General features: G+C 43.4%; 1 protein-coding gene across 2 annotated transcripts; it reads left to right on the forward strand.

Annotated features, from left to right (window-relative positions):
* The first annotated feature begins 16,619 nt into the window (after nucleotides 1-16,619).
* Nucleotides 16,620-56,146, forward strand: cmasa (cytidine monophosphate N-acetylneuraminic acid synthetase a). Of its 2 annotated transcripts, none has more exons than XM_072562271.1 (8): nucleotides 16,620-17,115; nucleotides 27,805-27,947; nucleotides 30,892-31,044; nucleotides 36,134-36,264; nucleotides 45,462-45,556; nucleotides 48,893-49,040; nucleotides 52,121-52,274; nucleotides 54,770-56,146. In XM_072562271.1, the coding sequence occupies exons 1-8, from the start codon at nucleotides 16,901-16,903 to the stop codon at nucleotides 54,955-54,957; spliced, it is 1,227 nt and encodes a 408-aa protein (XP_072418372.1). In that variant the 5' UTR covers nucleotides 16,620-16,900; the 3' UTR covers nucleotides 54,958-56,146. The 2 variants fall into 2 exon arrangements, with proteins under 2 accessions (XP_072418372.1, XP_072418371.1); XM_072562270.1 differs by having other exon boundaries at nucleotides 36,131-36,264; nucleotides 54,770-56,144.
* The last annotated feature ends 15,943 nt before the right edge of the window (nucleotides 56,147-72,089 follow it).

A 72,089-nucleotide genomic window follows, 5' to 3' on the forward strand; every position in this document is an offset into this window, starting at 1 on the left:
GGATTTGAGCTATAGGGAGAGGTTGAACAGGCTGGGGCTGTTTTTCCTGGAGCGTTGGAGGCTGAAGGGTGACCTCATAGAGGTTTATAAAATCATGAGGGGCATGAATAGGGTAAACAGACAAAGCCTTTTCCCTGGTGTGGAGGGCAGAGGTTTAGGGCGAGAGGAGAAAGATATAAAAGAGACCTAAGGGGCAACGTTTTCACTCAGAGGGTGGTGCGTGTGTGGAATGGGCTGCCAGAGGAGGTGGTGGAGGCTGGTACAATTACAACATTTAAAAGGCATCTCGATGAGTATATGAATAGGAAGGGTTTGGAGGGATATGGGTCGGGTGCTGGCAGGTGGGACTAGATTGTGTTGGGATATCTGGTTGGCATGGATGGGTTGGACCATAGGGTCTGTTTACATGCTGCACATCTCTATGACTCTATAACTTGATCACAATTAGTTGGTGAAGAAAGGCTTTTTCAAGAGCAAACTAATGCTCTTGATTGGTGAAGGGACAGGTGATATCAGACAATAGGACTAAGCAACATTTGTGACAGAGAAGATATGGGCGGGAAATTTAGCTTGGGGTCAAAGGAATAGTTTACATCTGAGTGAGTAGATGGAAATGGTTGCAGAGGTTGCATTAAATCAAAAACAATCTCACTCATGGGGATAGTGTAAAATGCATGATATCAGATTTTAATGCACCCCTCAGATCTCAAATGGGGAAAATAAAAGCATTATATAATGAATGACTGACAATGAGAAAAGCTACTATAGTCTTACACTACCATAGAGCTGCTTCTCATAAGGGAAGAATGACTGGTTTAACATGAAGGTCACCCCGCCTCAGGCAAGGGGAGAGGTTGAGGGGGATAGCTCTCCATGGCAATAGATGCAATAAATCAGATTAGTGAAATGCATATCAATTGGGGCAGCACAGTGGCTCAGTGGTTAACACTGCTGCCTCACAGCACCAGGGACCCAGGTTTGATTCCAGTCTCAGGCGACCATCTGTATGGAGCTTGCACATTTTCCCCCTGTCTGCATGGGTTTCCTCCAGGTGCTCCAGTTTCCTCCCACAGTCCAAAGATGTGCAGGTTAGGTGAATTGGCCATGTTAAATTGCCCATGGTGTTCAGAGATGCGTAGGTTAGATGCATTAGTTAGGGGTAAATGTAGAGTAATGGGGAATGGGTTTGGTGAGATACTCTTCGGAGGGTCGGTGTGGTCTTGTTGGGCTGAAGGGCCTGATTCCACACTGTAGGGATTCTACGAAATCAATACCGGACTTGGAATGATTCAATGGTGGGCTGGTGTGGGGACAGGTATTGCACCTCCTGTGGCCACAGGGGAAAGTTCCAGGTGTGGAGGAGGGGGTTGGTGTGGAATGTGGACCTAACAATGGAGTTGTGGAGGAAATGCAGATAAGGGCGGGGACAGAAATATCATTTCGGTGGTGGGATCATACTGCAGGTGGAGAAAATGGTGGAGGACAATGCATTGGACTTGAAGATTAGTAGGGGTGGAATATGAGGGTCAGGGGCACTCTATCCTTGTTGTGATTGGGGGGTGTTTGAGGAAATGGACGAGATGTAATTGAGGGCATTGTTGATCATGGGGGAGGGGAAATTGCAATCCTTGAACTAGGAGGACATCTGGGATGTCCTGGAGTGGATTCACTCATCCTGGGAGCAGATAGAGCAGAGGCAGAGGAATTGGGAGTATGAGATTGGATTTTTGCAAGGGGGCTGGGGGGGTGGAAGGAGGTATAATCGAGGTAGATTTAGATTTAGATTTAGATTACTTACAGTGTGGAAACAGGCCCTTCGGCCCAACAAGTCCACACCGCCCCGCCGAAGCGTAACCCACCCATACCCCTACATCTACATTTACCCCTTACCTAACACTATGGGCAATTTAGCATGGCCAATTCACCTGGCCTGCACATCTTTGGACTGTGGGAGGAAACCGGAGCACCCGGAGGAAACCCACGCAGACACGGGGAGAACGTGCAAACTCCACACAGTCAGTTGCCTGAGGCGGGAATTGAACCCGGGTCTCAGGCGCTGTGAGGCAGCAGTGCTAACCACTGTGCCACCGTGCCACCCATAGCTGTGGGAGTCTGAGGGTTTGAAATAGATGTTAGTGCTGAGTCAGTTGCCAGAGGTCCAGGAAGGGAAGGGAGGTGTCAGAGATGATCCAGGTGAATTTGAGGTCAGAATGGAAGATGTTGTGTAGTGGATGAACTGTTCAAGCTCTTTGTGGCAGCACAAGGCAATGCAAATGCAGTTATCTATGTATTGGAGGGAAAGGCGGGGAATGATGCTGGTGTACCTGCAGAAGATGGACTGTTCCACATATCCTACATAGAGACAGGCATAGCTTGGACCCTTGCGGGTGCCCATAATGACCCGCTTGGTTTGTAGGAAGTGGAAGGATTGCAAGGAAATGTTGTTAAGGGTGAGGATCAGTTCTGCCAGGCAGATAAGAGTGGAGGGGGACTGGTCGGAATGGCGGAGAGTATGCAACAGAGGGCCTTGAGACCCTCCTCATGGGGGATACAGGTGTAGAGGGACTGGATATCCAGGGTGAAGATGAGGTGTTGGGAGGCCGGGGAACAGAAAGTCATGGAGAAGGTGGATGGCATGAGTGGTGTCCTAAACATAGGTGGAGAGTTCCTGGACAAAGGTGCCAGGACGGAGTCGAGACAAGAGGAGGTGAGTTTGGTGGAGTAGGAGCAGGCAGAGACAATCGGTCAACCAGGGCAGTCAGGTTTGTGGATTTTGGGTAGGAGGTAGAAATGGCCATTGCGGGTTGGGGAACAGTGAGGCTGTGAATGGGAGATCTCCTGAGGCAATAAGGTTGTGGCTGATCTTGGAGAGAATGGTTTGGTGATGAGAGACAGAGACGTGGGCCAGGGGACAGTAGGAGGAGATGTCAGCGAGTTGGCATCTGGCCTCAGTGAGGTTGAAGTCCGTGCTCCAAACTATCACCTTTGCCACCTCCCACGCCCCACCCCCACCTTGTCTGCTGGCTTAATTGTGAGACTGGAGTTGGAGCAGAGGGAGTGGAGGGACGTGTGTTGCGAGAGAGAGAGGGTGAAGTGGGTAAGAAGGGTGCAGAGATTCAGGCAGTTGATGTTTCGTTGATATGTGGGTGCAGTGGAATGAAGGAACCTGATGAAAGATTCAAACCTGAATCATTGCCTGCCCTTGTCTTCTGATGCTGCCTGACCTGCTGTGTTTTTTCCAGCTCCAACCTTTATCCACTCTGACTCCACAGCATCTGCAGTTCTCACTATCTTCAAACTACATATTGAAATTTGATAATTATACTAGAATTTTCTCAGAATCCCTACTGTGTGGAAACAAGGCCTTCGGCCCAGCAAGTCCATGCGACCCTGTGGAGAGTACCCCACCCAAACCCATTCCCCACCCCATTACTCTACATTGACCCCTGACTAAAGCACCTTACCTATGCATCCCTGAACACTATGGACAGTTTAGCATGACCAATTCACCTGGCCTGCACATCTTTGGACTGTTGGAGGAAACCGGAGTACCCAGAGGAAACCCACACAGACACAGGGAGGACGTGCAAACACAACACAGACAGTCACCCAAGGTTGGAATTGAACCAGGATTTCTGGTGCTGTGAGGCAGCAGTGCTAACCACTGAGCCACCGTACCATTACTGATTGGGGGTGATGGAAATTCTTGTTGTGAAGTGGTAATGACCTTCTCTTTGGGCAGGGATCCCAGGTTCTACTCCAACCTGCTCGAAATGTGTATTGTAACATGTCTGAACAGGTTGATTAGAAAATATCTTCCAAGAATTAACAGTATAGTAGCCATCATGGACAGTTGTGTGAGATTAGAGAAACTTTGGCAGATAATGTGAAGGAACAAAACTGATGAATTTCAATTCGCCGAACGTGAGGTTATCCATCCCAAACCAAAAGCATACAGATATGTGTATTAATTAAATGGTGGCAAGTTAGGAACAGAGAAGAACCAAAGAGATTTAAGGATCTATATATAATCAATCATTAAATTAGCTTCCACAGGTTCAAACCCTAATCAAATAGGATAGTAAAATAGTATAACTGGAGGATGAGTTAGAAATGGGAGGTGGAAGTCTCCTCTCCATGGTGTGGTGAGAATGATAAGAATGGTGACAAAATGTCTGTGTTTCTTTCTCCCTGGTATTCTATCATCCACTCTTTTGTCTGCCTAATTGGTTTTCTCTTTCTCTCTTCTCTATCTTTCCATCTCCATCTATCTGCTCATTCCTTCCCACCCATCCATCTGTTTGTCTAGAGCATATATATTACCTTTTCCGAGCGACTATCAGTTCAGGAGAAGGGTCACCGGACTTGAAGCATTAACTCTATTTCTCCCGACAGATGCTGCCAGGACTGCAATGAGTTTTCCAGCAATTTCTGTTTTTATTTCAGATCTTCAGCATCCGCAATTTTTAATTTTATTTTAATGTTTTACAGATAAGACGCCAACCTTAAGCCACAATCTGTCCAAGTAAGCATCCAATTATTTCTCTAAACTATGATTTTAGACACCTCTGTGACAATATCCAAGTGTTTGCAATACCCTTCCTAATTTCTGTTCCTCTTGGTCATAGTCTATGTTTTCAGGAGTTTTATTGATAATTTTTATGGATTGTAGAGTAATAAAATAATTCAAGCCTCTTCTGCTCCTGATTATTTATAAAATTCTGCTAGGAGCATTAAATCAAAGTCCACCTGCTAATACACCTAACAAAAAAATGCTAGCTCAATTCTCTGCATTTTACATTGAGCAAACTTTGACCTCATGAACAAATATTAATGGGTATCCTCTCTTACAGCTTTCAAATCACTTAACTGTAATTGTATGAATATTTTGAAAATCCATCAATCCCTTGTCTTTACGTTTTCAGACACCACGTCCCAAAGTTTTCTGTAAATGTAAAACCGTAATAAGTTTGGCTTGACATCACGGTAAAACATGATTTTCAAATATATTTGTTTATTGCTTACAACACATTTTAAAACTTATCGTGATTCTGTCTATCTAGTATGCACAATTCTGCTCGTATACCGAAAATGGTGTTCTATAATTCAACTAAGCTTTAATCTTCTCCCAGCAATTAAATGGCTATCACACATATCAAACATAAATTTCAATTAATAGTATGATAGGAGGGTCAAAGGCCTGTCCCAGCAGGCCAGTTTATATAGAAAGAATGATCTGGGCGTTACATTGAGTATAAGCTGCTCATTATACTTATGCATTCCCTTCGATTTTGTATGGGTTTTGCACTGAATGTTGCACTGATGGGAGATTTATTTCTGCAGGAAGCACTGAGTCTGCAGTAAACAAGACAATTAGCCATGCATCTAATGGAAGAAGCTTTAGTGGGACACACATAGCCTCAATCATGGAATATGTTAGAATAGTTAATTCAATGCTAAATGACACCCAGACTGCAAAATGGAAGGAAGAAGGGAATTTAAAAGAGAGTGATAAAGCAAAAAGTATTTTCTTTTTTTTTAAATCTCTAATAATTACATTTTGAAGGAAGGAGGTACTCAAAGTGTTTTTAAAAAGTGTAATTTCCAGTTGGATAGTCAGTTGAACATTTTCTGAAAGCTTTAGTGGATGACCATGTTTGCTTGCACCAGCGCTTGTGCACCAGCACTCTCTGAGTGAGTGCAGACACGCAGTTGCCCCACAGGTCCAGTGTCAATAGGCACCATCACAATGAAATTGGAGTAAGTTGAGGTTGTGGGAGGGGAAAGGATAGTGGAGGGAAATCAAATGGTTGAAAGAAGTGAGTCAGACTTGGATGAAGGGAGGAGGGCCCATGCACGAGTGCCCTGTACTCCCTGTGCACTCACGACTGAGTGGCCATTTTTGTACAAACCTCACCTACCAGTTCGCTTACAACAACACTGTTGTCAGGCTAGATCTCACATAATGAAACAAGACAGAACATAGGAAGGTTACAGAGTGCTTGGTATCGTGATGTAAAGATAACAATCTCTCCCTCAATGTCAGCAAAATTAAAGAGTTGATCATCAAATTCTGGAAGCCAGGAGAAGGACACACCCCCATCTACATCAATGGAGCTGAGGTGGAGATGGTTGAGAGCATCAGGTTCCAAGGAGCAACGATCACCAATAATCTGTTCTGGACCACCCGCATAGGTGCAACAGTAATGAAAGTGCAACAATGCCACTTCTTCCTCAGGAAGCTAAAGAAATTTGGCATCTCCATAAGGACTCTCACTGATTTTTATAGATGCAACATAGAAAGCATTCAATCTGGATGCATCATGGCTTGGAACAGCAACTGCTCTGCAAAGGACTGTAAGAAACTACAGAGAGTTGTGAACACAACCCAGACCATCATGCAAGCCAACCTTCCATCCATTGACTCCATCTATACTTCCTGTTGCCACAGAAACACAGCCAACATCATCAAAGACTCCTCCCACTCTAGTTATAATCTCTTCCAACCTCTCCCGTCAGGCAGAAGATACAAAAGCTTAAACACATGTACAATAGGTTCAAAGACAGCTTCTTTCCAGCAGATATTAGATTTCTAAATGGCCTCTCAATTTTCAAATCTAATATTGATTTTGCCTTTTCTGCAGCCGCAACTTGGAATTCTCCGGGCTGTTCAATCACCCTATATTCTTTATCTGTTATGATCTGCCAGTACTGCAGGCAAAACAAAATATTTTACTGGACTTAGGTGGATATGATAACAATAAATCAAATCAAATCAAAGTCAGCAAACGACCTTTGCACACATCACAAGGTCTGGAACTATACATGTTCTCAAGTAAGCAGGGATGTGTGCTTGCCCTGTGTTTGTGGTGTCAGTAGACATTACCATTGCAAAGATGTGGTCATCCCATTGAACAATCAGAAGGCTTTTTATCACCTGCAATGGTCAAAGAAGTCCAAACTTTTCACACCTTACAGCCCTCCATTGACCAAGGTCTTTAACTTGAAGCAGCAACATCAAGTCACTGGACCTTATTTCCAATTGTGGAATGCCCATTGAATTTCAAATGTATTGGTTTTTTTAGATTAGATTACTTACAGTGTGGAAACAGGCCCTTCGGCCCAATAAGTCCACACCGACCCGCCGAAGCGCAACCCACCAATTCCCCTACGTTTACCCCTTTACCTAACACTACAGGCAATTTAGCATGGCCAATTCACCTGACCCGCACATCTTTGGACTGTGGGAGGAAACCGGAGCACCCGGAGGAAACCCATGCAGACACAGGGAGAATGTGTAAACTCCACACAGTCAGTCACCTGAGTCGGGAATTGAACCCGGTTCCCTGGCGCTGTGAGGCAGCAGTGCTAACCACTATGCCACCGTGCCACCCAATATGTGGAAAGGTCTTTGTCTCTTTGGAAATGATTCAAGTTTTCTACAAGGATAAGATCAGGTGAAACTCAGAGTACATTTTGAAAAAGGCCTTTCTCAACCTTTGTAACACAATTATTGCAGGGACATAACAATCAAAACATTCTTCTTACCACCCATGCAGTTTAGCACAGATCTATGCATAACACTATGGGCACAGAAAATGCTTGCTGTTCCTTACTTTGAAGTTAATTATATGTTCCTGTTGAGTGTAAAAATTACCCAAATTGAGCTTTCAAAAAAATAGTGAGGCTAAAATCATTCATAGTCATAGCGTCATACAGCACGGGAATAGACCCTTTTGTCCAACCAGTCAATACTGAACATAATCCCAAACTAAACTAGTCCCACTTGCCTGTTCCTGGCCCATATCTCTCCAAACCTTTCCTATTCATGTACCTAACCAAATATCTTTTAGACATTGCAATTGTTCCTACATCCACTTCTTTCTCAGGCTGTTCATTCCACACATGAACCACACTGTGTATAAAACAGTGCCCGCATGTCTTTTTTAAATCTCTCTTCTCTCGCCTTAAAAGTGTACCCTCTAGTCTTGAAATCCCCCATCCAAGGGAAGAGACAACTACTATTAACTCTATCTAAACTCCTCACTTTTTAATAACCTTCTATCAGATCGCCTCTCAACATCCTACGCTCCTGTGAAAGAAATTTCAGCCTATCCAGCTTTTCTTTATTATTCAAACCTTCCTGGTAAATCTCTTCTGAATCCTTCTGAAGCTTAATAATATGCTTCCTATGTGAATCAGCATTTTGTTAGCTTTCACACTTGATACAGCGGCCATTTTTGCTGGCAGACAAGAACATTGAAAAGACAGGCCAACTTGCCAAAAGAGCAGAGATATCATGGCAGACACATCTTCAGAAAAATTGTTTATACCAGAGATGCCAGGTTGACCAGCAAAGCCCATTCTTTCAGCTGTCATCAAGCAGAGTGTAAAAGGACCATATCTGTTACCATGAAAGAGAAGCAAATCTCCCTTACATTGTTACTTGTGAAAAGAAACGCCAGCAGGTTAACTATAAAAACCATCACAACTGCTGATACAATCCTGCAAGCTTTCAGCAGACAAGCCAAATGCTTGATTTCGAAATTCTAGGCCTACATCGAACAATAGAAACTGACCATGGTTGACATTTTAGACGTATTATTTGTTAGCTTCATCTGTAATTAGTCTGTATATGCGTGTTAGTCAGAATGGCCCAGTTTCTTCAGTAGCCTCCAAAGCAAATGTGTGAAATAAAGTAGCATTTCTCAATGTTTTCACCACTGGGTTATATAAAATTGACTGCAAAGCTAAAATCACAGTTAACTTTGAGGCAACACCTTCAAAACTGTGACAGTAAACCAATTGTCTGATAGTGTTTTGTTGGTTTGTCAGAAGGATGAAGAAAGTGTTATCAAACATCACAATGCCCACTCAACAGCCATCTGCATATCACCATTACTAATATAACAAGTAAATGAAAATACCATAAGAAAATAAAAAAAGAATTTTCTATAGAAGCTCCTGTGATTTTCTCTCTCAATTGCTCCCAATTTATCCAGATTAAATTCCTGGAAAATCCAGGTCATTTCCAGTGGGATGCTAGTATGACATGCAAGACATACCTTTGGAGATTTATTTTTAGGGATGTGGATAGTGCTGGTAAGAGCTGTGTTTCCTGCAGATTCCTAGCTGCTGTTACGGTGCTGGGGAACTAACTTCTTGAAAGGGTGCAGTCATATGGTGAAAGTCCATGTGCAGTGCCTGTTCAGTCAGCCTGTTAAACATGTTATGACACACAGGTGGGACTTGAGCCTTGAACTTCTGGTCCTAGAGATAAGGACATTACCATAGCATGACAAGAGACCCTGGTGGTGCTATAAATTGAAGAGTTCCAGCATTTCCCCAGTGATGATGAAAAAGAGTACTGATGCACCTGTTTTCCAGATCACTGGAGCTAAACAATGAAGAGCATTCAAGTCTAGTCAAGTGTGATACCACCTTGCAAAAGTGCCAAATTGTTAACCAGGGTATCCTGGAACCATTTTACTTCATTCTTCAGGTGCACCTTTCCATCTTATTGGATCAAAGGTTAAACAGAGGCTATTGATTTTAACTGTAGTTATTGACGTTTCAAATTTCATTGATGAATGAGACTGTAGCAGATAAATTTAAAGTGGCATGGCCGATCAAATCTCAGAGGGAGGGAAGTGCAGGAATGGGATGCAGCATCAGCAGGGGAAGTGATCATTAGGCAATGGATTGGGGAAGTAATAAGTAGCAGTGATGAGGTGAACATTGTAGGGTCAGTGGCTCTAATAGGGCAGTAGCTGGAGAGCGATGGTGCTTTTGAGGGTGCAGAAGCTGGAGAGGGGACAGCAGCTGTAGGGGGAACAACAGCTTTGAGTGATTGAAAATCAAGTGTGCTGAAATTAATCACTTAATCTGAACTATCAACATCCTTTCTTCTCAATAACTCCAGACACACCGCCTCCATTCATTGCATACATGCTGTCTCCTCCACACTTCACTTCAGCTCTGATTAAAAGTCACCTAGAATCGAAATATTAGCTTGCTTTCTTTCCATGGATGCTAAGTCGATAAAGTGTGGCACTGGAAAAAGCACAGCAGGTCAGGCAGCATCTGAGGAGCAGGACAGTCAATGTTTTGGGTAGGGCCCTTCATCAGGACTGGGGAGCAGGAAGGGGGCTGAGAGATAAAGTTCGGAGGGGTGGGGCTGGGGGTGAGATAGTTGGGATGGCGATAGGTGGATGCAGGTGGGAGGTGACTGATAGGTCGTTGGGAATGGTGGAGTGGTAGGTGGGAAGGAAGATGGACTGGTAGGCCAGCTCAAGAGGGCGGTGCTAAGTCAGAGGATTGAATCTGGGATGGGGTGAAACTGTTGACATCAATGTTGAAATGTAGTCGTAGGCTCCCGAGGTGGAAGATGAGGTATTCCTCCTCCAGTTTGCTGGTGGCCTTGTTTAGGCAGTGGAGGAGGCCCAGAATGGGCATGTCATCATGGGACTGGGAGAGGGAGTTAAAATGGATGGCCACCAGAAGGTGAGGTTAGTTGGTGCGTACGGACCAGAGATGTTCCCTGAACCGTTCCGTGAGTATGCGCTCAGTCTCTCTGATGTAGAAAAGACCACAACAAGAGCAGTAAACAAGGTTCGAGGATGTGCAAGTAAATCTCTGCCGGATTTGGAATGATCCTTAGGGGCCTTGGATGGAGGTGATGGGGGAGGTGTGGGCACAGGGTTTGCGTGTGTTGCAGCAGCAGGGGAACGTACTAGGTATGGAGAGGGGCTTGGTGGGGAGTCTGGACCTAATGAGGGAGTCACGGAGGGAACAATCCCTATGGAACCAGTAGGGAGGGAAATATATTGTTGGTGGTGGGGTCTGACTGTAGGTGGCAAAAATGGGGAAGATGACGCACTGGATTTGGAGATTAGTGAGGTGGAATATGAGGATCAGGGAGATTGTATCCTTGTTGTGGTTAGGGTTGGAGTTTGAGGGCAGAGGTGTGGGAAATGGAGGAGATGCAGTTGAGGGATTGTTGATCACAGGGGAGGGGAAACTACAGTCCTTGAAATAGGAGGGCATCTGGGATGTCCTGGAGTGGAATGGCTCATCCTGGGAACAGATATGGCAAAGGTGGAGGAATTGAGAGTAAGGGATCACATTTTTACAGGTGTGTGGGCAGGAGATTGGAAGAGGTGGAATTGAGATAGTTGTGGGAGTTAGTGTGTTTGAAATGGATATCAGTGTTGAGTCTCTGGAGATGGAGACGGCGAGGTCCAGGAAGGGAAGGGAGGTGTCGGAGGTGATCTAGGTGAATTTGAGATCAGAGTGGAAGGTGTTGGTGTGGTGGATGAACTGTTCAAGCTCCTAGTGGGAGCACAAGGCATTGCCGATACAGTCATCGATGTAGCGGAGGAAAAGGTAGAGGATGATGCCAGTGTAGCTGTGCAAAATGAACTGTTCCACATAAACTGCGAAGGTGCAGGCATTGCTGAGATCCATGCAGGTACCGGTAGCCATCGCTCTGGTTTGCGGGAAGTGGGAGAATTTGAAGAAGTAGTTGTTTAGGGTGAGGACCGATTCCACCAATCAAATGAGAGTGTCAGTGGAGGGGGATTTCTTGGATCAGCGGATCAGGAAGAAACAGAGGGGTTTTACGGCCTTCGTCATGGGGGATACAGGTGCAGAGGGACTGGATGTCCATGGTGAAGATGAGGTTTTGGGGGCCGGAGAATTGAAAGTCATGGAGGAAGTGGAGAGCGTGGGTGGTGCCTTGAACATATGTGGGGAGTTCCAGGTCCAAGGGGGACAGGACAGAGTCAAGGTTAATGGAGATGAGTTCAGTGGGGCAACAGCATGTGGAGACAATCAGTCAACTGGGGCAGCCAGGTTTGTGGATTTTGGGTAGGAGCTAGAACCATTGATGCTGCCTGATCCATTGTGATCTCCAGCACTTCTTGCTCTCTGTGCTGGAATTACGCAGAAGTTCAGGCAGCATCCATGGAGAGAAACAGAGTTTACATTGCAGGTTAGTGACCTGTCAGCAGAACTGCAGAAAAGAAATGTAAGAAGGTTTGAATCAGCTGAGGTGTGGACAAGCAGAAAGAACAAAAAGGATGGAAGACGGTAGGAATTAACTAACAAAGAACTACATTATGCAAAACCCAAACAAGAGTAAAAGCCACACAAAGAATGTGGAAAGTCCACAGAGACAGTGGTCCCAGGAGGGAGATAAAATAGTTCCCTTCAGGGAAATAAAACAGCAAGAACACAAAAAAAGCTTCCGAAACTGCTGAGTATTTTCAGCATTTTTTAAAATGTCAGATCCCAGCATGGCAATATTTTTGCTTGTGTAAAGGCTACGAGGGAGTGTTTTTTTTTGGGAGTACTGGTTATTGGAGGTTGTGTTTCTGGAAGGGGAGTTGCAACGGATGAGGGGTCGCTAGTATTTGAGCAGGCAATGTTTGTGACGAGGTAATGCGCAGTGTCCATGTGGGCATTATATTTCTGTTAATGGGGGATAATAGTTGCTTTTGGGAATTGAGGTTGTGTCAGGGAAGATGTTTTCAAACTAGAAAGGGTATAAAAAAAATTACCTGTATGTTGCTGGAACTGGAGGATTTGGGTTATAAGGAAAGGCTGTATAGGCTGGGGCTTTTTTACTCTGGAACGTTGGAGGCTGAGGGGTGACCTCGTAAAGATTTAGAGAACATTTAACATAGAAAATAGAACACAGAATATAGAACTGTACAGCACAATAAAGACCTTAAGATCAAACTAACCTACATACCTTCATTTTACTATAATCCATGTGCTTATCCAAGAGTCGCTTAAATGTCCCTAATGGATCTAACTCTACTACCACCGCTGGCAGTGAAATTCCATGCACCCAGATCTCTCTGTATAAAGAACCTACCTCTGACATCTCCCCAAAACCTTCTTCCAATCACCTTAAAATTATGCTCCCTCATGACAGCCATTCCCTTCCTGGTAAAAAGTCTCTGGTTATCCACTCTATCTATGCCTCCCATCATCTTTACACTTCTATGAAGTCACCTCTCATCCTTCCTCGTTCCAATGAGAAAAGCCCTAGCTCTGTCAACCTTTCTTCATAAGTCATGCCTCCCAATCCAGGCAGCATCTTGGTAAATCTCCTCTGCACCCTCTCTAAAGCTTCCATATCCTTCCTACAATGAGGCGACTAGAACTGAACACAATATTCCAAGTGTGGTCTAACCAGGGCTTTATAGAACTGCAGCATAACCTCGTGGCTCTTAAACTCAATCCTCCTGCTAATGAAAGCCAACACACCACACGCCTTCTTAACAACCCTATCAACTTGGGTGGCAACTTTGAGGGATCTATGGACATGGACAAGACACTTCTGTTCCTGATGAAGGGCTTATGCCTGAAACGTTGATTCTCCTGCTCCTCAGATGCTGCCTGACCTACTTTGCTTTTTGAGCACCACACTCTCGACTCTGATCTCCAGCATCTGCAGTCCTCACTTTCTCCCTGTTCTTCCACACTGCCAAGAATCCTGCCTTTTTAACCTTACAATCTGCGTTCAAATTCGGCCTTCCAAAATGAATCACTTCAGATTTTTTCAGGTTGAACTCCATCTACCACTTATCAGCCCTGTTCTGCATTCAGACACTGTCCTGTTGCATCCTTCAACAGCCCTCCACACTATCCACCACTCCACCAATCTTCATCTAATCGGAAAACTCACTAACCTACCCTTCCACTTTCTCATCCAAGTCATTTATAAAAATCACAAAGAGCAGAGGCCCCAGAACCTATCCCTGCAGAACACCACTGGACACCCAGCTGTAGGCTGAATACTTTCCATCTATTACCATTCTTTGTCTTCCATGGGCCAGCCAATTCTGTATCTAGATAGCTAAATTTCCCTGTATCCCATGCCTCCTTACTTTCTAAATGAGACTACCATAGGGGACCTTATCAAGTGCCTTGCTAAAATCCATATACACCACATCCACTGCTCTACCTTCATCAATGTGTTTTGTCACATCCTCAAAGAATTCAATAAGGCTGTAAGGCATGTCCTGCCCCTCAAAAGGTCATGCTGACTACCTCTAATCAAACTAAAGCTTTCCAAATAATCATAAATCCTGTCTCTCAGAATCCTCTCCAATAATTTCCCCACCACTGGCATAAGACTGACTGGCATGTAATTCTCATGGTTATCCCTATTCTCTTTCTTGAACAAGGGAATAACATTTTCCACCCTCCAATCATCTAGTGCTACTCCAGTGGACAGTGAGGATGTAAAGATCATTGCCAAAGGTGCAGCAATCTCTTCCCTCATTTCCTGTAGTAACCTTGGGTATGTTCTGTCTGGCCCAGGGGACTTATCAATCCTCATGTTTTTCAAAATTTCCAGTACATCCTCCTTCTTAACATTAACCAGTTCGAGCATATTAGTCTATTTCACACTGTCCTCACAAAGTCCCTCTCAGTAGTGAATACTGAAGAAAAGTATTCATTAAGGACCTCCCCTACCTCTTCCGACTCCAGGCACAAGTTCACTCCACTATCCCTGATCGGCCTTACCCTCACTCTGGCCATCCTCTTGTCCCTCACATAAAAGTGTAGAACGTTTTCCTTCATCCTACCCGCCAAGGCTTTTTCATGCCCCCTTCCAGTTTTCCTAAATCCATTCTTCAGTTCCTTCCTGGCTACCTTGTAACCCTCAAGAGCCCTGTGTGATCCTTGCTTCCTCAACCTTCAGTAAGCTTCCTTCTTCCTCTTGACTAGATCTTCCACATCTCTTGTCATCCAGGGTTCCTTCACTCTGCCATCCCTTCCTTGCCTCAGTGCGACAAACCTTTCCAGCACTTGCAGCAACTGCTCCCTACACATTTCTGTCGTGCATTTCCCTGACAATATCTGTTCCTGATTTATGCTCCACAGTCCCTGCCTAATGACATTGTAATTCCACCTCCCGCAATTAAATACTTTCCCATACCATCTGCTCCTATCCCTCTACCTCTCTTGAGGGGCGTAGATAGGGTGAACAGTCAAGGTCTTTTTCCAAGGGTAGTGGAGTCCAAAACTAGAGGACATAGTTTTAAGGTGAGAGGGGAAAGATGTAAAAGTGACCTGAGGAGCAACTCTTTCATATACAAGGTGGTACATATGTGGAATGAACTGCCAGAGGAAGTGGTAGTTGCAGGTACAGTCCAGATGGTGCAGTACTATTGGCATTGGAGTCTGTCTTGGATCTATCCGTGAGTAGGCCTCAGTTGGAGTAACACAGGTCAGGCAGCATCCGAGCAGCAGTAAAATCGATGTTTTGGGTAAAGCTCCTTCATCAGGAATGCTTTTCCAGCACCACACTCGCAACTCTAATCTCCAGCATCTGCAGTCCTCACTTTTACCTCAGTTGGAGTAGTCCTTGGGTGGGGACAGGGTCTCTTTTGGAGTAATCCTGGTGAGATAGGTTTGTGGAGAGAAGAGTCTCTGTGGGCAGGGTCTCTTTAAGGGTCAGTTTCAGATAGAAGGAGACTCCGTTTGAGGTAATCCCAGAGTGTTGGGTAGTTTATGTTGGGATGGTCCCAACAGAGGGTGATCTCTTTATCCCATTGCTTTGGCGTTGTGGGGTAATCTCTGTTTCGATATTGCAGGGCTGAGTGGTAGGAAAGCTTCTGCTGGGGTGTAGTGTCGTGGTGGGAATGTACATTCTTGGTCAGTCCCCCAGAGGGGCTAGGCAAAAGTGCTGCAGATGCTGGAAACCAGAGTTTAGATCAGAGTGGTGCTGGAAAAGCACAGCAGGTCAGGCAGCATCCCAGGAGCAGGAAAATCGGCATTTTGGGCAAAAGCCCTTTATCAGGAATTCTCTATTCCAGATGAAGGGCTTTTGCCCGAAACGTCAATTCAGAGGGCAGAGTGAAGGGAGGGGTAGAGTCCAGGGTGGTGGGAAGGTGCTAACTTGCCTGGGGAGTCACTGGAGGAGGGAGTGATCGCTGTGGATAGGTTTGGGAAGGGGGCGTGGGGTTTGTGGTATGGGCGAGTCTCATTCCTGATTAAGGGTTTTTGCCCGAAACATCGATTTTCCTGCTACTCGGATGCTGCCTGACCTGCTGTGCTTTTCCAGCACCCCTCTGATCTAAACTCTGGTTTCCAGCACCTGCAATCCTCACATTTGCCGCTAATTGGATGGTTAGGCGGCAGGCTGGGAACCTGATTGGGCGGGCCAGGAGCAAGACTGGCAATCTGATTGGGCGGTTCGGGGACAGGCGGGGAATCTGATTGGGCGGGTCGGGGGCAGGCGGGGAATCCAATGGGGCGGGCCGGGGGAATCAGATTGGGCGGTCCGGGGACAGGCAGGGAATCTGATTGGACGGGCCGGGGGCAGGCGGGGAATCAGATTGGGCGGGCCGGGGACAGGCAGGGAATCTGATTGGACGGGCCGGGGGCAGGCGGGGAATCAGATTGGGCGGTCCGGGGACAGGCAGGGAATCTGATTGGACGGGCCGGGGACAGGCGGGGAATCTGATTGGGCGGGCCGGGGGTGGGACGAGATGAGGTTTGGGGCGGTCTCCGAAAGAGCGGTGTGGATACTTGTGAGGCGGGCCTCGTGGGTGGGGAAGTACACTGATTGGGCAAGTGGGGGGAGGGGGGGGTGCTGGGGCTATATTGAGGCAATTTCGGCTGCTAATGTGTCCTCGAATTAATGATTTGGGTTTAGAGTGGGGAGTTCGCTGGGTTTGTGGGTGCATTGACTCCGGTTCATTCATAAATCGGGGCTCTGGTAGAAATTGCTACAATTTAGCCAGAAGCGGAAGTGAATGTGATACATTGTATCCAAGGGACTGGTTGTTCGCGAGAGGCAAGTCTGTCCTTAGCACCTGCGAGCCGGCATCTCTGTGCCACACCGATCCGAGGTGGGCATACTCGGGGCTGTCCTGCAATGGGCCGGGTCAATACGGAAAGGCTCAAGACGAAGAGAGCCACGCCAGGAGTCCGGCAAAGCCAGAGGATCCGCAGGAAGCAGCACTTTGCCGCCCTGGTCTTGGCCCGAGGAGGCAGCAAGGGGATCCCGCTGAAGAACATCAAGATACTGGCAGGGACGCCTCTGTTGGGCTGGGTGCTGAGAGCCGCTTTGGACTCGGAACAGTTTGACAGGTAAGAGAGGACGGGGAGAGAGCCCAGGCTGAGAGGGTCAGGGAGGAATGGCGTGATGAGAAGGTCAGGGGGGTAGGCTAGGAGAAGGACCTTTCTGGGGGAGTACATGAGGTGATTTGGAGGGGGCTATGTGCAGGGGTGTACAGTGCTACACTGTAGAGTGTTCTGAGGCTGAGTGGGTGGTGTGTTGCATGGGGTGGGTATTTTTGAGGAGATATCAGAAAGGGGTCTCTGGGTTGGAGCAGAAGGTGAATAGGTCTGACTTGGGTCAGGGAGCAGTTGTCTGTTTTTTTTTGGCTGGGGGGTGCCTGTATGGGTAGGGTGTGATGGATTGGTGTCTGTGAGGGTAAGTGGATGTCTGGTGACAGTAGATAGGTTTAGGGTATGGGATGAGTGTTTGGAGTTTAGAGGTGGAGAGAGGTGTTGATTGGGTTGGGTGTCTTGAGGGGCTGGAGCAGTGTGTTGCAGGAGTTGTCCAAAGGGGTATTGCCTGGGTTCAGGGGAGAGGATTTTTGGGGCTGCCTGGGAAAAAGGGTGTCTGGTATAGCATGAGAGAGATTGGGGATGGGGGGTGCAGAGAGGTGGTGAGAAATGTTTGTGTTTGTAACAGTAAAGTTAAAAGGATAAATAACTGATGTAAATATGGGTAATTTAGGGTAGGGTTGGAAATGGGAGGCCACTGGAGTTTGACACTGAGGCAGCCAAAGTAATTCCCTTTCATTTTTCCTCTGACCTGTGGGTGTGTTCATTGCAACTGTTCTTTGACTTGCTTTTGCACCTGCTGTGACTCACCTGTTGAAGGCTGATCTCTTTGATGATGTGTCACTTTAATAATTTTTCAGTTGCAATCCAGTAAATAGAAAAGGCATACACCTTACAACAGGACAAAATCATTGCAAACATGTTCTTTTGAGAAATGCCATTTGAATTCTAATTATTTTAGGTTATAGTTACCTTTTGCATTTAGACCATAAGTAGGAACTGAAGTAGGCTGTTTGATCTCTCAAACCTGTTTACTGTTCAGTGTGGATGAGGCTGATCCAACACTCCTTGCATCCACCTTCCAGCCTTATCCCCATAACCTTAGAATCTTGATCACTGGGGAAATTCGATCTACACCTTAAATGTACACAAGGTTTCTGTCCTCCAGCTCTCAGTAGCAAGGAGCTCCTGAAATTCATAGCACTGACATAAGAAATTCCTCTTCATCTCAATCTTAAATTGGCTCTCCTTAATTCTGAGACTCTGTCATCTGGTCCTAGACCCTCCCATGAGGGGAAAAATGTTCTCAGCATGTACCCTGTCAAACCCCTGAAGAATCCTGCATAAGTTTCAATGAGATCACCTCTCGTTCTTCTAAATTCCAAGGAGTAGAGTTTAATCATTGCTCAGAATTTAATCCCTCCATACCAGGGATCTTCCTAGTGAACCTTCTCAGTACTGCCCTCCAATGAAATGATGTTCTCTTAAGTAAGAGGATGGAAACTGCGCACTGTGCTTCAGATGTTTAAGGTTTTATAAATAACCCACGGTCAAAATGAATAATGAAAGAAAGCAGGCACAACTTTGTAAAAGACACATCATAATCAACAAATCCAACTGATATTTTGTTTTGATTGAACCAACAGAAGTTTGCTGAAGGGAATTCCGTGGATGTTGTCTGTGTGGATTTTAACGAAGTGTTTGACCAAGTGCCACATAAAAGGATGATTAACAGAATAAGGAGTGGCCCTCGATCTGAGATCCTTACAGAATTGATACAGAGGAGAAGGAGATCATTTTGCCCATAGTGTCTTTACTAAGTCTGTATTGATTTACCAACTTCATCTCAGTGGCACGGTGGCTCAGTGGTTAGCACTGTTGCCTCACAATACCATGGAGCCAGGTTCAATTCCAGCCTCAGGTGACTGTCTGCATGGAGTTTGCACATTCTCCCTGTGTCTGTGTGGCTTTGCTCCGGTTTCCTCCCACAATCCAAAGATGTGCAGGTTAGGTGAATTGGCCATGCTAAATTGCCCATAGTGTTCAGGGCTGTGTTGGTTAGGTGCAGCAGTTAGGGGTAAATGTAGAGTGGTAGGCCAATGGGTCTGGGTGGGTGCTGTTCAGAGGGTTGGTGAGGACTTGTTGGAGAAACTGAGGACTGCAGATGCTGGAGACCAGAATTGAAAAGTGTGGTGCTGGAAAAACACAACAGGCCAGGCAGCATCCGAGGAGCAGGAGAATTGACAGTTCGGGCATAAGACCTTCTTCAGGACTTGTTGGGCCAAATGGCCTGTTTTCACACTGTAGGGATTCAATGATTCTATGTTGTCTCGCAAGCACCTTTACAGTTGCGGTAAGACTCTGCTACTTAAACTCTCTTGAAATAGGGGCCAACATTCCATTAGCTGCCTTGATTACCTGCAGTACCTGTGTGCTTGTTTCTTGCCTGAAGTCCCTTTGTGTTTCAGCTTTCTGCAGTTTTCCTTGATTTTAAATAATATTCTGCTCTTATGTTCGCTCATCCAAAATGAAAGGTTTAACATTTTTTTTCCACATTGTACTCCATTTGCCAACTTTTTGCTCACTTATTTAACCTATCAATATCTGTGTAACCTGTTTGTACATCCCTCTCAACCTGCCTTTCCACCTATTTTTGTGTGGTCTGCAAATCTGGCTACAGTACCTTTGCTTCTTTCAATAGACAATAGGTGCAGGAGTAGGCCATTCTGCCCTTCAAGCCTGCACCACCATTCAATATGATCATGGCTGATCATCCTTCATCAGTATCCTGTTCCTGCCTTATCTCCATAACCCTTGATTCCACTATCCTTGAGCGCTATCCAACTTTTTCTTAAATGAATCCAGAGACTGGGCCTCCACTGCCCTCTGGGGCAGAGCATTCCACACAGCCACCACATTCTGGGTGAAGAAGATTCTCCTCATCTCTGTCCTAAATGGTCTACCTTGTATTTTTAAGCTGTGTCCTCTGGTTCGACACTCACCTATCAGCGGAAACATGTTTCCTGCCTCCAGAGTGTCTAATCCTTTAATAATCTTATGTCTCAATCAGATCCCCTCTCAGTCTTCGAAACTCAAGGGTATACAAGCCCAGTCGCTCCAGTCTTTCAGTGTAAGGTAATCCCGCCATTCCAGGAATTGACCTCGTGAACCTATGCTGCACTCCCTCAATAGCCAGAATGTCTTTCCTCCAATTTGGAGACCAGAACTGCACACAGTACTCCAGATGTGGTCTCACCAGGGCCCTGTACAGCTGCAGAAGAACCTCTTTGCTTCTATACTCAATCCCTCTTGTTATGAAGGCCAGCATGCTATTAGCCTCCTTCACTACCTGCTGTACCTGCATGCTTACCTTCATTGACTGGTGTACAAGAACACCCAGATCTCTCTGTACTGCCCCTTTACCTAAATTGATTCCATTTAGGTAGTAATCTGCCTTCCTGTTCTTGCCACCAAAGTGGATAACCATACATTTATCCACATTAAACTTCATCTGCCCACTCACCTAACTTGTCCAGGTCACCCTGTAATCTCCTAACATCCTCATCACATTTCACCCTGCCACCCAGCTTAGTATCATCAGCAAATTTGCTAATGTTATTGCTAATACCATCTTCTATATCACTAACATATATTGTAAAAAGCTGCAGTCCCAGTACTGATCCCTGTGGTACCCCACTGCCGTTCCGAAATGGAGCCATTTATCACTACTGTTTCCTATCAGCCAACCAACTTTCAATCCAAGTTAGTACTTTGCCCCCAATACCATGCGCCCTAATTTTGCTCACTAACCTCCTATGTGGGACTATATCAAAGGCTTTCTGAAAGTCCAAGTACACTACATCTACTGGATCTCCCTCATCCATCTTCAGAGTTCTATCCTCAAAATATTTCAGAAGATTAGTCAAGCATGATTTCCCCTTCATAAATCCATGCTGACTCTGACCTATCCTATTACTACTATCCAGATGTGCCGTAATTTCATCCTTTATAATAGACTCCAGCATCTTTCCCACCACTGAGGTCAGACTAACTGGTCTATAATTTCCTGCTTTCTCTCTCCCACCTTTCTTAAAAAGTGGTACAACATTAGCCACCCTCCAATCCACAGGAACTGATCCCAAATCTATTGAGCTCTTGGAAAATAATCACCAACACATCTACGATTTCTCGAGCCACTTCCTTCAGTACCCTGGGATGTAGACCATCAGGCCCCAGGGACTTATCAACCTTCAGACCTAACAGTCTCTCCAACACCAATTCCTGGCAAATATAAATTCCCTTAAGTTCAGGTCCTTCAGCCACTGTTACCTCAGGGAGATTGCTTGTGTCTTCCCCAATGAACACAGATCTGAAGTACCAATTCAATTCTTCTGCCATTTCTTTGTTCCCTGTAATATATTCCCCTGTTTCTGTCTTCAAGGGCCCAATTTTAGTCTTAACCATTTTTTTGGGTTTCACATACCTAAAAAAGCTTTTACTATCCTCCTTTGTTATTGGCCATTTACCTTCGTATCTCTTTTTTTTTTCTCTCTGCGTATTTCCTTCTTAGTAATCCTCTGTTCTTTAAAAGCTTCCCAGTCCTCCGTTTTCCCATTTATCTTTGCTATGTTATACTTTTTTCTCTTTTAACTTTTATATGTTTCATAACTTCCCTCGTCAGCCATGGCCACCCATGCCTCCTCCTAGGATCTTTCTTCCTCCTTGGAATGAACTAATCCTGCAACTTCTGCATTATACACAGAAATATCTGCCATTGTTCCTCCACTGTCATCCCTGCTAAGGTATTGCACCATTGAACTTTGGCCAGCTCCTCCCTCATCGCTCCATATTTCCCTTTATTCAACAGAAATATTGTCACTTTTGATTGTACCCTCTCCCTCTCAAATTGCAGATTGAAGCTTTTGTATTATGGTCACTACTTCCCAATGGCTCCTTCACTTCGAGGTCCCTGATCAATTCTGGTTCGTTACACAATACCAGATCCAGAATTGCCTTCTCCCTGGTTGGTTCCAGCACCAGCTGTTCTAAGAATCCATCTCTGAGGCACTCCACAAAGTCTTTCTTGAGGTCCAATACCATCCTGATTCTCCCAGTCTACCTGCATGTTAAAATCCCCCATAACAACTATAGTTACATCTTTGTGGCAGGCCAATTTCAGCTCCTGATTCAACTTACATCCGACATCCAGACTATTGTTTGGGGGCCTGTAGATAACTCCCAAGAGGGTCTTTTTACCCTTAGTATTTCTCAGCTCTATCCACACTAACTCTACATCCCCTGATTCTAGGTCCCCTGCACAAGGGACTGAATATCATCCCTTACCAACATGGCCACCCCACCCCCTCTGCCCGTCAGTCTGTCCTTACGATAGCATGTGTAGCCTTGAATATTCATTTCCCAGGCCCTATCCACTTGAAGCCATGTCTCAGTTATCCCCACAATATCGTATCTGCTAATTTTCAAAAGAGCCTCAAGTTCATCCATCTTATGTCTAATGCTTTGTGCATTCATGTATAGTATTTTTAATTCGTTATTGCCCTCACCCTTCCATCAACTCCTAATTCACTCAACATGATCCCTTTGAGTTTTCTGCTTCATTGATACAGTTGTCTTGCTTGACTTTCCTTGTTCTAACTTTCCCTTCAATTTCCTTCTTAAACATCCAGTTTGTCCCCTCCCCCCCTCTACTTAGCTTAAACATAGCTGTGTTGTAGTACCAAACCTGCCTGCCAGAATGCTGGTCTCTAACCTATTAAGGTGCAAACCATCTCTCTAGTAGAATTTATGCTTACCACAAAACATACCCCAGTGATCCAAGAATTTAAATCTTTGTTTCCTGCACCAGTTCCCCAGCCACATGTTCAAGTCCATTATCTCCCTGTTTCTGGCCACACCAGCCCGAGGAACTGGAAGCAAACCGGAGATAACCACCCTGGACGTCCGGCTTTTCAGCCTTCTTCCTAGTTCTCTGAAGTCCCGCTGTAGTATGTTCCTCCTCCTCTTCCTGACATCATTTGTGCTGACATGTACCACCACCTCTGGCTCTTCACCTTCGTCCTTGAGGATTTCCTGCACTCTGTCTGTGATGTCTTTAACCCTGGCACCAGGAAGGCAACACACCATCCTTAGGTCCCGCCTGCTGCCACAAAAACCCCAGTCAGTTCCTCTCCCTATGGAGTCCCCTATTACCACAGCCCTGTGCGATGTCCAACTCTTCCGCTCTGTCTCTGCACCAACTTTTGATTGACAGACCTGGCCGCCTCATGGACTGGCAGTGTCATCTGTCTCTACTGTTTCCAAAAGATTCAACTTGTTCCTGACAGGTACTTCCCCCAGGGTCTCTTGCACCTGTCTCCTCTCTGCCTTCCTCATCGTCTGCTCTCTTCTGGTTTGGTCGGTGTAATAACCTCGCTGAAGGTCCTGTCCAGAAAGATCTCGCTCTCTCGGATGAGCCTAAGGTCCTCAAGTTCTTTCATCAATGCTGCAATATGCTCTGTCGGTAGCTGAACGTGCACACCCTTTTCCCCCCTTATACGAGCCAGACACACCAGAGTCGTTGACCTCCCACATTAAGCACGTAGCACACTCCAAGTCGTTAATGTACATTGTAAACCATTATGGTCCCAGTACGGATTTCTGTAGAATCCCCTGTTTACAGGCTACCAACCTGAAAAGAATCGCTTTTGCTCCCACTTTCCATTTCTGGCCCATTAGCTAATTCTGTATCCATGCCAATATATGACCTCCAACACAGTAGACTCTTGTACCTCACAAATAGTCAAGTCATCTTGTCAAACACCTCCTTCTGGAAATCCAAATACAAAACACTTGCTCGTTCCCCTCAATGTACTCTGGTTGACACTTCCTTGAAAAACTCCTAATAAATTAGTCAGCCACCATTTTCCTTTCATGAAGCCATGCTAACTTTCCTTAATTAGATTATGATTTTCCAAACGTGCTGCACTTAGTGCATAAATGATTCTGGCAATTTTACAATTATAGATATTAGGCTAATTGGCCTGTAATTACCTGCTTTTTGTCTCCCTCCCTTTTTTGAATAGCAGTGTCACCTTGACAATTTCCCAATCCTCCAGTACTTTTCCACTATCGTTGGATCCGTAGGGGTCTAGGATACAAGTCATCAGGGCCAGGGGACTTATGAGCCTTCAGCCCCATTAGTTTGCCTAATACTACTATTGTAGTGATGGTATTGGTACTTCATTCCTCTCCCCATATTCTTTAGTATTACTGGGATGTTCCAACATAAATTCTGATGTGAAATATCTGTTTAACCCCTCTACTATAACTACTTCCTCAGATTAATTTTCTAAGGGGCCTTCACTTTGACTTCACTTTTTCTTTACAATAAATAAAGAGAAACTCTTATTGTCAGTTTTATATTCCTCACTAGTTTGTTCTCCTCATAGTTTACTCTCTCCCTCTTTTTTTTTATTATTATTGTTTTGGTCCTCTTTTACTTGATTCTGAATTTGTCCCAAACTTTGGGCTATCACCTGCTTTGGCCACTGTTTTGAAATCATGGAAATAGACATTCACTCCGGCTGTGTTACATTCACTCTGGATGTATCATCTCCTTCCTGATCGTGCGAAGCTTATTGCTTGTTAGTGAAGGAAGAAAATGCAAGAAATGTCATGTTTACATGAATGTACATGCAGAATACTCTGGATGCTGGAAATCTGAAAGTGCTGGAGAAACTCAGCAAGTCTGGCAGCATTTGTGGAGAGAAGAAGCAGAGTTAGCGTTTGGAATCTATGATGACTCTTCAGAAATTACATTGCTGGGAAAAGATTAAAAGTTACATTCTCATTCTTTCTTTCTCTAAACTACCTGTTCAGTAAATACAAATATTAAGTTTTAGAATGTTTGAGAAACACATCTTTGTGAAAATGGCAGTATAGCCTCAATGTGAAGGTAGTGATTTGGATTCCCAAGGGTCATAAATCAAGGGATTTGAATTATCTCTATGTAAAGACCATGACATTAAGTTTGGAGAAATATAAATATGTTATTATTTAAATAATTTAAACTAGTGAAACCAGTTAATAAAATTTAAAACTATTGTGTGAATTGAATCTATTTTAAGTGTGTTATGTAAAACAAGGTTGGATGGGGATTGTACAATAGGGATCAGACAGGTTAGATCTGAGCAATGACGCCTAAGGGTGGCACAGTGGTTAGCACTGCTGTCTCTCAGCGCCAGAGACCTGGGTTCAATTCCCACCTCCGGCAACTGTCTGTTGTGGAGTTTGCACGTTCTCCCCATGTCTACGTGGGTTTCGTCCAGCCGCTCTGGTTTCCTCCCACAGTCCAAAGATGTGCAGGTTAGGTGAATTGGCTATGCTAAATTGCTTGTAGTGTTAGGGGAATGGGTTTGGGTGGGTTGCTCTTCGGAGAGTCAGTGTGGACTTGTTGGGCCAAAGGGCCTGTTTCCACACCATAAGTAATCTAATCTAATGACCTCTGTGGTTGAAAAGCAAAACACTGCAGATGTTGAAAATCTGAAGTAATAATAGAAAATGTTTTAAATATTCAAGTCACCTGGCACCTTCCACAACATGCTACTAATCTGATAAAATGTTGACTTTCCAGTTCCCTTGAAGGTATGTGAGAGTCACTGGCAAGATGAGCAATTATTGTTTATCACTAATTCACCTTGAAGGCGGTAGTGGGGTAATGAAAGAAATACAAACAGGGAAATCAGAATTTCCTCACTTCAGGGGCTGACTCTGAGCTGCCTGGCCATATGCAGTGTACTGGGCACATGTTAGTAAAGGGTGGCTTGGTAATGCCTTTCTGCAGTTAGTTCAAATGTTTATGCTCTTGACATGTCAACTTTAAGCTGAGAAATGTTGTCAATCACAATGGGTAGCACCTGGATTTTAATTGAGCTATATTAGAGAAAGAGTGCAAGTGGGTTAGAGCAGATCATGCACTTGTGGTATTCCTCTGCACATGCTACCCTTGTCCAAGCTAAAGAAATTGTGGCTTTTGATTGATGTTTTTGTTAAATTCATTCACAGATTGTGGGCATTGCTGGGTAGGCTGGCAATCATTGCCCATCCGTAACTGCGTATTGCTGTGGGTCTGGAGTCACCAGTAGGCCAAACTGGGGAAGGATGACCGTTTCCTTCCCTAAAAGACTTTGGTGAACTAGATGGGCTTTTCCAACAATGGTTTCATGGCCTTCATTAGACTCCTAATTAATTTTTATTGGATTTAAATTCCACCAACTGGTGTGGTCCTCAGAACATTACCTGGATCTCTGTACTAATAACAACATGAGGCCATCGCCTCTCCTTGTCAAAGGAATCTCTGAGTTGCTGTATCTTAAAGCACACACGCTACTGCAACTTGGTGGAGGGAGTAAATATTTAAGTCAGTGGTGAAACCTTTTTCTGTCTACAGATTCTGCCTCACCTGCAGTATGTGTCTGCAGCTTGAGGAACCTCAGTTTGGAATTGCACTGGAGTCTGAGCTTCAGACAATGGGATGCATCAGGAAGAGGGAATGATATCTGGATGCTTTGCTCATGGAACAGTTGTAGTTCCTTGGGTTATATAGTCACTTTGATTTGGTCAGTGGATTGGGATGAGAGGATTTGACTGCAAGTTTGGCAGCACTGGGGATTAATTCAACTTTTAATCTTAGCCAGTAAGCATCTTTTATTTGGACATGTGCTAAGAATGAAGACAAAAGGTGCGAGTAGCCAAACTGAGCAAATGGCATAGGAAAGTATTACAATAGGGGCCTGAAAAGGAAGGTGGAAAAGTACAATCAAACAGATACTATTTGCGATTTTCCCCCACAGAGGACAGGCTCTGTGCTCTGGCAGCTGTTAGGATTAAAGATATCCTGTCATATCTAGGGAAGAATTTAGATAGGGTGGAATCCATTTTTAGTGTCCATGTAGTAAGAAGCAGAATTTAAAAAATAAGGTTCTGATGAGTAAATTTTTTTTTTTGCGGTGCTCCGATCCAAATGATCAAATAGAACCTGTAAGGTAATTGCTGGTTTATTACTTGAGTGCACTAATTGATAAAAGTTCAAGCAAGCCAGAGTGTTGAATGAGTAGCTGAAAGAGTAGTCTGGGAGCTCTTCCGTTAGGATGGGTGATCTTAAACCGGGCTGGACTAGTGTCCTGGTGTACTCAATATCTATGACTGCAAGTAGAGCTTGAAGGCAGAGTGGATTGTGTTCAGGTGAGATAACAATTATAAACCATGATAATGCAACACCAGTTCAGTGGAAAATAGTTTGGATATGTTCACTTTGTGATTGAAAGTTTTTGATAGCTAGCACTATCTATTATATCATACTGTAAAGAACACGCAGCTACTTTTTGAAAAACATATTCTGCTTTTTATCGCTCTTGCTATGTTGAAACAAATGAGTGAACCCATATAACTTTACCAATGGGAAGTTCCTGTTTCGGACTCCCATTGCATAAGTACTTTGTTTCAATGCTTCACTCTATATATAGTAGATGGGAAACAAAAATTTAAATTTCTATATTGTGTGAAATTGTGTACTACAAAGGACTTTGAATGCATCTCCAAGCTTAAATAGTGTACTTAAAATATAACTAACATTGCAACACCTTGGTGCAACACGTAATGAGAATTTCATAAAGAAGCAACTGTTTTGTTATTTTATTTTTAAAATAGTGTATGGGTATCAACTGACCATGATGACATTGAAGCAGTAGCCAGGAAATTTGGAGCACAGGTGCACCGTAGAAGCGCAGAAGTATCAAGAGATACAACAAGTTCATTGGATACCATTTTGGAATTCTTGGAAAGCCACAAAGGTATGATAGTTCACAATATCCCCAATTAAAGGTTAATTAAAAGTTGCGATGCTGCAATCACAGGTGATCATGCAGTGACTGTAACGTCAGACAGTGAGTTTTGGTACCTGCCTTACATTGGAACTGAAGCCAGTGCAATGTGATTAAACTTCTTCCAAATGCTTCGCAATCTATTTGACCTAATTGGTCCATGCCAGTAGTTAACCAGCACATGAGCCTCTTCCTATCTCTCTCCAGTGAATCCTATCGTCATAATTATCTGTTCCTTTCTCTTTCATGGGACAATCTGACTTAGTAATAAATGCGCATTTTGGTGGCTAGTTACACCTTCTAACCACTGTCCGGTACAGAGAGATTTCCTAGCTTCCCAATTGACTCTTAATGGTATTCCTGACAAGTGGGGGACTCTTTCTCTACAACTAGAAAGAATGATTGAAAAGGCATTTGGATGGATATATGAATAGGAAGGGTTTAGGGAGATATGGGCCAAGTGCTGGCAAATGGGACTAGATTAATTTAGGATATCTGGTCAGCATGGATGAGTTGGACTGAAGGGTCTGTTTCTGTGCTGTACATCTCAATGGCTCTATGAAAGTTGAAAGGGAATAGGACAGATACCTAGCAGATTCACCAATCTCAAAAGTTAGTTTAAATGGCCAAACAGGAGGCTGAGAATTTGAGAATCCATCAACCGGGTATTGTTCTCCGAAATATCGTGTCTACTTCTGTGGAGTTCCATCAAGTTGCGAAGGTGCAGCAGCTCCTGATTATTCACTGTGTTCTTGTTTAACAGCTGCAGCCAAGCCTGTCTGTCAGTTTCAGTAATTAGGGTCTGTTCTTACCTTTTGTCACTAGTTTGCATATTAACATAACCTTTTCCAGATTCATGCTTTTGCATCCACTGTTCGGGCCGTTAGAATAAAACTTTTTCACCCAAACCCATTGACACACTTGAGTTTGACCCTTTTGTGGGGGGAAAGAATCTTCACTTTTAGGTCTGTTCAGGCCAAGTGAAGTTTTGTCTTCCCCAAAAAGGCCTGAAACTCAACATGTGTCCATTTGTGAAAAGTCCTTTGCTTTTTTTGGGTTTTTTCATTTCTGGATGTACAGATAATGGGTATTGTCTCTTTGTGCATTGTGTGCTGCTAAGGCCAGCAGTTATTCCCTGTCCCTGATTTTTTTTTTTTCTTGCATTGAATGACTTGCTTGTTCATTTCAGAGGGCATTTAAGAGTCAGCCAGATTGCTATGGGTCTGGAGTTACCTATAGGCCAGACCAGGTAAGTACAGCAGACTTCCTTCCTGGAGGAACATTGGTGAAGCAGGTGGGTTTTCACAACAGTGGACAATAAATTTAGTTTCACTGATGTGACAGTGTCACCTAGTTTCACCGTTGCAGATGGTGAAATTTGAGATTTGAAACCATGACTCCAGAATGTTTACTTGGACCTCTGGATTACTTGGCCATTGAGTTACTACAATGACACTATCTTCCCTTATTCAATCTCCGATTAGGTGTTAAGTGACCTGAAAGTTACCTAATCAGGACACCTTCCTCTCATTCTGTTCGTTCTTGCTTTTTCTAAAATGACTACTTGCCTCTGGCTCTAGCTCTGATGAAAGGGGCACTCTTTACCTGGTCTGTGATGGATAGCTTTGTGTATTAGTTGTTTGCTCACCTTAAAAGTGTAAGTTACAAACCATGAAATTTTAGATGCAAGTGACTCAGTGGTTAGCACTGCTGCCTCACAGCACCAGGGACCCAGGTTTGATTCCTGGGCAACTGTCTGTGTGGATTTTGCACATTCTCCCTATGTCTGAATGGGTTTCCTCCGGGTGCTCTGGTTTCCTCCCACAATCCAAAGATGTGCAGGTGAATTGGCCATGCTAAATTGCCCATACTGTTAGGTGCGTTAGTCAGGGGTAAATATAGGGTAGGGGAATTGGTCTGGGCGTGTTGCCCTTCAGAGGTTCACTGTGGACTTGTTGTGCTGAAGGGCCTGTTCCATACTGTAGAAAATATAATCTAATCATAGAAGACTCTTGTGGTACTCTAGTCATGTCCCTACATCTGGGTCAGGGCACCAAAGTTCAAATCCCACCTGCCTCAGAGGTGTGTAATAATATCTCTGAACAGGTTGATTAGAAACTCTAGAAATACAAATAAAAATTGTCCTTAAATTCATGTGCCATTATGATTTTTCAAGGAATGTAATCTGCAGCATCATTCTGCAAAAATGTTTTAATTAATAGTGGACAAAAAAAATCCAAAGACACTTGAGCCTATTTTCCCATAGTAATTAAATGTGGAAGTGATAAAAACTCATTTATGCAAACTATGTGCCATGTTTTAATTTTTTTAACCAATGAGAAGGGAATTAAAACTTGCAACTAAATTTTAGTTGTTTGTAACTCAGCTTATTGAGCTGGATGTTTTCATAATGCAACGCAGGTAGATGTTTTGAATGTTTGCCTGCTAGTAAGCCAAAAAAAACATGTTTTTGCATAACTCTCTGCTTCCACCCTTTGACTGCAAAGCATTTTGCACAGCCATAAATGTCCATTAGTAGTCATGGGCGGCATGGTGGCACAGTGGTTAGCACTGCTGCCTCACAGTGCCAGAGTCCAGGGTTCAATTCTCACCTCAGGCAATGTCTGTGTGGAGTTTGCACATGTCTGTATGGGATTTCTCCCATACTTCCAAAAATGTGCAGGTTAGGTGAATTGACCATGCTAAATTGCCCGTCATGTTAGGTGAAGGGGAATGGGTCTGGGTGGGTTGCTCTTCGGAGGGTCGATGTGGACTTGTTGGGCTGAAGGGCCTGTTTCCACACTGTAAGTAATTTAATCTAACTCTCTGCGCAATGTCGTGATTTGCAAAAAATCATCATTTTTTATTAAGTAATCTAATCTAATAATCAATCTTGTATTAATTTCACTGACAGAAATTAATGTGGTGGGCCATCTCCAGTGCACATCTCCCTGTCTCCATCCACGCCATCTGAAGGATGTAGTGAAGATGTTTAAGGAGGAGCAGTATGATTCTATCTTTTCTGTTGTAAGACACCATCATTTTCGCTGGAAGGAGGTTTCGAAAGGTAGACCACATGTGATGCATATATTTTCCATAAGATAGGGATACAGTAGCCTTTATTTTTCAATCTGATGTTTTATTGTTGATTATCACCCACTTCAATTAAATTGGATTAAAATAGTGCAGATTTGAAAATGTTGTTAATTAGTTGCAAATGGGAAATGAGGGTTTCTAGGTCGCTGTTTTCTGACGCATCAGTACGATTCAAATTGACAAATTGTCTACGTTTCAAGATGTCCAGCTGTTGTATAGTTCAGTGCTACAGGGGTCACAGACTAATATTTCCAAGTGACAGCATGACTGCATTTAAATTGGGTATCATTGGTGGATCTGGGAATTAAAGCAACTTGTTTGATTTGAAGTCCTAATACTTTTTATATAATTAATTAAGGCTTGGCTCTGGTTATGGTAGACTGGATGAGAAAGGGTGGGGAGGGAGAGGACATCAGTGGGAAAGGGTGGGGAGGGAATGGTGTTGAGAGGTTTGACAGGAGATGAGAAAAAGGTTTACTGGAATGATACCAATGTTAAAGTATTATATCTAAAAGAAAAAGTAAATAGGGTGGGGCTGTTTTCTCTGCAATGGACTGACGAGTAGCCTGGTAAAGATCATAAAAGGGTTTGATAGGGTAGATGTGGAAGTGATGCTTTCATTTCTGAACAAGACTTGAACTAGGGCAGTTAAATTCAATGAAGAATGCAGAAAAAGCTCTTTACCCAGGATATGTGGAAATCATGCTACAGGAATAATTTGAGGTGAAATGCATGGATGACATCAAGGAAATGCTAGATAAGCAGGTGAGGAGTGAGAAATGGGAAGGCATCAATGGATATGGGCTTGAGGTGTGAAAAAACTATTGAGGTAGCAGATCTGTCATGAACTAGGAGAATAGGGCAGGAGGCCGAAGGGATGAATGATCTATTTGTACTCCTTTTATGTTAGGATTAATTGTAATGGGAGTTGGATAAACTTTCCCAGCAACTTCTGGTGAATTTGTTCCAGGAGTGTCTTGGACGTTGACACTGAGTTGGGATTCCTTTGTACCCAGTGTCTGATAAGATTTTATTTCTTAGCTGTAGGCAAAGTATCAAACAAAGACTCAATGAGGATAAGTGTTGAATTGGAGTTATTGGTGTGTTTGGGTCAGGTGGGATAGCACAACATTAAAAATTTGAGATCCTGCCCACGAAAAATTTCAAAGCAAGTAGAAAAGCCAGACTTTGAGGTATTGGAGGCCTCTTGAATTTGAACCCTCCTAAACAGCTATTTGTAAGTGCCGTATGCTTAAGACCAGAGCTCATAGAGGGAAAATCTCAATCAGTATTTGAGCACACGGGGGTATCTACCTGAAATTTGGGTGTTTAGGAACTGAAGGATGATCTCATCGCCAACATTTACCATTCAGACTCCTTGGCCAGTTGATGTCAGTGATTAGCGATACAGTGCCTGAAGGAATAGCTCAATCGTCCTGGTGTTCCTCACACTGGGTAGCGGTGACACTCAATTCACAAGTGAAGGTATCAGACCCTTTCTGAATAATTGGAAAATTTACATCATAACCCATCATCTGCAGACTGTCCTCAATCAAATCAAGTAGAGGTTGTCAAAGGGTTAATGAAAGTCAATTAGAAGGGCTCTTCTGGTGAAGTGGTAATGTTCCTACCACTGAGCTAGGAGGACAGGATTCAATTCCAACCTGCTTCACATATGTGTAATAACATGACTGAATAGCTTAATTAGAAAATATATCTCAAAGTCAATTGATCCAGGAAAAATGTATTCCAAGATCGAGAAGCAGGTTTGGCTAAAGGCATGGTTTGTGACTAATCATCCATCTACATCCAGGCTTCTCTTCAACACTTCAATTTACAAAAAAAAGCTACTAAACCTGGAAATAGAAGCAGGACATAAAATGAATGAAAAGATCAAAGCAAAACTGCAGAAATCGAAATTCCATTTTGATAAAGCTGCTAAGCTAAAATTGACCATTGAAGAGCTGGTCAGAGTGCAAATGTTTCATGCATTCAAGAAAAGTCAGCCTGTGAAGCAATTAGATGAGATTGTACATCTCACTGTAAATGAGATCGTGCAAATTGTATAGGATGAAAATGAATAACCAGATGTTTTGTCACAACTACAGACTTTTACATGTGACTGGAGAGCCACCACCTTAGACAGCTGGTGAGGCAGACTAGATATTCCTAATGCAGGAACTGAACTGCCATTAGTCCCAGAGGTCAGTTATTCCCCAATAAAATCCAACATTGCACCAGCAACAGTTAACACGTTAGCAACTCTGACTGTGGTAATAACAATTTCCAAAGGGGTTATTTCATCACCAGAGCCATCAGTCACTAGATGAACAGTCAACAACAACTTACACATCTATTAGAAGGACTGAACACTTGAGATGTTGTATGCTGTATGTCAAAAGGGATAGACTGAATTGGAGCAGACTAAAAAGAACAAACCAGTTTTAAGTAACTTTGGGCATGCCTTCTTCCTTGTGAAAAGGGGAGGTATTTGAATGTATTCTTTGCACACAGTGGTTGGTCAGACTGGTGATCTGTAATTTTTTTTGTACATTTTAGCCAGTAGCCAGTTTACCGGTAACAGACACTCTCCACCCCTCTCGCTTGATTTTTGGCTTCTAATGCCTCCTAACACTAGCCCCCCTAATCTGTATCCAAGGCTTTTTCTGGTTGGCCTGCTGTGGTCATCTTTGGTCCTGGACCCTGCTCTTTCTTTGAGACAAACCATTTTCAAATGCGCCTGTAAAATTTCCAGTTGCCCAACCTCTAGCCAGGCCCTAGTCTCTGTGCTTCAGAATACATGTTTTAACTTATGGCATCAGAGCAGGTTTTTAAACCTGGAGGAGTTTGGGTCCAAGTCAGATCTTTGAAATGCTTGGGAGAAGCAGAAATTCGGCTTAATAAGGTCTGGTGCAGTAGGTGTCACAGTTTCGATTATAAAGGACGAGGAAACTGGAAAGGTGAAAGATTACTTCTATTGGTTAAAGTAATGGAAATATAAAGAATGCATTTTACTGAATACCGAAAGCTGAAATTGTGGACTGCTAAACCTCACAGGGTCTGCACAAAATTAAGGGAACACTTGCAAAAAGTGTAACCAACATTTCAGGAATTGATGTTAATTCAGATTAATTTTTGGCTGATAGAAGTACTTTCTTCACATAGAAACTTGAGCTGTATAAATGGCAAGTTTAAGCAATTTGATTCTGGGGTGGGCTACCAGTTTTAAAAAGAAATGCAAGCAACTTAATGTATTCACTGCTGAACTGATAGGATTGTGTGCCCAAAAGTTTCATTTTAAAAAAATGTGAATTTACTCACGTCAATAGAAGGTAATAAAAAAAGTATAAAATGCTGGAAACACTCAGCAGATCACTTAGCATCTTGAGATGCAAACAGTAATCACAGTTTCAGGGTAATGCCCTGTCATCCAGAAAGATTTGAGCAAATAAGGAGTTGGGGAAAGTGGGGAAGAAATGGAATAACAAAAAGGAAAGGTCTGGCAAGAGATGGAAGGCAGGAGAAAGGGATGAGAACACAAGGGGAAACACAGAGCGACGATTGGGCAGTGACTAAAAACCAAAGAGTCTAGAGGTGCTGAAAATGACGACAGAATCCAGCTCCTGTTGTCCAAAATAAGGTTGATAGTGCTCACAATCGGAAGTTGGTGGAGCTGAGCCTGCAAATGCCTACCTGAAGGAATTGGGACGCTGTTTCTGAAGCTTCTGTTGCATGTCCTTTGAATAGTATCACTGAAGGATGTTGTGAAACCTGAAAGAGTTCAGAAAAGATTAACAAGAACATAGCTTGGGTTGGAGAGTTTGAACTAGAGGGAGAGGCTGAATAGGTTGGGGCTATTTTTCCTGGAACATCGGAGACTGACCTTTATAGAGGCTTACAAAAGTGAGGGGGGTGGATAGGGTGAATAGCCAAGGTGTTTTTCCGGGGTGGGGAAGTCCAAAACTAAAGGACATAGTTTTAAGGTGAGAGTGGGAAGATTTAAAAGTGCTTTAAGGGCAACCTTTTCATGCAGGGGATGGTGCGTGTATGGAATGAGTTGCCAGAGGAAGTAGTGGAGGCTGGTGCAATTCCAACATTTAAAAAGCATCTGGATTCCTATATGAATAGGAAGTGTTTGGATGGGTCTGGGCCAAGTGCTGGCAAATGGGACTAAATTAATTTAGGATACCTGGTCAGCATGAACGAGTTAGACCAAAGGGTCTGTTTCCATACTGTATGAATCTATGACTTTGTGATTGAGACCAGCGTGTAGAAGGGTGGAGAATTAAAAAGACAGGTGACTGGAAGCTTGGGATTTGTGCTTTAGACTGCACAAGATAGGGGGTGGATTTACACAAATTAGATATTTGTATTTCACCTAGCTTGCCTAACAGTGGCCATACTATGCACTATGCTGGGTAGAGAAACTACAATCGCCAAGAAACAGTACACCATCCCCCTCGGAGATCATTAGAAGGGAGCAGCTGAAAAGGCAGGTGCCGCTCCATTTTTCTATGCTCTTTTGGAACGCTAAGAGGGGCAGGGAAATTTGGGGAACATGCTGGCAGTAGTGGAAATGTCAGATGAGTTTGTAAATGCAGAGGGTAGAAGTTAAAGATGAGGGAAGCTCCTTTGAGGCTCTTCGATTGGCTAAATTACCTGCTTCCATACTGTAGGAATTTGATGATTCTAAGGTACGTTCATCAAAGTAACTATGGGAGTCAGTGGATTAACAAAATCCAGTTGACACCGATACCTAGAACTGGAGGTAGAGAAAATCGAGATAGAGAAAGGAAGAGACAGAAACTGACTTCACAAATCGGATGAAAAGTGAACTGAAGTGAAATCTTGGTTAGGCCAAAGGCAGAAAACTGGACCGATTCAATTATCACTCTATTGATTTTTAAAGAGATGACTGAATGTAATTCAGGATATAACCAAGTAAGTTCCATTATCTCTCCTTCAGATGCACAGGGATTTCTATAGTCACAGCTTTATTTAGGAGGAAGCAAGTCAAAGGTGATGTTGGTTGATTTTGGTTTCTCTTTATTTCGCAGCAGGGGAGTTAACCCAGCCTTTAAATCTGAATCCAGCTAAAAGGCCCCGAAGACAGGACTGGAGAGGAGAACTCTGTGAAAATGGATCCTTCTATTTTGCAACTACAAAGTTAATTAACACTAACTGTCTCCAGGTAAATGACTGGTATAAATGTGAGAGGGAATCAACCAGCCCAGGACAAATCAAACCCAGCCAACTACTGCCCTGTCAGCTGACCATCAGTAAAGTAATGGAAAGTGTCATTAACAATGCTATTAAGCAGCACCTGCTCAGCAATAATCTGCTCAGTGATGTCCATTTTGGGTTTCACCAGGGCAGGGCAGCTCAGCTCAGCTCCTGACTTCACTATAGCCTTAGTACAAACTCACTGGGGCCTCGTCACCTTTAGGGCGGCACGATGGCACAGTGGTTAGCACTGCCTCACAGCGCCAGAGACCCGGGTTCAATTCCCACCTTGGGCAACTGTGCAAACTCCACACAGACAATCTCCCCATGTCTGCGTGGGTTTCCTCCGGATGCTCCAGTTTCTTCCCACAGTCCAAAAGATGTGCAGGTTAGGTGAATTGGCCATGCTAAATTGCCCCTAATGTCAGGTGTAGGGGAATGGGTCTGGGTGGGTTGCTCTTCAGAGGGTCAGTGTGGACTTGTTGGGCCGAAGGACCTGTTTCCACACTGTAAGTAATCTAATCTAATCAAACATAGACAAAAGAGCTGAATTCCAGAGGTAAGGTCAGAGGGACTACTCTTGATATCAAGGCCTCATTTGACCAAATGTGGCATCAGAGTCCAAGCAAAATTGAAGTTAATGAAATATGGGGTATTCCTTTTGCTAGTTGGAGTCATACCTGGCACCTGGAAACATGATTGTGGTTGTTGGAGGTCAGTTATCTCAGCTCCAGGACATCTTAGGCAGCACAGTGGCTCAGTGGTTAACACTGCTGCCTCACAGCACCAGGGTCCCAGGTTTGATTCCAGCCTCTGGCGACTGTCTGCATGGGTTTCCTCTGGATGCTCTGGTTTCCTTCCACAGTCCAAAAATGTACAGGTCAGGTAAATTGGCCATGTTAAATTGTCCAGTGTTAGGTACATGAATCTGCGGGAAATGGGTCTGGGTGGGTTACTCTTCGGACGGTCAGTGTGGACTTGTTGGGCGGAGGGGCCTGTTTCCACACTTATGGGAATCTAATCTGCAGGACCTCCTAAGTCCAACCGTCTTCAACTGTTGTACCAATGACCGTCTGTCCACCATAAGATCCGAAGTGGGGATGTTGACTGACTGCAAAATACTTGGTGCCACTCACAACTCCACAAGGAATCGGTCCGTGTTCAAATGCAGCAAGATCTGCACAAGAGTGGCAAGCCGCATTCATGCCAGGTACTCCCCACTTGCCTGGGTGAATGCAATTCCAGCATCACTCAAGAAGCTTGGCACTATCCAGGACAAAGCAGACCACTTGATTGGTACCACATCCACAAACACCCACTCCGTCCCCCACCAACCCTCAGCAGCAATGTGCACCACCGACCAGGTGCACTGCAGAAATTCAAAGATCCTTCCAAATCCATGATCACTTATAACTAGAAAGGATAAGGACAGCAGATATGAGAACACCACCACTTGGAAGATCCCCTCCAAGCTACAGCTTGTGCTGACTTGGAAATATATTCCTGTGAATACTGTGTCGCTCAGTCAAATTCCTAAAATTCCCCCTCTCTCTGCATTGTAGGTCCACTTACAGCACATGGACTGCAATGATTCAAGAAAATAGCTCACCACCTTCTCCAGGCCAAGTAGAGATGGACAATAAATAATCCCACGAGTTAATGCAAAGGAAAACTCAAAATTTGTCAAACATGGTTTTCCATTCACAATTTCATGCTGACCATAACCAATCCGATTTATATTATCTAATTTATCCATTATCACCACCTAGCAGTTGGGAAAGTAGAGTCTTAGATGTATGGCAGGGAAACTTTTTTTGTTTGGTCCAACTCGTCCATGCTGACCCAACTTCCTGACCCAATCTAGTCCCTCCTGCCAACACCCAGCCCATATCCCTCCAACCCCTTCCTATTCATATACTCATCCAAATGCCTTTTAAATGTTGCAATTGTACCAGCCTCCACCACATCCTCTGGCAGCTCATTTCACACACTCAGTACCATCTGCATGAAAATGTTTCCCCTTCGGTCTCTTTTTATATCTTTCCCCTCTTACCCTAAACCTATGCCCTCTAGTTCTGGACTCTCCCCACCCTAAGGAAAATACCTTGTCTATTTATCCCATCCATGCCCCTCATAATTTTGTAAACCTCTAAGGTCAGTCCTCAGCCTCCGATGCTCCAGGGAAAACAGCTCCAGCCTGTTCAGACTCTCCCTGTAGCTCAAATCCTCCAACCCTGGCAACATCCTTGTAAATATTTTCTGAATCCTTCCAATCGGAAGGAGACCAGAATTGCGCATACTTTTCCAACAGTGGCCTAACCAATGTCCTGTACATCCGCAATGTGACCTCCCAACTCCTGTACACCATACGCTGACCAACAAAGGAAAGCATACCAAACACTACCTTCACTATCCTATCTACCTGCGACTCTACTTTCAAGGAGCTGTAAACATGCACTCCAAGGTCTCTTTGTTCAGCAACACTCCCTAAGACCTTACCATTAAGTGTATACGTTCTGCTGAGGTTTGCTTTTCCAAAATATGGTACCTTGCATTTATCTAAATTAAACTCCATCTGCCACTCCTCAGCCTATTGATTTATCTGATTAAGATCCCATTGTCATCCAGGGTAACCTTCTTCACTGTCTACTACACCTCCAATTTTGGTGTTATCTGCAAACTTACTAACTATACCTCTTAAGCTGACATCCAAATTGTTTATATAAATGATGAAAAGTCGTGGACCCAGCCCTGATTCTTCTGGCACTTCACTGGTCACAGGCCTCCAATCTGAAAAATCAACCCTGTACCACCATTCAAAGGTCTTCTACCTTTTGAGTCAGTTCTGCATCCAAATGGCTAGTTCTCCCTGTATTCCATGAGGTCAAACGTTGCTAACCAGTCTCCCATGGGGAACCTTGTCGAATGCCTTGCTGATGTCCGCACAGATCACATCTACCACTCTGCCCTTTTCAATCCTCTTTGTTGCTTCTTCAAAAAAACTCACTCAAGTTTGTGAGACATGATTTCCCATGCACAAAGCCATGTTGACTATCCCTAATCAGTCCTTGCCTTTCCAAATACACATACATCCTGTCCCTCAGGATTCCCCACCCAACAAATTGCCCACTACCGATGCCAAGCTCACTGGTCTATAGTTCCCTAGCTTGTCCTTACCACCTTTCTTAAACAGTGGCACCACATTAGCCAACCTTCAGTCTTCCAGCACCTCACCTGTAACTCTACAAATATCTCTGCAAAAGGCCCAGCAATCACTTCCTCAGCATCCCACAGAGTTCTAGCGAGCACCTGATCAGGTCCTGAGAATTTGTCCACTTTTATGCGTTTCAAGACATCCAGCACTTCCTCCTGTGTAATATGGACATTTTTTCAAGATGTCACCATCACTTTCCCTATATTCTATATCTTCCATATCCTTTTCCACAGTAAATACTGATGCAAGATACTCGTTTAGTCTCTTCCCCATCTCCTTTGGCTCCACACAAAGGGCACCTTGCTGATCTTTGAGAGGCCCTATTCTCTCCCTAGTTACCCTTTTGTCTTTAATGTACTTGTAAAAACCCTTTGGATTCTCCTTAATTCTATTTGTCAAAGCTATCTCCCATCCCCTTTATGCCCTCCTGATTTCCCTCTTAAGTATACTCCTACTTCCTTTATACTCAAAGGATTCACTCGATCTATCCTGTGTATGTCTGACATATGCTTCCTTTTTCTTAACCAAACCCTCAATTTCTCTCGTCCTCCAGCATTCACTCCATCTACCAGCCTTTCCTTGCACCCCAACAGGAATATACTTTCTCTGGATTCTCAATATCCCATTTCTGAAGGCTTCCCATTTTCCAGCCGTCCCTTTACCTGCGAACACCTGCCCCCCAATCAGCTTTAGAAAGTCCTTGCCTAATACCATCAAAATTGGCCTTTTTCCAATTTAGAACTTCAACTTTTAGATCTGGTCTATCCTTTTCCATCACTATTTTAAAACTACTAGAATTATGGTCGCTGGCCCCAAAGTGGTCCCACATTGACACCTCCATCTGCCTTATTTCCCAAGAGTAGGTCAAGTTTTGCATCTTCTCTATTACGTACATCCACATACTGACTCAGAAAATTTTCTGGTACACACTGAACAAATTCCCCTCCATCTAAACCCTAAACACAATGGCAGTCCCAGTCTGTGTTTGGAAAGTTGAAATCATCTACCATAACCACCCTATTATTCTTACAGCTAACTGAGATCTCCTTACAAATTTGTTTCTCAATTTCCCTCTGACTATTAGGGGGTCTATAATACAATCCCAATAAGTTGATCATCCCTTTCTTATTTCTCAGTTCTACCCAAATAACCTCCCTGGATGTATTTCTGGGAATATCTTCCCTCTGTACAGTTGTAATGCTATTTCTTATCAAAAATGCCACTCTCCCTCCTCTCTTGCTTCCCTTTCTATGCTTCCTGTCGCATTTGTATCCTGGAAGATTAAGCTGCCAGTCCTGCCATCCCTGAGCCATGTTTCTGTAGTTGCTATGATATCCCAGTCCCATGTTCCTAACTATGCCCTGAGTTAATCTGCTTTCCCTGTTGGGCCCCTTACATTGAAATAAATGCAGTCTAATTTCAGTCCTACCTTGTTCTTTGCTTTGTCCCTGACTGTTTTAACTCGTTTCTTTTCTCAACTGTACCAGTCTCCGATTGATCTCTTTCCACACTATCTCCCTGGGTCCCACCTCCCCTCTTTACTATTTTAAATCCTCCCAAGCAGCTCTAGCAAATCTCCCTGCCAGTATGTTTGTTCCCTTCCAATTCAGATCCAATCCGTCCTTCTTGTACAGATCACTTCTAGCCCTAAAGAGATTCCAATGATTCAAAAATGTGAATCCTTCTCCCATACACCAGCACCTCAGCCAAGCATTTAGCTGCTCTATCTTATTCCTACCCTCACTAACTTGTGGCACTGGGAGTAATCTAGATATTACTACTCTTGAGGGCCTCTTTTTTTTTTTTTAAATACCTGCCTAATTCTCTGTAATCACCCTTCAGAATCTCTTCCTTTTCCCTTCCTATGTTATTGTACACATTGGAACCAATGACCTCCAGCTGAGCCCTCTTCCCCCTTGAGAACATTCTGCACCCTCTGAGACATCCTGATCCTGGCACCAGGGAAGCAACACACTATTGTTTTTTTTTTTGCTGCTGGCCACAGAAACATCTGACTAGAGTCCCCTAATGCAATTGATCGCTTGGAACCTGACGTACCCCTCATTGCATTAGAGCCAGTCTCAATACCAGAAACATGGCTGTTTGTGCTACGTTTCCCTGAGAATCCATCACTGCCTACATTTTCCAAAACAGCATGCTTGTTTGAAATGGAGATGGCCACAGAAGACTTCTGCACTACTTGCCTACCTCTTACTTTTCCTGGAGTTAACCCATCTATGTGACTTTATCTGTGACTTTTCTCCCTTCCTATAACTACCATCCATCACATCCCCTTGCTCTTGTATATTCCTCATTGCCTCCAACTGTCACTCCAACCATTCCTTCGATCTGATAGGATTCGCAACCAACTGCATTTATTGCAGATATAATCCTCAGTAACACAAACTCTTCCCAAACTCCTACATCTGACAAGAAGAGCATATCACTCCACTGAGGACCATTTTTGCTTCTTCCAATCTGCAGACCCAGAAAATAGCACCATCTTATTCCTCTACAAAAGATTGCTCCAGGCTAACTTAATAATTTTGGCTTATATTTTTAAATTTAATCAACAGGCGTATTTTAATAAAAGATATAATCAAGAAAGAATGCATTCTACTCACTACTACAGACTTACAGCAAGCTCACACTTAAACCCATTCACTTAGCTGTCTCTGTGCTGTGACCTCTTCCAAACAGGTTCCTCCAAGATCAGTTGTGAATTTCACTGTTTGGTAACTTTCCCAGATGCACTCCAATATCCAGCGATGCATGAATTCAAACAACAAAGGCAGTAACTGGGCAGGTTCACTGCTGTGTCAGCTAGCAGTGTGTGTCTCTCTCCTACCCTGACCTCACCATGTGCCACCTTTGTCTGTGCCTCTCCCTTTTAAAACTGCCATTGTTTTGACTTTTTTCTCCAAACTACCAACAGCAACAGCATACAAACAGTAATTGCTACTCCTGGAACTTGAGGAAATCACCTCCAACGCCTAAAATACCACAAACATGAGCAGCCTGTTATAGCCAGAAATGTTTCCTATCCTGCATCTTGGATTACCCAGTAGATTCCAGTAGATTTTTTTCCAGTAGATTCTGATCTATGAAAGACAGGTCCTTTTTTATTCTCTCATGGGACATGGGTCGTTGAGTCATACAGTAGACGTACAGACCCTTTGCACAACCAGTCTATGATGACCATAATTCCAAACTAAACCAATCCCGCCTGATTACACTGGTCAGTATCTCTCCAAACATTTCTATTCATGAACTTATCCAAATGTCTTTTAAACATTGTAACTGTCCCCGTATCCACCACTTTCTCTGGAAGCTCATTCCACTTCTGAATCAACCTCTTTAAACAAAATATTTGGCCCTTGTGTCCTTTTTAAATCTCTCTCACCTTAAAAATATGCCTGTTAGTCTTGAAATCTCCCATTCTAGGGGAAAGGCACTTACCGTTAACCTTACCTGTACCCCTCACAATTTTATAAACCTCTGTAAGGTTACCTCGCTACTTCCTACATTCCAGTGAAAAATGTCTCTGCTTTTCTTTATAATTCAACCCACCGTTCTTGATAGACATCTTTGGCCCTGGAGTACTGCTGTGGAGCGAGACAGGGAATGACAGTAGAAACTGAGATGCTTAACACTTTGGTTAGAAACAGAAGCTTTGTCATCTTGTGTGATATTGCTATGATAAATTGATAGGATACCACAATACGGCTGCTGGGTAAAGGTGAGTTACATTACTTAGAATTGACTTGGTAGCATCTGCCAACAAAACCCTATCCTTTCCATTTAACATTAAGATCTATTGTCCGCTTAACATTTGGATCAAGTCCACATAGCTGGTTGTCAAAGTATTCTGAGAAGCTGCTCAAGTAGAAAGAACACAGCAGATGTGTCTCTTCAAGGGTAGGGTTCTGTTCGAATAGGTTAACGTAAGGGCAGAGCTGCAGTCACCCTCGAAAGATGCCGCAAATACTACTTGAGTCCTCAACAAAGAACAAGAGTGAAACCCCCTCCAGAAATCTGACTGCCTGAGATCCCAAAACCACTTGTGCAACATGACCCAAGCTTGAGACGTCACCCCCACACCCCCTTCCCCAAAACCTAAGTAGGCACACCCGTCTGACTTGGAAATCAATCAACATCTCTTCATTGTCGCTGGATCAAAATCTGGCATACGGTATTATGGGACACCCTTTTTTCATGCAGACAGCAGCTCTTTCTTTCATTAGAGTGATGAGCACTGGGCAATAAACAATCGCATTCTGACAATTGAACAGGTGAGATCTGCACGTGCCCGGTCTGTAAGCTAATTTGTAAATGCAGCAAGGTGAAGATCAAAGAGCTGTCAAACCAGTGCTGTCTTTCTGATAGGATCACAATCTGCTTCCTCTATTTCCATACAGGAATATAGTGGCAATATAGAAGTGCAAATCTGACTGACACTTCGTGATTTGCTGGTAATAAATGATGTTCTGAAGAGGATTCTTTGGTATATCTGATCTAGTTTATTGCTGCTGTCAAGAATGGAAAATTAAACTTCCACCCTTAAGAAAACAACAAGACGTAAATGAACTTTTCCCTATAGCCGGGTGAAGGAAGTGGCCAGAGCCTGTCCATCCCACTCCTGTCTGAAATTCCTGAAATAAACTACATGTCAGTTTTCTTGTTTCACTTTGTACATTGTGACCTTTTGATATATAAGCAATATGCAAAATAGTTTACTTGCATGAATCCCCTGAAATTTCTGCATTTTCACTGTCCATGTCCCATATCAACAAATAATTTGGACCTTTCGGCTGTCTGGGGTTTAATGCAGTTTCTGTAGGACTTTGAAAGTTTTAAAATGGAAACTTGCCGTAGTAGTTGGTAGAGACGTCCAAATATGGCAAGGTGATGCTGATTGATTTAGTGACTTGAAGGCTGAGGGGTGACCTTATCGAGGTTTACAAAATTTGACAGGCAGGGATAGGGTAAATAGGCAAAGTCTTTTGCCGGGGGTCAAGGAGTCCAGAACTAGGTTTAGGGTGAGAGGGGAAACCTATAAAAGAGACCTAAGGAGCAACTTTTTCATGCAGAAGGTGATGAATGTGTGGAATGGGCTGCCAGAGGAAATGGTGGAGGCTATACAACTGCAACATTTAAAAGCATCTCGATGGGTATATGATTAGGAAGGGTTTGGAGGGATATGGGCCGGGTGCTGGCAGGTGGGACTAGATTTGGTTGGGATATATGGTTGGCATGGACGGGTTGGACTGAAGGGTCTGTTTCCATGCTGTACATCTCTATGACTCTATGACTCCCTAATTCCCAGAGTGACTTCACTTACTGCGATTAAAGCAGCGAAACCTTGAAACAGGCTGACACTTGGCTCTCTGGCACAACACCTGAACCAACTGGTTAACTTCTGTCAGACATGAATATCCACTAACACAGGCATTTTCAGTTCACTAATCTTTGCTAAATTGTGGGATAAGAATATTGTTTCTGGAAGCAGATTGAGAAAGAAGTAACATTGTTTTAGTAAGCCTTTCATGACCGTATATCCCAATGCTTTACAGCTAACTTAGTACTCATAGCAAGCTCCTTAAAGCAGCAACAGATTCACAAATGACCAGGTCGTCTGTTTGTGACATCAGTTGGGGGCTGATCTTGTCCAGGATATTAGTGAGAGCTCCCATACTCCTAGAACCAGTGCTGTAGAATCTTTCATTTTCACCAGTAAGAATGCATGGTTTAACATCTCACCCACAGGATTATGTGACCATTTGTTTTTGTCATGAGATGTTACTGTGCACAAATGCTTGCAGATATAAACAACTGATGATTCAAATGCAAATTACTGGTGTACTGTGGAAGGTGGTTCATTTGTACTTGAGAGAGTTTTTGTATTCCTATCCATGTGGACATTTACCGTCACTAATTGTTTTCTTACCTAGGGTGGTAAAATATCCTACTATGAAATGGATGCAGAATACAGTGTTGATATCGATGTAGACATTGACTGGCCAATTGCTGAACAGAGAGTAAAGAGGTAATGTACAAATTCACGGAATTAAAAAAAGCTGAAATTTCAATATATAATCAACTGCAGCACTCAAATAAATATTTTTTGAGTGATTTCATTGTCACGTGATGATCAGGTAATGTGTCGATTATATGGGCATTAATTTTCCAACAAGAAGTCTTTCTCCATTTGCTGAAATGTTCATCCCAGAATTCTTCCATGCTGCAAATGTATGGAATATCACCAAACAAGAGTCAAGTTTAAGAGCGTCAGGATTGATCCAGTAATGCCTTCTGCAACACTATAGTTGAAAGGTTTCTTCCTGAGATGTACCTCCAGTTTTTTTTTTCATACAGGGATATATCCCCTGCACTTAAAGTTACTAAAACAGGTAGTTAATTTCTGTGGGTATGTGGATCAGTTACAGTATTTCCTTCTAAAACAATATTTACAGTTTTTAAAGTACTCTGGCTGTAATTGGCCTGTTTTAATGTTGTTGAAAACGTATGTAAGGCAAGTTCACCTTTGATTTCCTTTTCCACTATTCATACGCATCGACTTTGTTCATATTCTTTATCTCACGTTCTTGCTGTTGCTTGTTTGCTCATGCTCTTACTGCTCACAGTCTCTCGCTGTTGCTTGCCTTCTTCCTGTCAACCATGCACTCTCTTGCGCACAGTCTGTCTCTTGTATGCACACTCTCGTTAGTGCTTTATCTCTCTCATGCTGTTTCTCTTTTAAGCGGTCTTTCATTCTCTTGTGATCTCTCTCTTTTTGTTGTTGTTTTTGCAGAGAAATATTTGACCACTTTGCAGCATTTGTTTTAGAATCTATGCTTCAACTTGATCTATGTTTTTTCTGTATGACTGTTACTTAATTTCCATTGCATTTGAGTCTTGGGCACTACATTGAAATATAGGGCATTGAAAGAATGACTAGCCAGAACCTCATCACTGTTCTGCTCCATTTTTGTAAACATAGCTGCTAACTTCTACCAGTATTCGGAATCCCCACACACGCATCCTAAATTTCTTGGAATCTGTTGACAGAAAAACACTGGAAAACACAGTTTGTTCCCTAGACGGGGTTCAAAATCACTGCACCAACAGAACTTCATTCTCCATTCATTGTGATGACTGAAGAGGAAGTATTTGTTTTTGTAGATTATCAGCTGTTTCTTGCAGAAATGACTTTTATTTTTTAAAAATACCTTTTGTGATATACAGTTTTCAGTTTCGCAACATTTTCCTTGTTGGGCCATACGTCCCCCTACTGTAAGCCCTCAAGCTCTTTCAGTCAGATGGCAGCTGATCTATCTCAACTGCAGTCTTCTGCCCTATTCTCACACCCCGTGATGCTGAGTGTTTGATTTACGTCTTGAATGTACAGTAGAAGATTCGCCATCTCCTGTGTGAAGGAATTCCTCCTCACCTTCATTCTGAATAGCCAAATTATTTACTTGTGTCCATGAACTGCATTCACAACTCCACAGTAAGGGGAGATGACCTGAATGTCTACCTTGTCAAGCCCCGAATGAAGTTTTTGTCTCAATGAGGTGGCTTCCATTTTTTTAAACTTAACTTTTCACAACTCTATGTTTAATGTTCACTTTGAGTTAAGGAATAAATTGATATCATTTTCTTTGAATAGTGGAATTTGGGAGTTCTGTCACTCGTATTTTAACAGATTATGTGGTCGGTGAACGTTCCTGAGTGTTAGGTTTAAGTAACAGAAGGGTTCATCGCAATGTCGTAATAGTCGAACCAATCAGTGCAGTCTTGGTGCTCTAGTGCCACAACTCCTGCCTCACCCCCATATCCCCTGATTCTGAGAGATCGAGAGTCTGTCTACCCCGGTCTTAAATGCACTCAAAATGAAGACTCCACAGCCTTCTATACATGAGCAAACTGTACAGTAGATGCAATTTTTTTTTTTTTTTTGGAAGGTGCACTTCAAGAGCAAACTATACAGTAAATGGAAAAGTCCTGGGGAAAATTGATGTACAGTGAGATCAGGTTCATTATTCCCTGAAGGTGGCAACGCAGGCTAACAGAGTGGTCAAGAAGGCATATAGCATGCTTTCCTTCATCAGCTGGAGTGTTAAGTACACGAGTTGGCAGGTCATGTCACAGTAGTGTAAGACTTTGGTTTGGCCACATTTGAAAAACTGTGTACAGTTCTGGTCGCCACATTACCAAAGTATGTGGATACTTAGGAGAGGGTGCAGAGGAGGTTGTCTGGTATGAAGGATGGGGAGGGATCATGATTTCCCTCTTGCAAAACCACGCTGAAGTATCCCTAATTATTCCTTACCTCTCCAAATGCATATAAATCTTATCTTTCAGAATCTCCTCCAACAGCTTACATTAATGTCAAGACTCACAGGTCTATAGTTCCCAGATTTATCCTTGCAACCCTTCTTAAACAGACACAGCACTAGCCCCTCATCAGTCTTTTGGCACCTCACCTGTATTTATAGATGATACAAATATTTCTGCAGGGGGGGGGGCTCTGCAATTTATACATAACAATCTTCGGCATGGTTGAGCACTCTGGGTCTGTGAAATTTGGAAGGATAAGGAGTGATCTCATTGAAGCTTTCAGAATACTGAGGCCTGGATAGAGTGATTATGGAGAAAATGTTTCCACTTGTAGGAGAGACTAGGATAAGGGAAGATGATGGCCTAGTGGTATTGCATAGTTTCAGCAAATTGCCTCTCATTCTCCTAAACTCCAGAGAGCATAGAGCCTTTTTGTTCAACCCCTCATTATATTACAACCCTTCCATCCTGGGGCTAATTTAGTGAACCTTCACTGTATTGTCCCTGATGCTGCAGATGTAGTTCCATTAAAACCCTGTGTAGTTATGACAAAAACTCTTATACTCCTAGTCCTTGACAATAAAGAACAGCATATTATTGCCTTCCTGATGCTGTACCTGCATGGTGACATTCTGCATAGTCTGTGTGAGTATACCCAAGCACATTGTCGTTGACATTCTACACAAAGAACAGGATATCTCTCCTTGTGTAAGGTTATGAGCCAGCAAGGTTGCGGTGTGATCGTTTTGGTTTACTGCCATGCAGCAAATGTTTATTCTTAGAAATTAATGATGAATCCCAAATAACAGATTCTCTGACCGATCAGTGTTTCATTGTTTCACATAACTGTCTACACTGCTCATTATTACAGTCGTTGAGTTACTTATGGCGCAGAAGGAAGTCATTCAGTCCTTGAGTCCTTGCGGGCTGTCTGCATTGCAATCCACTCCCCCTTTTGATCTCACAGTTTCATTTCCTTCAAGTGCACATCCAGTTTCCTTTTAGACCCAATTGGTTGTCTCTTTTTCTCTTTCTCTTATAGATATGGTTACTATGGCAAGATTGCAGAAATAAAGCTCCTAGTTTGTAACCTGGATGAGCAGCTTGTGGAAGTCCTAAGCTCAAACAAAGGGAATGCTGATGTGCTTGGTTTTTCAACCCTTCAATCGCTGAAGAACAGAAGTGTTTCGGTGCGAATACGGTTTTTTGTTTTGTAACTTGCATTTTCCTATACTAATAACAGGCCCAATGCTGAAAATATTTTGTGGTTACTGGCGTATGTTCTAACCAGAATCATTGTTGAGATACAAAAAGAGCTTTGATTGCTGGCAACCAAAAATAATTGCCTAAATGAAGGATCCTTTAGAATAATTTTAAAATAGCCAATGGTACTTCACAGAGTGGCATCAAATAAAATCATAGAATGCCTACAGTGTAGAGACAGGTCATTCAGCCCAACAGGTCCACACTGACCCTCTGAAGCATATCCTACCCAGATCCATTCTCCTACCACTCTACATTTCCCATGACCAATGCATCTAACCTGCACATCTTTGGACTGTGGAAGGAAACCCACGCAAACACAGGGAGAATGTGCAAACTCCATACAGATAGTTGCACAAGGCTGGAATCAAATCCAGGTCCCTGGTGCTGTGAGGCAGCAGTTCTAACCCCTGAGCCACCATGCCACCCATGTGACATTGAGCCTCATGATACAAGGGGAGCTGACCAATAGCTCTTCAAGGAGGGAAGAAAGAAAGCCTTTTCTTCTGTAATCATGTGAGGAAAAACCATTTCTAATTCCACTTCAAGGGAGTGATGATCATAAAATTGTGCCTTTAAAAGAGCCACCCACTTGCCCATTTCTTCCAAAGCCCTTTTTAAGTCAAAAGTTAATTCCACTTCTAGAAATTCTCAACTCCAAAGGAAGAGTGTGATGATTCTTTTTTATTTATCTCTTTGGTGAAAACAAGTGGTAAAGACAATGTGGGGTCCACAGAAGATGGATGCAGTTGGGGAGGGAATGAATAATAGGGAAACAGTAAAATGACTATACAACGGATAATAGGGGAATGGTAAAATGGCTATACAGTGGAGCAAGACAACCAGTTCTGGAGATATCAGAAAACTCAAGAATCTATCAAGGGGAGGAACTTGGCAGATCATTACCATAATAATAATTTTTTAAAAAATACTGCAGAACAAGGGTGTTGTGAATGCCAATGAACTGAAATTAATGACTAAGACTGATAGATCGTTGCTAGGTAAGAATACAGGGAATATGGATCCAAGGAAGTTAAATGGAGCACTGGAATATATCAGGAATGATCTGATTAACTGGTAAAATGGGCTGAAGGCTGTCATCACCGCCTCTTATCTTTATCCCAGCCAGTTGTTGCATAATGAGATTCTTTTACCGATCATCTTAAATCTCATTTATCTGGTCTTGGAGTTCACCACAGATGTGGTAGCTGGCAGGGAGCAGTGAATACTGCTTTGCTTTTTGTGACCATGACTGCTAAAGGAACCACTAGCGTACATGAGAATGCTGCAGAAAATATTTCAGGGGAGCAGAAACCGAAGGTGTATCACTCAGTTGATCTGTGTCGCTTTTGGACTAGTAATAGGTATTTAGTTTTGGTTTAATGTGAAGACAACCATGTTGGACAAGTGACTAACCTATACCTATATGCCTATATCTGCTGTGTCTGCCCGGCACTTATTCAGACAGTCTGAGGTAGGTTTGCCAATCAGATTGATTTAATTTATGAGTTGGCATGTGACTGGAAAAATAACTGTCTGTATTATAAATGGTGTTGTCTAAGAGATCTCTTATTTAATCTTTCTATTTTTAACATATGGCATGGTAGATTTCTTCAGACTAATAGAGTTTGCTCAGCATTGGGGTTTTATTGATTTAGGATTCCTACCTTCGGGAATCCATACGTCACATTGAGCAGAAGAGAGCTTCAAGGATCCTCATTCTTTCTTTTGTAAGCGGAGGTATTCCTTCATGTGTAGAGGATGGAAGTGATTGCATTGCTGTAGCACCTTGACACAAGTTCACACAGACCACATTGCGACACCAGTCAGGTAATCTGCTTCAGGTGTTCAGACTTGGCTGATGATAGTTAATGACTGGGACTCCAGAGAGTGCTCCTTTGGTCTTTTTGGAATTGTGCCTTAGGAACATCTATATTCACTTGTGTGGCCAGTAACTTGGCATCCATCTCATGAGATCACGAAACTTGTCGGTGTCACTTGACCTGACAAGCCTGAGCCATTGTCTACTTTTGTTTCCAATATTCCCTTTTATAAACCCAGTCATGCCAAACAAATTTCTTCACTGCCTTGTTAACCTGACCTGCCCTAAGATTTATGAAGATGCATCCCTGAGTGCCTCGGCTCTTGCATCACTCTGCACACGCCCACCACCACCCACCTCCCCCCCCCCCCCCCCCCCCCCCCCCCACCCCCCACCCCCCCCAATCAATAGTTTGATGTCTCACTCAAAAAGCAGTATGTATGACCATGCAGCAATCCTTCACTATTGCACTGGATTATTTGCTGGTTTGTACACTACAGTCTCTGTAGTAGAATTTGAGTCTGTAATCTTCTGATTTGGAGACGTTGATGCTACTGCAGTGCTGTAGCTGACAACACTTAATCAGAAACTGACCAATACTTATCTATGCCACATTGATACTGGTTTATCTGAGTTGTTAATGATTAAATGTAAAATATTGATACACCTGTTTACTCTTGTTGATCAAATCATGGAGAATTTGGAAAGCTTCCAAAGGGTTATTGAAAGACAGGTTCCTATAGACAATGCAAATTGTAAAGATGTAGGAACATTTTTCATCTAGTTATTGTAGAATTATTGATTTAACATTTATTCAGTAATCTTCAAATACTAGTTGTCTTGGCGACACAAAATACCATTTCTCCACTTTAAATATTTCTAATCCGGTAGATCAGATATTTGGTGGCTGACCCACTTGCTGCACTCTCCAAAGTCGTGAAACTTGTGAAAAGGCCTCCAACGCTTTGGCATTTAAAGCTACACTGATGGAGAAAATGGATAAAAGGCAGTTTTGATTTTTTTTTCAGCCGAAAAGTGCATAAATAACCAAATGAAGTCCCTGTGAAGGATCCATTGGTAGATCATGGTGAATGGTCCGCTAGCGAGTCACTGTTTAACTCTTGTTTGCATGTACTAGTGGAATAAAGGAACATTTGTGGTAATTGTTACCTGTGCTTTCTCTAGGTGAAATTCTTTCCAAACACCAATACATCAAAAGATGGCAGCAAGAAGCAACCTTCAAAAGGAGAATTGATGGAAATTGCACAGAGCAAATTAAGTACTGTGGAAAGTTTAGTGAATAAGTTGGACATCACTTGGAAAAATGTGGCTTGCTTTGGTGAGTGTTTGTGTTATAGGAATTCTATAAGGGGTACAAAGTGGCTGGTGTGTTAGGGTCTTTGGGGTTACTTTTGTCCTTTTTTAAACCTGCTTTTATCAGCGTGCCAGCATTGTTTCCAAGATGTTTATTCCATAGAAATACATGCTATATCTACCCTTTGATCATAATCCCCCACGCCCATAATAAAAGCCTTCAATTCGCTGCCTTAATCACTTGCTGCATCTGTATCATAACAGTTTATGCACTCGAACACCTCCATCCCTTTGCACTGTGAAATTCTGCATTTATTCTCTAGTCAAATAACACTTCTTATTCTTCTTGCTAAAATGGTCAATTCATGTTTTCTCACACTGTACTCTTGTCAGATTTTAGTCAGCTGATTCAATCTGTCCATGTCTTCCTTGTATCACCTTCACAATTTAACTTACTATCTTTGTGTCATCTGCAAATTTTAGCTTTGTTCTCCTCATGTAAGTCATTGTTGTTATCAAATCTGAAGAGTTGAGATCCCAGCACATACACCAGTGGGACTCCACTCATTACATCCTGTCAAACTGAAAAAAAACCCATTTCTGCACACTCTGTTTTCTGCTGCTGGCTAGCTAATCTTCTATTCACGCTAATACGTTGCCCCCTACACCACAAGCTTTTACTTTCTGTAAGGCCCTTTGATGTGGTATCTTGAAATCCTGGTGCTTCTACAGGCTGCTTTATTGAAGATTTATCAACATTTGAAAGGATTAAAGTAAATTCTTTGAGTTCCCCCGTGTGCCCCCCACCCAGCCCAAACACAGTTTCTAGTTCACATCTGAATGTGGCAGGAGCCCCAACAGAACTGAAACTCCACCTGCTTCGCAGACCTTTCCCTCCTCGGAGATGATCTCCACAAACCCTCGGGTTTCTTTCAGTTAAGAAATGAACACGTGACATGTCTACTTGCAAGAGGTTCCTTGATTAATCAGAGCATTGAGAAAGATGTTAGAGCTGTAGGTTTGGTCCAGTGTTGCCTGAAGTACAGTCCTGTCAGATGAGACCCACAATGTTGAGACAGATACATTGAAATATGGCAATACTGAAGGAAGTTTGGACCCATGGTTTCAACCATTTATTGGCCTTATTACAGCTATAATCTCCAAACTCTGTCAGAAAGGCAACTTGTTAAGCTTTCACTTTGATTTTAAAGGAAGTAACAGGCCTGAAATATCTGTAATCTTCTGGCAAATCAATAACCCAAAACATTATTGCATTTTATCAATGATTGTTTTATCACTCAAATTTTTGTGCCGTTGATGATGCCCCTATTGGTGAGGAATTAAGTTTATATTAAGATCTTTGTGAGCAGTAAAAAGTTATAAAATCATTCTGATACAAAAATTCAGTTTGATGAAGAGGAATGAAAGAATTCTTGTGTGGAGTATACATAGAACAGCTGTGATTGTCCTCTCTTTGCTATCCATTGTATGTGTTTGTGTATGTAGACCACAGTTTATTTTTCTGATGCGCTTTCATGGTGACTGGAGGGGAACCAGGTATAATTCCTCCCATATAAAGAAATAGCCCTGCATCAACTGTTGAAGTTTGTGGCTGAAGTAACGTATTCCAAAGTGTCAGTATTACTGTTCTGAAACTCAGCAGTCTACTGTCTGGGCATAGAAAATATGGAAACGTTATTCACCGTGAAAAAATACTCCAGCGGGAAATCACTAAATTACTTAAACTAAATAAACCACCACACAAGCATTTACAGTTTTTAACTTTGTAAACCACCTGAAAGAGGTTAATGAATTGCAAGTTCACACCAAGCTACATAATGAGACATTGAGAGAGAGAGAGGCTGTGGGGATGATTGCATTGGCTGGGAATAAGGGAGTGTGCTTTGGGACGGGTCTTGTGGGGGTGGGAGCGGAGTTCAGAGCTTGCAGCTGAAGGCAATGCAGCCAAAGATGGCATGAAGTAAATCAGTGACATGCAATTGGTCTACATTGGAGAATTATTGAGATCTTGGATGTTCTATGAAGCTCTAGGAGCTAGCAGTGACAGGGAGGACCAGGCCAGAGGAGACAAATAAAAATTTTGCATGTGATACAGGACTGAAAATTAACAGAAGGGAATCCCATTGCTGTAAAGTACTCTGACAATTTTCTGTCCATCTTAACTGAAGGGAGCGTGGAATCTTCTTTACACAGGCGATACAATAAAAGTGCAGGATTAAGGTAGACTTCCTCCAAAGACTTTTCTTACATGCAGCAAACCTGATTGAAGTGTAATTAGCTGTTTTAATCACATTGGGAAGCACAAACTATTAGTTTTATTGATTGTTATTCAAATTTAAATCTGATTTCATTTAAAGCCTGCCTTTTACAGTTTTAGCTAATTTATAAGGGAAAATGCATAATAAATATAGACTATGTTTAAGGATTGAAAGGTTTTAATGTTCAGAATTGATGTTAAGTCAAAACCAGCAACATTTCTTTCCTCTCAACAAAAAATAGGAAACACTGAGTATGACCTTGAGTGTCTGAAGCGAGCTGAAGTTCGAGGTGCCCCTGGGGATGCAGCTTCTCCTGTCCTCGAAGTGGCGAATTACATCTGTACACAGAATGGTGCAATGAAATCATGGGAAGAATTTGTTGAACATGTGCTGCTGCTCTGGGAAAAATTTGACAATAAGTCGCCCTAAAAGAAAAACTACAAAATAATGATATTTAAATTTTCCCAATCTAAAACTCTAGTTTCTCTGCGTTTTGTTTCGTGGGAATGAATGTATTTTGGCTTAGACATGAGATAATGTAAGTATTGCATTCATCATTTGAGTGCTGGGCCGAGTAGCATAAGTGACCACAGTCTTTTAGATTTTTTGATCATAACAACAGTAAATGACCTGGTCACTGGAATTCTGGTTCAGCCAGTCTTTACTGTTATCTAGTTGCTTCTTTTGTTGTTGGTCTCTTGCTCCTCTTCAGTTACCTCTTTGGTGAAAGGTAGACTACAAGGCTTCTGCATGAATAACATGTCTAAAGAACTCCATTAGCCATCATTTGATGTTATTAAAGAGTTCCATTGCTGACCTTTCCCACTCCCAACCCAGACTCCTAGAGATGTACAGCACGGAAATAGACCCTTTGGTCCAACTCGTCTGTGCTGACTAGAAATCCTAACCTAATCTTGTGCTATTTGCCAGCACTTGGCCCATATCCCTTAAACCCTTCCCATTCATATACCCATCTAGATGCCCATTAAATGTTGTAATTGTACCAGTCTCCATCACTTCCTCTGGCAGCTCATTCCATGTGCACAGCACCTTGTGTGTGAAAATGTTGCCCGTTAGGTATTATTTAAATTATTCCCCTTTCACCCTAAACCTGTACCCTCTTGTGCTAGACTCCCCAGGGAAAAGACCTTTGTCTATTTATCCTATCCATGCCCCTCATGATTTTATAACCCTCTATAAGGTCACCCCTCAGCCTCTGATGCTCCAGGGAAAACAACCCTTGTCTATTCAGTCTCACGCTATGGTTCAAGTCCTCCAGCACTGGTAACATCCTTGTAAATCATTTCTGAACCCTTTCAAGTTTTACAACTTCCTTCTGATAGGAAGGAGATTAGAATGGCAAACAATATTCCAAAACCTCATTCACAACTAATTCATTAATTTCAAGTGCTGCTGAACAGAGTCTGCTTTTGTCAAACATTTTTATCTTGCAATCATCAGGACCTTTTGCAAGAATGCCAATTCATGGGGAAGATCAGAGTTTACACGTGCCTGAGCGAGCTGGTTGCTTGGCAAGCAGCCTAATTGGTAGACAAAGTTAAAAATCTCACGACACCAGGTTATAGTCCAACAGGTTTAATTGGAAGCACACTAGCTTTTGGAGCGACGCTCCTTCATCAGGCGGTAGTGGAGGGCTCAATCCTAACACACAGAATTTATAGCAAAATTTACAGTGTGATGTAACTGAAATTATACATTGATTGTCTGTTAAGCCTTTCATCTGTTAGAATACTGTGATATTTTCACTTCTTTTAAACCTTTTTTAAAAGGTTGCATTCTCGGGTTAGCTGTTAACAATGGTGATAGCTAGACAATATGTTGAAGGTGTTAGCCCCCTGTGTTCTCTGTCTATGACCTGATCTTTAGATTGATTCTAATCTAAAAAGTGAGATAACAGAGTTTTACATGAATTCATGCAGTTTTTGAGCAAAATACAATGTAACCCTGCAAGTACAAATTCACTCCACAAAATATATGTGTGCATGTGGGTCTTTGTCTGTGTGTGTGTGTCTGTCTGGGTTGAGGGTTGAGTGTGAGTAAGTGTATGTGTGTGTGTAGTGAGTGCAGGGTGTCTTAACTCTGTGAGGGGGTGCATGCCAGAGTGTAGGAGTATCTATGTGTGTGTAGTGCAATGGTGATCACCTGTAATGTGACATGAACCCAAGGTCCCGGATGAGGCCCTCCCTTTGGGTACAGAACTTAGCTATCAGCCTCTGCTCGGCCACTTTTCACTGCTGGCTGTCCCGAAGTCCGTCTTGGAGTATGGTCACCCGAAGGTCCGAGGTCAAATGTCCTGGACCGCTGAAGTGTTCCCCAACTGGGAGGAAACCCTCCTGTCTGTTGATTGTTGTGCGGTGCCCATTCATCCGTTGTCGTAGCCTTTGCTCGGTTTCCCCAATGTACCATGTCTCCAGGCATCCTTGCCTGCAACATATAAGATAGACAACATCGGCTGAATCACATGAGTACTTGCCATGTACAAGGTGGGAGGTGTCCCCACGTGTAATGGTGGTATTTATGTCCACAATCTGACACGTCTTGCAGCGCCTACCGTTACAGTGTTGTATGAAGTTGTCCTGAGAGCCGGGAAGCTTGCTGCGAACAACGATCTGTTTGAGGTTTGGCAGTTGTTTAAAGGCAAGTAGTGGAGGTGTGGGGAAGGTCTTGGTGAGGTGCTCATCCTCATTGATAATGTGTTGCAAGTCACGAAGAACATGGCGTAATTTTTCAGCTCCTGGGAAGTACTGAACAACGAAGGGTACCCTGTCGGTTGCAGCACGTGGCTGTCTCCTGAGGAGGTCATTACGGTTCCTTGCTGTGGCACATCGGAACTGGCAGTCGATGAGTTGGGCATTGTACCCGTTCTTGCAAGGGCATCATTGAGTACTTCCAGGTGTCCGTCACATTCCTCCTCATCTGAGCAGATCTGGTGTATGCGTAGGGCTTGTCCACAGGGAATGGCTGTTTTAATATGATTTGGGTGGAAGGTGGAGAAGTGTAGCATTGTGAGGTTGTCTGTGGGTTTGCGGTAGAGTGTGGTGCTGAGGTGTCCATCCTTGATGGAGGTGCATGTGTCCAAGAATGAGACAGATAGTCGAGAGTAGTCCATGGTGAGTTTGATGGTGGGATGAAACTTGTTGATGTCACTGTGTAGTTTTATCAGTGACTTCTCGCCATGGGTCCAGAGGAAGAAAATGTCGTCAAAGTATCTGGTGTACAATGTTGGTTGGAGATCCTGCATAGAGAAGAAATCTTGTTCGAACCTGTGCATAAAAATGTTGGCATATTGGGGTGCAAGTTTGGTCCCCAAGGCTGTTCCATGTGTCTGGATGAAGAACTGGTTGTCAAAGGTGAAGATGTTATGATCGAGGATAAAGCAAATGAGTTGTAGAATGGTGTTTGGAGACTGGCAGTTGTTGGTGTTGAGTACTGAGGCTGTTGCCGCGATGCCATCCTTGTGGGGGATGGTGGTGTATGGTGCTGAAACGTCCATTGTGACGAGGAATGTTCCTGGTTCGACTGGTCCGTGGGTGCTGAGTTTCTGTAAGGAATCCGTAGTGTCACGACAGAAGCTGGAGATCCCCTGTACAATAGGTTTCAAGATGCCTTCCACATAGCCGGAGAGATTCTCACACAGGGTCCCATTGCCCGACACGATGGGACATCCTGGTGTGTTGGTTTTGTGTACCTTTGGAAGGCAGTAGGAGTCGCCTACACGAGAAGTACGTGGGATGAGGGTGCGTAGGGAACTCTGAAGGACTGGATCCAAAGTTCTGATCAATGTGTTCAATTCACGGGTGTGTTCTTTGGTTGGATCAGCTGGTCGTTGCCTGTAGTGTTCCTGGTTGTTCAGTTGTCGGTACACTTCCTTGCAGTAATCTGTTCTGTTCTGAATGACAATGGCTCCTACTTTAACTGCTGGTTTGATGACAATGTTGTGATTGGTTTTGAGAGCCTGGATGGCATTGCGTTGTGAACGGGTGATGTTTTGCTCTACCTTGTGGGTACGATTGATGAATCTGGCATTTATATATTTCCTGATGGTTTGAGCATACATGTCAAGCCCAGGGCAGCGGCCCTCCAGTGGGGTCCATGTTGACACCTTTTTTGGTCGCTCCTCTACAGATCCCTGTGGTGACTGTTCCAGTTCATCAGTCAGCTCAGTGGGATCACTGCTGGCGCCTTGAAATAATTCCCGGAGTCTCATTCGTCTGATGAACTCCTCCGTAGCTGCTGCCAGAACCAACGGGTCCGTTTTGCCCCACCGCCAAAATGGACCCGTTGGTTCTGGCAGCAGCTACGGAGGAGTTCATCAGATGAATGAGACTCCGGGAATTCTTTCAAGGTGCCAGCAGTGATCCCACTGAGCCCACTGATGAACTGGAACAGTCATCACAGGGATCTGTAGAGGAGCGACCAAAAAAGGTGTCAACATGAACCCCACTGGAGGGCCGCTGCCCTGGTCTTGACATGTATGCTCAAACCATCAGGAAATATATAAATGCCAGATTCATCAATCGTACCCACATGGAAGAGCAAACCATCACCCGTTCACAACGCAATGCCATCCAGGCTTTCAAAACCAATCATGACATTGTCATCAAACCAGCAGTTAAAGTAGGAGCCATTGTCATTCAGAATAGTACAGATTACTGCAAGGAAGTGTACCAACAACTGAACAACCAGGAACACTACAGGCAACGACCAGCTGATCCAACCAAAGAACAAACCCGTGAATTGAACACACTGATCAGAACTTTGGATCCAGTCCTTCAGAGTTCCCTACGCACCCTCATCCCACGTACTTCTCGTGTACGCGACTCCTGCTGCCTTTCAAAGGTACACAAAACCAACAGAACAGGACGTCCCATCGTGTCGGGCAATGGGACCCTGTGTGAGAATCTCTCCGGCTATGTGGAAGGCATCTTGAAACCTATTGTACAGGGGATCTCCAGCTTCTGTCGCGACACTACGGATTTCTTACAGAAACTCAGCACCCACGGACCAGTCGAACCAGGAACATTCCTCATCACAATGGACGTTTCCGCACTCTACACCACCATCCCCCACAAGGATGGCATTGCGGCAACAGCCTCAGTACTCAACACCAACAACTGCCAATCCCCAAACACCATTCTACAACTCATTCGCTTTATTCGCTTTATCCTTGGTCACAACGTCTTCACCTTTGACAACCAGTTCTTCATCCAGACACATGGAACAGCCTTGGGGACCAAACTTGCACCCCAATATGCCAATATTTTTATGCACAGGTTCGGACAAGACTTCTCTATGCAGGATCTCCAACCAACATTGTACACCAGATACTTTGACAACATTTTCTTCCTCTGGACCCATGGCGAGGAGTCACTGATAAAACTACACAGTGACATCAACAAGTTTCATCCCACCATCAAACTCCCCATGGACTACTCTCGACTGTCTGTCTCATTCTTGGACACGTGCGTCTCCATCAAGGACGGACACCTCAGCACCACACTCTACCGCAAACCCACAGGCAACCTCACAATGCTACACTTCTCCAGCTTCCACCCAAAACATATTAAAACAGCCATTCCCTATGGACAAGCCCTACGCATACACCGGATCTGTTCGGATGAGTAGGAACGTGACGGACACCTGGAAGTACTCATGGATGCCCTCAGAAGAATGAGGTACAATGCCCAACTCATCGACCGCCAGTTCTGACATGCCACAGCAAGGAACCATAATGACCTCCTCAGGAGACAGGCACGTGCTGCAACCGACCGGGTACAATTCGTTGTTCAATATTTCCCAGGAGCTGAAAAATTACACCATATTCTTCGTGACCTGCACACATTATCATTGAAAATGAGCACCTCACCAAGACCTTCCTCACACCTCCTCTACTTGCCTTTAAACAACCGCCAAGCCTCAAACAGATCATTGTTCGTAGCAAACTGCCCGGCTCTCAGGACAACTCCATACAACATTAGGCGCTGCAAGTCATGTCAGAGTGCGGACATAGATACCACCATTACACATGGGAACACCTCCCACCTTGTACATGGCAGGTACTCCTGTGACTCAGCCAAGGTTGTCTGTCTTATACGTTGCAGGCAAGGATGCCTGGAGGCATGGTACATTGGGGAAACCGAGCAAAGGCTACAACAACGGATGAATGGGCACTGCACAACAATCAACAGACAGGAGGGTTCCTTCCCAGTTGGGGAACACTTCATTGGTCCAAGCCATTCAACCTCGGACCTTCAGGTGACCATCCTTCAAGGCAGATGTCGGGACAGGCAACAGTGAAAAGTGGCCGAGCAGAGGCTGATAGCTAAGTTCGGTACCCATAAGGAAGGCCTCAACCGGGACCTTGGGGTCATGACACACACACACACACACACACACACACACACACACACACACACACACACACACACACACACACACACACACACACACACACACACACACACACACACCTGCATGCACCCCCCACAGACTAAAGACACTCTGCACTCACTACATACACACACATGCATTTTCTCACACTCCCAATCCCCCACATAGACAAAGACCCACATGCACACATATATTTTGTGGAGTGAATTTGTACTTGCAGGGTTACATTGTACTTTGCTCAAAAACTGCATGTACTCATGTAGAACTCTGTTATCTCACTTTTTAGATTAGAATCGATCTAAATATCATGGCATAGACAGAGAACACAGGAGGCTAACACCTTCAATATATTCTGGATTAGTGGTGCTGGAAGAGCACAGTAGTTCAGGCAGCATCCAAGTAGCTTCAAAATCGACGTTTCAGGCAAAAGTCTTTCATCAGGAATAAAGGGCTTTTGCCCAAAACGTCAATTTTGAAGCTACTTGGATGCTGCCTGAACTGCTGTGCTCTTCCAGCACCACTAATCCAGAATCTGGTTTCCAGCATCTGCAGTCATTGTTTTTACCTTCAATATATTGTCTAGCTATCACCACTGTTAATAGCTCACCCGAGAATGCAACTTTTTAAAAAAAGTTTTGTGATTTACCCATGAAAGAAGTGAAGCTATCACGGTATTCTAACAGACAAAAGGCTTAACAGACAATCAATTTTTCAATGCATAGTTTCAGTTACATCACACTGTAAATTTTTGCTATAAATTCTGTGTTAGGATTGAGCCCGCCACAATCACCGATGAAGGAGCGTCGCTCCGAAAGCTAGTGTGCTTCCAATTAAACCTGTTGGACTATAACCTGGTGTTGTGATTTTTAACTTTGTACACCCCAGTCCAACACCGGCATCTCTAAATCTTAATTGGTTGGGGCATTAATGTAGCATATGTATGCGTAAATACTAATTGATAGCTAACAGCCAAACTTTGTTTAAATTTTCAACCAGGCAGGCTGACTGTGACTGGTAAGACATTGTTGAGAAACAGCATACCAAATGACTGTCACCTAGTTTGTTAAATTGAAACAGGTGCACCACATGTATATCCTCTTTCTATCTCCCTTTTATTAATACATGTAGCGTCTAGTGCATGGAAGTGTGAGCATGATTGACAATCTTAAATTTGTTGGCAGTGGAATTCTTTGCACATTCTGGATTATCCAACAGATGTTGTGCAGTTGCAGAATTGCATTTTGTGTTGGATACTGGAGTTTTGGTTGGGTGCAGACAGTACTCTACTTGCTGCAAGCACAAATGTTTATCAAAATGTGTATTTGTTTACCCACCCAGTTTATTCTTTGGATCCTGTTTACACCAAGTTTGGAAACTGTTGATTTTCTTTTCATCTCTCCCAACTCTTGAAGCTTAGCATCCATAATTCACTACAAAAAAGAAATAATGGCTTTGGAGAGGGATTCATGTTTCAAGACTTGAGCTGGTGTATGGTGTTAAATTAATTAAAATGCATATATAAGAAAATGTAGAAAAACGTTAATGGATTGTTACTGTTTCCTAAAACGTTGCTCAAAAGTGCAATACGTAAATAAACACACCACAAGTGCAAACCAACATCATTCTTTCATTGTTCTATTGATTTGATTTATTGTTGCCACATGTTCCAAGATACAATGAAAAGTGTTGTTTAGCGTGCTATACAGGCCAGACTTCCTCAGGTCGCCGTCCATGGATGAGTAATTTATGAGGAATTAATAGTTCACTTGTTTTTGGTGATTGGAAGTTGAGGATAAAGCTGAGAAAAGGAGGAGAGGGCTGTATGCTGCAGGAAGAGACCAGGATGTAGTTACATGAGTTTAAGTTCCTGAGCTGCCCACCGATCCTGGTTTCTGTCAGTAGGCAAGCTGAAATGCATACCCATGTTGCTCCATCAAAGCAGCAGCAAGTTTGTTTGCGTTGATGTTTCGTGTACAGGCCAACAAATTTAAGGCTTTCAGTGACTGTGAGGACAATGACAGGATGGGCCCTTGGGCTTTCCGTTGGATCGCAGACTGTCGATTGAGTCAGCTGCAAGAAGATCTTTCACAGTCGGGCTGTTTCCTTCAGGTGACAACACGTTTTTCTTCAATGAGCTAATAATTATAATCCAAGGTAGACTAGCAGGAGGCTGGAAGGACACAGCAAGCCAGGCAGCATCAGGAGGTGGAGAATTCGATGTTTCGGGTGTAACCCTTCAGGACTGGGGGTGGGTTTGGGGGGAGCTGCAGATAAAGGGGGTTGGAGTGGCAGAGTTGTGACGTGGGGATAGGTGGAGACAGATAGAGGGTATGGCCTGGTTGGTCAGTGGGAGGTCTCTAAGTAATTGTAATTCTGCACATAGAGTAATCTCACCAAAATTAGAAGTCTGGATGACTCCCCTGTTAATCATATCTGGATCATAGCTGTCAGTAACTGGGGGATAATTTGTATTGTGTTACAATCCTTCCCTCGTGGCTTTATTGGAGGAATTTTACGGTGTCCTCCTATAGTTTTGATCATTAGTTTAGAGATTCTAGTTTGTGCAGTTCAAAATCATAAATAACATCCTATTTCCAACTCACCAGTTGGCACTAGGGTAGGCTTGTTCATTAGGATCACCAGCTCACCTGAACATAAAGCATGATGATGTTGGGTTGGTAATACAATGCCATCAAACCAGTCTCTGAAATTATAGAAAGTGAAATCAGAGGGCTGTCCACCATTTTGGAACAACGAATTAACGCTCCGCTGACATTACCAAAGGGCCACCTCTGTGCCATTTTCCACTCTCCGCTGCATTTCTTGGGAACCAGATGGGAAAACGTTAGGGAGTGTTTCTAGAGAAAGGCTGAAAGTGGCAGCAAGTGTATGATTTGGCTTCATCTTGTGAGCCTGCAATAAGAGGCAAAGGTGGATTGAGAGAGCAGGGGACCTGCTTTGGGACATAATCCGTCTGCTGCCTGACGTCCTACCTTAGACTCCCCACTTGGGCACAGAGCTGTTTGCCCATTGCCTTCACACAACTAACTGACTGCCTTCCCACTGGGTGGCTGCTAACGGGAGTTCAAGATGTTTGATACAGCAATCGATCATGCTCAGCGGGAATGAGTGGGCTACCCACTTTCCACCTCAGCTTTCAACCTGAAAAGCATAAGATCCTAACCATGGGTCCAATATTTTGTGATTCGGGGTGAATTAATGACATTTACCAATGACCTCAACCCGAGCAGTCCAATTAGCTGATGTGGTGATACAGGACACCTCCATTGGAAAATGCAGATCTCTGTATAATACTCTGGTATGGCCCTGAACCCCAGCAACTGATGGAACAAAGGGAACTCCTGGCCACTGAATGTGTCGAGACCAATAGGAGGTTAAGACAAGTTGCATAAAATCAGCCTGGAGCTTAAATGGAACTGAGCAGTTTGGCTTTCAAAAAAAAAAGTTCAACTGCTTTAAAACAATTTTAAAACTTTTGAAAACTTGTAAAATATCAGTGTTGGACAGTTTGTACTGAAGTAATTTTCACAAAGTCATCCATATGGAAAACAGAATAAAAATGTTAAAAGGTAAGAAATTTGGACAGGTTTGAAATGTGGGCAGAGCTTAAAGAGGGGGGGTAGGGGAATTGGGCGTTGAGAAGTCCGAGGTGGGCAGTGGAATTACTTCACAGGGCGAGGAGCAAATGCTGTGAACCAGCCCGTACTATGCCAGCACGATGGTATCTCCGCCTTTTGCTTTCTCCCTGCAGCTAGTTATGACTCCATCTAGTGGAGCATTACCCCATCCCCACCCCCGACCCCCAGTCATTTCCATTTTCCTCGGGTTTCCTGATGCTCTGTCCCTTGTACCTCACCTCTGGCGTTCAGCTCTTTTGTCTATACATGGACCAACAACAGAATGAGGTTCGGAGAAGAGTGGTCCTGATGGAACCCAGCAGGTTATTGTCGAAGTAAGTGCTTCTTGATAGCACTGTCAGTTTTGCCTTCCATCATGTTACTGATGATTGAGAGTAGACTGATAGGACAGCAATTGGGAAATTGAATTAGACATTTTTGTTTATAGATCACGCATGGGCAATTTTCCACATAGGGCTATAGAAATGCACAGCATGGAATTAAACCCTTTGGTCCCACTCACCCACTCATTCATAAACCCATCCAGGTGCCTTTTAAATGTTTAATTGTACTAGCCTCTACTATCCTCTGGCAACCCTTCCATCCATGCACCACCCTCTGTATGAAAACATTGCTCCTAAGGTTCCTTTTATATCTGTTCCCTAACTCTATGTCCTCTAATTCTGCACTCCCCTACCCCAAGGACATTTTCCCTATCCATGCCCCTCATGATTTTATAAACCTCTAAAGGTCACCTCAGCCTCTGACACTCCAGGGAAAACAGCTCCAGCGTATTCAGCCTTTCCCTATAGCTCAAATGCCCCAAACTTGGCAATGTCCTTGTAAATCTTTTCTGAACCCTTTCAAGTTTCACAACATTCTTCCAGTAGGATGGAGACCAGAATTGCACACAATATTCCAAAAGTGTCTGAACCAATGTCCTGTATTGCTGCAACATAACCTCCCAACTGCTATGCTCAATGCTCTGACCAATAAAGGAGAGCATTCCAAACGCCTTCTTCACTATCCTATCTACCTGCGACTCCACTTTTAAAGAAGTATGAACCAAGGTCTCATTGTTCAGCAACACTCCCTAGAACCTTACCGTTAAGTGTATATGTTCTGCTCTGATTTGCCTTTCCAAAATGCAGCACCGCACGTATTTCTAAATGAAACTCCATCTGCCACTCCTCGGCCCATTAGCACATGTGATCAAGATCCCATTGTACTCTGAGGTAACCTTCTTTGCTGTCCACTACACCTTCCAATTTTGGTGACATCTGCAAACTTACTAACTACACCTCCTATGTTCATATCCAAATCATTTATATAAATGATGACAAGCAGTGGACTCAGCACCCATCAGTGGCGCACCACTGGTCACAGGCCTCCAGTCTGAAAGGCAACCCTCCACCACCACCCTCTGTCTTCTACCTTCGAACCAGTTCTGTATTCCATGAGATCTAGCCTTGCTAACAGATCTCCCATGAGGAGCCTTGTGGAACACCTTACTGAAGTCCATATTGATTATGTCTATTGCTCTGCCCTCATCAATCCTCTTCATTACTTCTTCAAAAAACTCAATCAAGTTCCTGAGACTTGATTTCCCACGCACAAAGCCGTGTTGACTATCACTATTCAGTCCTTGCCTTTCCAGATACATGTACACCCTGTCTGTCAGGATTCTCTCCAACAACTTGCCCACCACTGACATCAGGCTCACTGGTCTACAGTTCCCTGGCTTTTCTTTACCATCTTTCTTAAATAGCAGCACCACATTAAATAGTGGCAACCTCCAGTCTTTGGGCATCTCACCTGTGACTATCAATGATCCAAATATCTCAGCAAGGGGCCCAGCAATTACTTCCCTAGCTTCCCACAGAGTTCAAGGGTACAACTGATCAGGTCCTGGGGACTAATCCACCTTTATACATTTTAAGACATCCAGTACTCGGATTTTATGGAGTCAGGTTTTCAATGATGTGTTCTGTTTCGCAGCACCTCATGCATGTGAGTAAATTCAAAAGGTTCTCCTCATACATCTCCATGTCAGGCAGTGACTCACCTTCCCACCCCAAGGACCCTTTTCAACCTTACACCCCCTTTCAGGATTTTCTTAAGGTCAGCATGCAGATTCCGTTGGCAGTTAGGAAGGCCAACACAATGTTTCCATTCATTTCAAGAGGGTTAGAATACAAAAGCAGAGATACCCTGTTGAGGCTATATAAAGGCTCCAGTCAGATACATTTTCAATATTGTGAACAGTTTTGGGCCCCGTATCTAATTGCTATAGGAAAGATATTGTTAAACTTGAAAGGGTTCAGAAAAGATTTACAAGGATGTTGGAGGATTTGAGCTGTAGGGAAAGACTGAATAGGCTGGGGCTATTTTCCCTGGCGCGTTGGAGGCTGAGGAGTGAACTTATCGAGGTTTATAAAATCATGAGTAACACTCTTAGGGCTAATAGTCCAGGTCTTTTCCCCAGGGTAGCGGAGTCCAAAACTAGAGGGCACAGCTTTAGGGTGAGAGGGGAAAGATTTAAAAGGAACCGAAGGGGCAGAGGCTGGTGAGTGTATGAATGAGCAGCCAGAGGAAGTGGCGGAGGCTAGTACAATTACAACATTTAAAAGGCAGCTGGATGGGTATATGAATAGGAAGGGTTTATAGGGTATGAGCCAAATGGGACTGGATTAATTTAGGATATCTGGTCGGCATGGATGAGATGGACCTAAGGGTCTGTTTCTGTGCTGTTCATTTCTATCACTATGTGCTGGCATTGGAGGTGGTCCAGTGGACATTTACAAGAATGATCCTGGGAATGAAGAGTCATCTGAGGTGCGGTTGAGGAGTCTAGGTCTATACTTGATGGTGTTTAGAAGGATGAGGGGAGACCTCATTGAAACGCACTGAGAGGCCTGGGTAGAATGGATGTGGAGAAGATAATGGATGTGCCCGGTATCTCTGTGAATGGACTTTGATTGAAATTGAATGTTTGGTATCTCTGTCGGCCCAAAGGTGTCTGTGCTGGGTCGCCCGAGGTGTAAAAGCTGTCTCGGGCAAGAGCTTTCTTAGTGTTGGTTGATTGTTCTTTTTGGTTGGAGGTGTAGATAGGAATTCCAGGCTGAATAATAGTCCCAGACAGAAATCTCCATTCTGCCGGCTATGTTGTGTTTTTGCTGCACCCTCATTAGTCCAGGGTTTTGCCCAGTATTTCAGATACAGAGGAACTTCGATTATCCAAATATCAACTATCTGAATATCAGATTATCCGCAGGAGATCTTGAGGTCCAGATAGAAACGTGACATCAAAGACGTGTTTCCAACACTGTTCACGTCTTTTGTTAACAGTGATTAAAAGTGAACCCGGCCTACTGAAATGTTGCTGAGAACAGTCCTGGACTGATGGGAGTCAAGATTAGTGTGGTGCTGGAAAAGCACAGCAGGTCAGGCAGCATCTGAGGAGCAGGAAAATTGACGTTTCAGGCAAAAGCCCTTCATCAGGATTTCTGCGGAAGGGGGAGAGCCATTTTGGACAGGGTTGGGGGGGGGGGGGGGGCGGTGTTGGGTTAGGCGGGACGGTTGGACGGGGTTGGGGGGCGCGGGCAGGGAGGGCAATCGATTGATTTACCGAATAATCAATTATCTGAATGAAATAGTGCCCGTCCATCTTGTTTGGATATTAGAGGTTCCTCTGTATTGGAAAGGTCAGCGTCTTGGCCAGTGATTTAGATAATGAGGGTTTTTGCTTGATCTTACAAAGGGCCTCTCTGTACTGTATGACAAGATGATTAATAGGTAATATTGGGCTAAAGCTGCTCTCAGCTGTCGATCTCTGGCTCCATTTCCCCGCAGTTTACTCTCAATCCAAGCTCAGTACTGACTATCATGTCAGCAGTGATCAATTTGGTCAAATTATTCAGTGCTGAGCAGATCCAACTGGCCTGGATCAAGATCCTGGTCAAGTTCCCAACAGCAACCTCTGCTATAAGGTATCTGAGAAACCAGAACCCTTCAAGGTGAAGAAAGAAGACTTGCGATTGTACCATCCCATGACTCTCAGTGGCATTGGGCCCAACAGTAGGCATCAGCTATTTTGTGCATTATCCTTGAATGGCGTACTCGCCTCTTTGTTAGGAGACTTCCAATGGTATTGCTCAAAGCAGTTGCTTTATTAAATTTATGTCAAATGTTGCATAACTTCAACATCAATAGCTCTCATAAGTTACAGAGCTTTTAAGGATAATTTTAGAATGAACATTTTGGGTTTTATTTTCTGTTACTTTGGGAATTGAATTGTCAGAACTCCAGACAGTTGGAGCACTGGAATGTATCAGCATAATCTGATTAACTGGTAAAATGGGCTAAAGGCTGTCATCACCATCTCTTATCTTTATCCCAGCTACTTGTTGCACAATGAGATTCTTTTACTGACCACCTTAAATCTCATTTATCTAATCTTGGAGTTGACCACAGATGTGGTAGCTGGCAGGTTGCAGGTTTTGCTTTTTGTGGCTAGGAACTGCTAAGGAAACCACTAGTGCGTACATGAGAACGCTGCAGAAAATATTTCAGGGGAGCAGAAACCTAAGGTGTATCACTCAGTCGATCTGTGTCACTTTTGGACTAGTAATAGGTATTTAGTTTTGGTTTAATGTGAATATAACCATGTTGGACAAGTGACTAACCTATACCTGTGATGCTTATATCTGCTGTATTTATTCAGCATTTATTCAGACAATCTGAGGTAGGTTTGCCAATCAGATTGATTTAATTTGAGTTGGCATGTGACTGGAAAAATAGCTGTCTGTATTTTAAATGGTGCTGTCTAAGAAATCTGTTATGTAATTTTTCTATTTTTAACAATTGGCATGGGAGATTTCTTCAGACCATTAGAGACTTTGTTGCTCAGCATTGGGGTTTTTTTTGATTTAGAATTCTTACCTACGGGAATCCGTACGTCACATTCAGCAGAAGAGAGGTTCAACGATTTTCAATCCTTCTTTTGTAAGTGGAGGTGTTCTTTCATGCGTGGAGGATGGAAGTGATTGCATTGCTGTAGCACCTTGATACAACAACAGGGTATCCCAAGGAATTTCAGAACCCAATTTGCATTGTGATAGTGGTTATGAGGGTGTAGAGGTGTCCTGTACCTTGGAGAGGGTGAAAGACTTAGCAAGCATACAGAGTGCTGGAGAATTCACAATGTAACATTTGGTCCAGCAGCCAGTACTGGCTGAGTTGCTATAAGACAAAAACAAATTCAAATTTGGCCAATCAGTTAAATTATACCCCAAAATACCAAGCTCCAATCAAGTTTGAGTTTAGTATGTTGACAATATTAAAAACCAATGAAACAATCTGATTCTTTGGGGTAGAAGACCAGGAAAAATTGAACAGTTGAGAGGAGAAATGCCAAGCCACTAGCATGCACAGATTGCCCGAAACACAGCTCTCTTAAAGGTACCTGTATCAGTCAATAACCCATGAAACAGAAATCCCTGAGAAGAAGAAAGTCTACAGAGGAAGATACAAAGGGAAGATTGAATTTTTAGTAAATCTTGCTAAGGGGGTTTTATCAAACAAGTATTATAGAAGAGAAAGTAAAAGATAGGTTAGAGGATGGAGTTGCAAATAGTTAGTACTTAATTATTCTCTGCAATTCTTTAAGAAATAAAGTTGTTAATTTTTATTTTAAATATTTCTTGGCCTCTCAAATTTTCTCAGATCAGGATAATTTTTTTCTATATTGCTGGTTTAAATTAAGCAGTGGGGTTTACCCATTTCATTACATAATTGCAATTTAGAAAATTGTTAACCAACGCATGCACAGCAAGTTCATACAGACCACAATGCAATACCGATCAGGTAATCTGCTTCAGGCGTTCAGACTTGGCTGATAATTATTGACTGGGACTCCCTTTGGTCCTTTTGGAATTGTGCCTTAGGAACTTCTATCTTCACTTGTGTGGCCAGTAACTTGGCGTCCATCTCATGAGATCATGGAAACGTTCAGCAGGGAAGAGTGTCACCTGACCTGTCAAGCCTGAGTCATCATCTACTTTTGTTTCCAATATCCCCTTTTATAAACTCAGTTGTGCCAAACAGTGTTTTTCACTGCCTTGTTAACCTGCCCAGATCTGACCTGCCCTAAGATATATGACGATGCATCCCAGAGTGCCTCTGCTCTTGCATCACTCCGCGCACCCCCCAATCAATTGTTTTGTGTCTCACTCAAAAAAGCAGTATTTCTGACCATGCAGCAATTCTTCACTATTGAACTGGATTATTTGCTGGTTTGTACACTACAGTCTCTGTAGTAGAATTTGAGCCTGTAATCTGCTGACTTGGAGACGTCGATGCTATTGTTGTGCTGTAGCTGGCAACATTTAATCAGAAACTGCCCAGTAATTATCTGTACCACAATGGTAGTGATTTATTTGAGTTGTTAATGATTAAATGTAAAATATTGATAAGCCTGCCTAAATTTTCTCTTGTCGATCAGATCATGGAGAGTCTGGAAAGCTTCCAAAGTCTTATTGAAAGACAAATTGTGAAGATGATTCTGGATAGGAGTGAGAGTAACAGGGTAGTTGGGATGGAGGACTTTAACTTTCCACATATTAACTATAGTTCGAGTACTTTAGATGGGTCAGTTTTTGTCCAATGTGTGTAAGAGGGTTTCCTGACACAGTATGTAGACAAGCCAACAAGGGGTGATTCGGTACTGGGCAATGAACCTGGCCAGGTGTTAGATTTAGAGGCAGGTGAGCACCTTGGTGATAGTGACCACAGGGAGAAAGTGAGGACTGCAGATGCTGGAGATCAGAGTCGAGAACGTAGTGCTGGAAAGGCACAGCAGGTCAGGCAGCATTCAAGGAGTAGGAGAATCGATGTTTCGGGCATAAGCCCTTCATTAGGAAGGTTCCTGATGACTGACTTATGCCCGAAACGTCGATTCTCCTGGTCCTCGGATGCTGCCTGACCTCCTGTGCTTTTCTAGCACCACACTCTCAACTCTGATAGTGACCACAATTTGGTTATGTTTACTTTAGCGATGGAATACCGCAGGGCAAGAGTTATAGCTGGGGGAAAGGCAATTATGATGCAATTAGGCAAGATTTAGGATGCATAGGATGGGGAAGAAAACTGCAGGAGATAGGCACAACTGAAAACAGCTCTTGCTTATCCTTGATAAGTAAGTACCTGTCAGGCAGGGAGAAAGTGATCCAGTGGGGGAGCCGTGATTTATTAAGGAAATGGAATCTCTTGTCAAGGGGAAGCAGAAGGCTCAGTTAGGGCAGTTGAGGGTTACAAGCTAGCCAGGAAAGACCTAAAGAGACAACAAAGAAGAGCCAGGAGGAAACATGAGAAGTTTATGGCAGATAGGATCAAGGGAAACTCTAAAGCTTTCTGTAGTTATGTTAGGAATAAAAAGAGTGACAAGAGTAAGATTAGGGCCAATTAAGGACAGTAATGCGAAGTTGTGCGTGGAGTACAAGGAGATAGGAGAAG

The sequence above is a fragment of the Chiloscyllium punctatum genome, chromosome 44 (assembly GCF_047496795.1).
Source record: "Chiloscyllium punctatum isolate Juve2018m chromosome 44, sChiPun1.3, whole genome shotgun sequence".
NCBI classification, from domain to species: domain Eukaryota; kingdom Metazoa; phylum Chordata; class Chondrichthyes; order Orectolobiformes; family Hemiscylliidae; genus Chiloscyllium; species Chiloscyllium punctatum.

Bases quoted from the DNA above. Each gene is read 5' to 3' on its own strand.
- cmasa (XM_072562270.1), top strand. From the start codon at position 16,901: ATGGGCCGGGTCAATACGGAAAGGCTCAAGACGAAGAGAGCCACGCCA. The intron at 27,948-30,891 runs GTATGATAGTTC...TTTCACTGACAG, and splicing joins ATTCTTGGAAAGCCACAAAG to AAATTAATGTGGTGGGCCAT. The intron at 49,041-52,120 runs GTGCGAATACGG...TGCTTTCTCTAG, and splicing joins TGAAGAACAGAAGTGTTTCG to GTGAAATTCTTTCCAAACAC.